This window comes from Castanea sativa, chromosome 1, assembly GCF_040712315.1.
Source record: "Castanea sativa cultivar Marrone di Chiusa Pesio chromosome 1, ASM4071231v1".
In the NCBI taxonomy this organism is placed as follows: domain Eukaryota; kingdom Viridiplantae; phylum Streptophyta; class Magnoliopsida; order Fagales; family Fagaceae; genus Castanea; species Castanea sativa.
The window spans coordinates 53,495,347-53,566,579 of NC_134013.1; the positions used below are offsets into that span (position 1 = coordinate 53,495,347).

At 36.1% G+C, this 71,233-nt stretch overlaps 6 protein-coding genes, 1 non-coding gene and 1 pseudogene across 11 annotated transcripts; 5 read left to right on the plus strand and 3 right to left on the minus strand.

Annotated features, from left to right (window-relative positions):
- Nucleotides 1-11,349: 11,349 nt before the first annotated feature.
- LOC142634567 (tRNA threonylcarbamoyladenosine dehydratase) lies at nt 11,350-30,779 on the minus strand. Of its 4 annotated transcripts, XM_075808882.1 has the most exons (12): nt 30,577-30,778; nt 30,071-30,114; nt 27,650-27,764; nt 26,807-26,954; nt 25,428-25,640; nt 23,315-23,449; nt 20,664-20,798; nt 20,114-20,329; nt 19,018-19,142; nt 17,942-17,999; nt 11,681-11,783; nt 11,350-11,444 (listed from the first exon to the last, which is right to left on the minus strand). In XM_075808882.1, exons 1-12 carry the CDS (start codon nt 30,771-30,773, stop codon nt 11,365-11,367), a joined length of 1,569 nt encoding a protein of 522 aa, XP_075664997.1. In that variant the 5' UTR covers nt 30,774-30,778; the 3' UTR covers nt 11,350-11,364. The 4 variants fall into 4 exon arrangements, 3 of the variants coding, with proteins under 3 accessions (XP_075664997.1, XP_075664987.1, XP_075664984.1); XR_012844209.1 differs by having other exon boundaries at nt 11,408-11,783; nt 19,018-19,138; nt 27,650-27,767; nt 30,577-30,779; XM_075808872.1 differs by having other exon boundaries at nt 11,408-11,783; nt 30,577-30,777.
- Nucleotides 16,630-16,748, minus strand: LOC142622951 (5S ribosomal RNA). The gene has a single exon (XR_012841988.1). It is a non-coding gene; the product is annotated as a 5S ribosomal RNA (ribosomal RNA).
- A 4,203-nt stretch (nt 30,780-34,982) lies between the features above and the next one.
- On the plus strand, nt 34,983-36,015 carry LOC142621785 (protein BOBBER 2-like). The gene has a single exon (XM_075795148.1). The coding sequence runs from the start codon at nt 35,166-35,168 to the stop codon at nt 35,826-35,828; it is 663 nt and encodes a 220-aa protein (XP_075651263.1). The 5' UTR covers nt 34,983-35,165; the 3' UTR covers nt 35,829-36,015.
- Nucleotides 36,016-42,096: 6,081 nt separating this feature from the next.
- LOC142629690 (uncharacterized protein At4g02000-like) lies at nt 42,097-42,807 on the plus strand. The gene has a single exon (XM_075803734.1). The coding sequence runs from the start codon at nt 42,097-42,099 to the stop codon at nt 42,805-42,807; it is 711 nt and encodes a 236-aa protein (XP_075659849.1).
- A 1,714-nt stretch (nt 42,808-44,521) lies between these two features.
- On the plus strand, nt 44,522-46,805 carry LOC142629699 (uncharacterized). Its single transcript, XM_075803744.1, has 4 exons — nt 44,522-44,758; nt 45,486-45,618; nt 45,727-46,167; nt 46,483-46,805. The coding sequence occupies exons 1-4, from the start codon at nt 44,522-44,524 to the stop codon at nt 46,803-46,805; spliced, it is 1,134 nt and encodes a 377-aa protein (XP_075659859.1).
- On the plus strand, nt 45,933-49,386 carry LOC142621788 (GTP-binding nuclear protein Ran-B1-like). Of its 2 annotated transcripts, none has more exons than XM_075795151.1 (4): nt 45,933-47,663; nt 47,864-47,933; nt 48,269-48,325; nt 49,016-49,386. In XM_075795151.1, the coding sequence occupies exons 1-4, from the start codon at nt 47,559-47,561 to the stop codon at nt 49,030-49,032; spliced, it is 249 nt and encodes an 82-aa protein (XP_075651266.1). In that variant the 5' UTR covers nt 45,933-47,558; the 3' UTR covers nt 49,033-49,386. The 2 variants fall into 2 exon arrangements, with proteins under 2 accessions (XP_075651266.1, XP_075651265.1); XM_075795150.1 differs by lacking the exon at nt 49,016-49,386 and adding an exon at nt 48,461-48,870.
- Nucleotides 49,387-50,834: 1,448 nt separating this feature from the next.
- LOC142629710 (protein FAR-RED IMPAIRED RESPONSE 1-like) lies at nt 50,835-52,350 on the minus strand. The gene is made up of 2 exons (XM_075803752.1): nt 51,906-52,350; nt 50,835-51,658 (listed from the first exon to the last, which is right to left on the minus strand). Exons 1-2 carry the CDS (start codon nt 52,348-52,350, stop codon nt 50,835-50,837), a joined length of 1,269 nt encoding a protein of 422 aa, XP_075659867.1.
- A 1,934-nt stretch (nt 52,351-54,284) lies between these two features.
- On the plus strand, nt 54,285-55,158 carry LOC142621784 (protein BOBBER 1-like; annotated as a pseudogene).
- The last annotated feature ends 16,075 nt before the right edge of the window (nt 55,159-71,233 follow it).

The window sequence follows — 71,233 nt, forward strand, 5'->3', positions numbered from 1 at the left end:
ATTACAAATTTTATTACATTACATATACAAATTGATATGACAATTAATGTGATTGGTAAATGTGAATTAAGAACATAATAAATAAAATTAAAATCATATTTTATTAGTAATTAAAATTTTTAACATTTTTTTTTATACAAGATTGAATTTCTACTCTAACCTAATCTAAGTGTATATGTGTGTGAAGCTCCCTCCTAGAGACTTGAACCCTGGCCCTTGCCCCTCACACCCCACAATCACTTATACTTGTGGAGTGACCAACGCACCAAGGGTGTGCGGTGGTTTTTTAACATTTTTAACATCAATTTTTTTTAGATGTGCTACGTCTACAATATTTTCTCAATACTTTTGTAACAAATCATAGCTGGCTATTTGTTATTGGTTCTAATGTGAACCTCCCACTAAAATGACTATTTTGCCCCACCAATAAAAACCCGTAACATCTTAAAACTTAAAATTTGTTGTGAAAGTGTTATAAAAATATATGAAGATTGCATTTTTATTTTTGTTTTGGTACACGTATTTCAATTTTCTACTACCATCTGCCAACAAATTGTTTTTTAATAACTTACTTTTTTTTCACCTCCACTCATTCTCTTTTACTTTTACAATTTATCTTTATTTATTTTTATTTTGATTTTATCTCCACCACATGTTTACTTCCATGGAGTCTTATCTCATTTCAAATTTCAAAAAGCTAGTCTTGTCTCCTTACCTTTGGTCAGTCATCACGTGGGCACCCAAAACAAAATTCCTTGAGAAACAGTAAAGACATAAAAAAGCGAAGAGGAAGAAGAAGAAGATTAGAGGAACACAGACGTTGCAAAGACCACAAAGAAAGATGGAAAGTTAAGCAAAAAAGAGACCGAGATACGAGAGAGATGCATCAAATCGTGAAATTTGTTGAGAAATTATCTTAGGTGAGTGAAAAATTACAAAGAAATCTGTTTTTTTTTTTTTTGTTTCAGGCCGGTATCCATTTTACGGCTGAAATTCGGTATTTTTGCCGATATAGCCGACACGCTCTCGGTACTGCCGATATTTAAACCGGTACGAAATGATGATGTTTTTGTACCATTTCAAGCAACGGTACGGAAAATTTCAGCCGTACCAACCGGTATGGTACGAAACTGACTACCTTGGTTCAAAGAACATTTGAAGAACATTTACAATTAATTGGGCATTCTATATTTTTGTATGAGGGGCAGTCCATAGTTACAATACGTCAAATTTCGTTGGCATAAGTGTACACGAGTACAAAATTACTCATGACAATGTGATTGTCTTACTCATGACCAATACTATCAATATGATCGTGACGTTGACTAGTCAAGTGGGTGGTATCCAGATATATATACTTACCTTAGCACTTAGCCAGCTTCGCAACAATGTAGTTGATTTGAATTGGAAAATCATTTGAATATATAGGAAAAATGGTGGACTAATTAAGAGACATGAGTTTGCAAGAGAAGATGAAAACAAAGGTGATCATGAGGAATCAGAGGCCAAAATGGGCAATTAGCCATAATTGCTCAAGAATATAGTTAGTAGGTACTGTTTTGGAAGTAAATATAATACTAACATCTCGACTTTTAGAGAGTCGATTTTGGAGGCCAAAATAGAGTTTTTGAGACTCCATTTCCATGGTCTATCACGTCTGATATGACATTTTATCCACGTGGTGTCTACCTGAAAATCGAGTCTTTAAGACTCGACTTCCATGTTATATCTCTTCCCTTTCCTTCTTTTTTTTTTTTTTTTCCTGTTCTTTGTGTCTCTCTCCTTACTACCTCTCCATCGTCTACTTCTTTCTTCCTCCACTGATCTGCTCAAGCCCAGCCGGACCCACATCGCGACCCAAGCTGCTATGCGACCCAGGCCGCCGCGCGCCCAGGTCGCGTGACCCAGGCCGCCGCGCGCCCAGGTCGCGTGACCCAGGCCGCGCGACCCAGGTAGCGCGCCCAGGCCGCGTGACCCAGGCCACCGCGCGCCCAGGTCGCGAGACCCAGGCCGCGCGACCTAGGTGGGCTTGCTCGCCTTCGTTTTTTTTTTTTTGGTGGTGGGTTTTGCTTAGTGATTATCTTCTACAAACCCACGGTGGATGGTGGATTTTGATGTGGGATAGGCAAAATGTGGATTTTGTTGGTTATTATGAATTTCTGGGAATGGATGGACTTAGAGCAAAAAAATTTTTGGCTTGTAAATCGAGTTTCAGAGACTCAATTTTCAAGTAGATGCTTCATCAGACATGATCAGACCATAAAAATCGAGTCTGAAAGACTCGATTTTGGCCCCAAAATCGACTCTCTTACACTCGAGATGCTAGGAAGAAATATAGTTTATAAACAGTAACTACTAATTATAATGTTTAAAAAATATTGCTAATTTCCCATTTTGGCCCTAAATCATGAACATGTTTGTGGTTTTTCAACATGCACATATTGAACTGTCGTATGGTTCACCCTAGCACTGTGGAAACGTACCACTTATCAATGAGATAAAATTTTGACAACTACACCTTAATGAGTTGTCTTGTTTTATTATATGGGTGGACCAAACTATTTGCATGTTGACTACTTAAAGTAGGGTGATATTGTTGTTTAAGTTGTTAATAATCAGTACATGAATAGAATGTAACTGCATATTGTCACTAGCCTTGTGATTGTTGTCAAACAACTTGAATAAGAGAGATAGATGGTCCATACATGTAGAATGACAAAAAATGACTTAAGAGATGTGGTTTGAAAAAAGTTTTCTAGAGATCAAGAAAATTTTGTGCATATGCAATTTTAAGTGCTGACTCTATGGTTGGCTTCAAGTAATATAAAAATGAAATGAAAATATTCAAACAAATAGGTCTTCTTCAATTAATGCAAATAGTTGTCCAAAGTTTGGTGGATCTAAATTAAAGTTTTACTCTACATGCTTATATCTCACTATTGGCGTGAACAATTAATATACTTTCATGCAATATCATACTTCTATCGATCAAAAAAGCAATACCATACTTTTGCCTAAATGACCATATGCTATGACTCTCTTGCTTTCATGTAGAATGTGTTGTTCTTGCACATCGTAGATATTCAGTCTTTTTGTTTGGAGATACCTTCATATCCAAATCTGTGGGATGGTGCATGTTCAGTTTTAGAATGATATACATTTGATGACGCTGCAGAAATTGTGAAGCAAGTAAATTTCTCATGTACTTCACAATATAGTGATTACCTTCTCCTTTAAGTGTTTACGGTTCATTTTTAAGATATTTTCAAAGTCATAGTTGGTTCTTTCTTTCTTAAGAAAACAAAACAAAACAAAAAATATATGTGAAAGAGCTCCAATGAGTTTCTTAGCTTATTATATGCATCATGGTTTCTAAGGTCTAGAAATGAAGTATTCTTTTAATGACCACTAAGCTGTCATGGGAGCTCACTGTTAAGATCTTTAGGGGATCGACTATCCTTCTTTATGGTCATCAGTAGGAGCCACTTGATGTTAGCAACTAATTCACCTTTAAAGGAATATAAGGAATTCTATCAGGTAATGTCACAATTTCCGTTTGAAAAAACATTGAACCATTTACAATATGCAAATTATTAGTTCGCAGTTACATTATGCCAACTTCCCTTGGCACAAGTGTGTACATGAGTAAAAATTACGAATGACAATGTGATTGTCTTACACATGAACCAATACTATCAATATGATCGTAATAGTAACTGGTCAAGTGAGTGGTATCTAGATATACTTACCTTAGCACCCAACCAACTTCGGAACAATGTAGTTGATTCGAATTGGAAAATCATTCGAATATATATTTTGATGGTGGACTAACTGGGAGACATGAGTTTGGAGGTGAAGATGAAAACCAAGATGATCATGAGGAATCTGAGTTGAATTTTAAAGATGATTCGAGTGGGAATTCAGGAGATAATTCCAATCCTGAAGAAACTGATTCAAGTTCAGAGACAGGAGATGATTCCAATTCCGAAGCACTTGAAGAAGATATGATGTTGCCCTAGGTATTAGATCTTAAATCTAAATCATGAACATGTTTGTGGTTTTTCAACATACATATATTGAATTACCATATGCCTCACCCTTGCACTATGGAAACATACCACTTATCAATGAGATAAAATCTTGACAACTTCACCTTAATGAGCTGTCTTGTTTTATTATATGGGTGGACAAAACTATTAGCATGTTTACTACTAAAAGTAGAGTGATATTGTTGTTCAAGTTGTTAATAATTAGTACATAAATAGAATGTAACTACATATTGTCACTAGCCTTGTGATTGTTGTCAAACAGTTTGAATAAGAGATATAAATGGTCCATTCATGTAGAATGAAAGGGAATGCCTTAGTGATAAGAACTTCCAGTCAACTTTGTCCAAATTTGACTAAGGGTTGACTTTTTGCAGCAATCGAAAGTTGACTTTTGATTTAACCGTTTGATCGGGGTAAAACCAACATCATTGTGAAGAATATTGAATTCCCTTTCAAATGACTTCTCATGGGTCGAAATCAGAGTTAAAACGATTGAGATACCTAGAAAACTATGTTAGGCGCGTCAACTCGCTTCCCGAGGCCATAACTTTTGACCCAACCAATTGATTTTCAAAATTCAAGTGATATAGAAATTAGAAATCCATGTCTTTCCAATGCCACTAGAATCAGGTCAACCGAAGTTCAAAAATGCCTTCAAATGAGCAACTGAAATTGGAATTGTAAAAGCTAGAGCAAAAGACACGATTGCTAATGTTAGCATAACCACCCGACTTACACTAAGTAGTGCACGCCAGAAGCTGAAAGTCACAAAATCAATATAAATACTCCCCCAACTCTCAGATTAAAAAAAAAAAAAAAAGTTTTTTGGGCACTCAGAGCAATTTTCTGGAGCAATGCTCTCCCTCTTTTCTCCTAAATTATCTCCCAAACACACATAAATAAATCCTTGATTCTGTCATCTCTCATACATCAAGAGGTAGTGTTCTTGCTTCCATTTCCTCCTCCTAGGCCCATTTACCTTAGTTTTGAGGTTGGGAGGTGTTGTGAAATTTTAAAGTACTCGCAAATGTACGAACTGTACCAAAGTATAGTTTGACAAGAACGAGGTCAAACCTATAGAGACTAAATAAACATAGGAAAATTAATCAAATCTTAACCAAATTAATCATGATCAAGTTTAATAAAAATTGATTGCTTGCGATTAGATATACTAAGCAAATAATTAAACTAAACAAAAATATAATCTAAAGTAGTAAAGAGATGTAAATAATCTAGATAAAGAAATTAAGGTTTTGGAATCCGCCTTGTTAATTCATATATTTACAACCATTCATTTTTCTCAACCACTACATGATAATCTAGAAATCAATCTTGCTACCATAGAGAACATTATCATTAAAAATTCTATTTAAATATATAAAGCATGCCAAAGGCCTTGTAGCTGAATTGGCACCTCCCCATACACAAAGTGCTTCGGGGTCTAGGGGAAAGGGTTCGAGCTATGGGATTAACAGCATGTTGTAATTATTTCTATAAAAAAAATATCTAAAACATGCTCTTTTTCGCTTCGTAGGTATAAAATCAAAGTATTAATTGTATCCACAGCCAAACAAATCACAAGAGATATCCAATTTTAAAATCAAGAAATAATAAACCAAGTATTCAATTAATTAAGACAAATCCATAATCATGAGAAAAACATGGTTGAACTCATATCTAGAATCTCATCTTAGTCAATTGATATGAAGTAAGAACAATTTAAATTATTAAAGAACAAATATTGTGGGAAAAATCAAATTACATAAATAATACTGATAATCCTTAATAAGGTTTCATCCTCAACCCTAATTATAAATTTAGCTACTCATGGTAATTGAAATAAAATACAAGAATAAAATACTAAGCATTAAAGTAGACAAATAAAATAGAGAAAGAAATAGTCACAATGTTGTCATGGAGAAGCTATAGAGTACAGAGAAGCCACATGCGACATTTTTTGCCTCTTGCTCCAATTTTTTGTTTTGCATCCCAGCCCTAGCACTAGCCTCCTTTGAATTTTGCCCTAAAGAGCCTTTAAATAGGTAAAAGAATCCTATTACAAGTTGAGTTCCTGTTTTGAGAAAATCCTAAATTTTTAGGCTTCACTTAACCGAATATTCTGGCCCATTTAATGTCAAAAATCGGACTTTTGGTAAACTACAAAGTTATAGCCCTTTAAGTTAACTTTCCAGCCCAACTTGAATTATCTTGAAGACATCTGAGCTGAAAGTTATGCCAAAACTACTAATTGATGTGCAGGCTGGAATCCTAATTCGAATTGGACTTGGATTTGGTGCAAATTTCCTTTGATTTCTTGCTCCAATTGGACTTCAATTTAATTGGGTTAACCTTCTTTAACTTCATCATGGCCCTTGTAAAAGTAAAGTCCATTAGCTTTCTACTTTGCACAAATCCACTTATTTAATTCCATTATCCTACAAAAGACAAATTCACACAATAAAATTCAATTAATCGCAAAATTGATTATTTAGCATTATTCTAAAACCAAATATAAAATGCATGAATTAGCTCAAAATAAGTATGATAATGTTTTCTAACAATGATATAAATATGCAAAATTAAGCTATTATTAATGCACATTAGGAGAGTGTAGATGTAGCTTTTTAACTACAATCTATACCCATTTAATTCCTAGCATGTTTTATTATTTTATCTTCCTCTCTAGCATATTTTTATTGCTTTGATGATGTTGGCCTAGCTTTCTTGGGCTAGGATATGTCTAAATTTTTTAGGCATATCTATATGTTTGGATGCTATGCTTAAGTGCTCTATAGCTTTGAATGTTTGTTTATGCCTTTTTCTTGTGTCTTTTGTCAATGGGTAGGATGTAGATCTTGATCCATTAGTCAAGGTTCACATCCAAACACCTAAGTTCAATAAAGGGTTTGGATTAAAGTCTTATTTGCATGTTTAGGCTTGTTTGGTCATTTTACATGATTTTGTGTCTTTTTCACAGATCTCTCATTTTGTGTTGCCATTTTTAGCTGCTCCATGCTTACATCTCTCTCTCTCTCTCTCTCTCTCTCTCTCTCTCTTCACACACACACATATATAAAAGTTGCAATGGCTTAAACCTCGGTGTCCCTCAAGTAAGGTAAACTTTAAGGAGGCTTTGTATATAGATTGTAATGTAGGCTAGGATTCGGGTGATGAAATGAAAGATATAAAAGACTAAAAAATGTCTCCCAAATGTGTATCACGTTTTCAAAATGTAGTCTTAAATTTGCTTTCGTTCTTCTCTTATGGCAGTCATTTGATTTTCATCTTCTAAGTTTCTATAATTCATATTTTCCTCATATTTTTCCTTTTTTTGGGTCATTGATGAATTTCGTCCATTGATAGATTTTGTAGATGAGAGTCAAGACTTCAAACTTGTGGGAAAATTGATGGACGTTGTAGATCTATTGTATTATTAGCCCAAACGGCATGCATATTGGTTAATGACTTAGGAGCCCGTTGAACAGAAGAGCGTTTGGGCAAGAAAGTCCAAACCGATTATTTGGGCTCTTGAACATGAGTTTAGCCCAATGTCACAGGATTTTTTTGGCATTTAGCATGATTTTGCTAACAATTTCATTAGTTGACAAGTTTTGCAAACTATTTTTTTAAGTAGCATCTTGAGTTCAATGAAGGAACTTGAGTCTCAAAGACTTGAGTTCAAAGTGGTGACAAAGCTGAGGTGGACTAAAAATTCACCTGGAACTCAAGTTTTAGAAACTAAAGTTCTTGCAAAGCATCCCAAGAAATAATACAAGAAAAGATGATTCACAAGGTTGGGATGGGGGACGAGGAAAGTTGAAGCAAGAAGCCAGACAAACATCTAGCTATTGATTTGTTGTTGCTCCGGTGAATTTGTTTTGGTGGGACATCAAATTTAATGGTGGGACACGTGATGGGAGGCATGGACTTCTTTTCTTTTCTTAGCTTTTGAGAATTTTTTTCCTTTGTGGAACTCGAGTCTTAGAATTCCATGTGGATTTTTTTTTATTCACATCAGCTTTGCCACCTCTTGGAACTCGAGCCTCTAAGACTCGGGCTCCTTCATGGAACTCGAGTTTTAGAGACTTGAAATGCTAGTTTACAAAATAGTTTTGAAAATTTGTCAACTAACAAAATTGTTAATAAAATTATGTTAAATGGCAAAAAAAATCCCAATGCCACACTTGTAGTGCAACACGCATTGATTGATGAATAAGAACATGCCACATGGCAAGAAAACAAAAAATAAAATGAACTCTAGGTTTGTGCATTGTGATTGTTTGATTAATGTCTTATCAACCTCAGGTCATACTAAGTAATTGTCAACGAGTATGGTCAATAGCATGTCTAATTTCTCAAATAAAGTTTTATCTTAGATATTTCCTATAAACACAAAGGGATCAGCTAGAAGTCTCGTGAATTTTACCAGCTTCCTTTTAAAAGTGAGCGCAATCTTCTTCTTTATTATTGTTATTATTATTATTATTATTATACGTGAACGAAAATCAATTACCAACTCCAAATGGATAGAAAGTTAATATGAGATTGCTAAATACAACTAATTTGTAGAGAATGAGTTTCCGAGGTCAACTTTTATTTGCTTTAATGCTTTAATTTCTAGTTAATGGAAAGCAACAAATTATTTATAAGAAAGAAGAAGATTCAATATTAACTCTTCCTTAGGTCCAAGGATCTCTATTTCATACAAAGTTCAAGTCTCGGTTACAGAGAATAGATACACATGGTATATTTCTCTTTCAATTCTTGTGAGTCACCCATTCTATAGGATTTCCCTTTCTCTATATAGCTATATGAATTATATCTCAGCCCTCCACTTGTATAGCCATTGATCTTTCTTTGAATGCTTGTCCCATCAGGGTTTCGCTGGAGGTGGTAGAATCTGCTACAAGCTGTAAGGATACTATTCAGGGTTCATTCAACCATTAATGTGGCCAGTTGAGTTGGTGCAATGCATTGAATGCGGAGGTGATGGGTATTTTACCTGGATATTTTCCTTCTTCTTTGCTTGAACGTTTCTGCCTCGTTCCTCGGTATTTTGCCTTTTGGTCCAAGTGGCTTACTTAAAGCCTTTCAAGGAACGCTCACTCTTCGGGCTCCTTGGGCGGTTGGCTTCTTCGGCTTCACCTCTCAGGCTCTCATTTATGTATTGGGTTAGAATTGATGAGAGAGTGGGCCTTTCCATATCCACAGGTTGGGCCCACGGGGCACTATTCTGTGTTCGAATCTTACCCCTCCCACAATAATAATAATAATTTATTAGGTGGCACAATCTTCTTTATAAACATAATATACAATGTAATTAAAGTATATTAGAAGTTAATAGTAATACATCCAAGAACTTTATAGTTTAACTTATTGGGCCCTCGTGAGGATTTTTTTGCAATTTAACACCAGTATGCTAACCATTTTTTTAATTAGCACGTTTTCGAAACTATTAGGAAGCTAACATCTCGAGTGTTATAAACTAGATTTTGGTGTGTTAAATCGAGTATAATGAACTTGATTTCAACGTTGTGGCAGCAACTAACATGGAAATTGAATCCACGTGGACCTTAAAATCGAGCCTATAGAGCTTGAGTTCAGTATTGCAAAAAGAAGAATTTGACTAAGTGAAGGAGTGAAGAAGAAGAAGAATCTGACCGAGAGGATGGAGGATCTGAACGAAGAAGAAGAAGAATCCCACGGTCAAAAAAATATAAAAAAAATACCCCCAAATCCAAACCCAAACCCACGGTAGTTTCGATCTCAGCACCAAAGTGACTTGGGTTTGTTGTTTCTCTTTGGATTTGTTGCTTGATTTTGTTGTTTCTCTCTAGGTTAGTTGTCTCCAGTGCTTGGGTTTGTTATTTTTGGTGGTATTTCTGGGTTTGTTGTCTCTGGTGTGCTTAGGTTTGATTTTGTTGTTTTTTGGGTTTGTTCTCTTTGGTGTCTTTGATGGTTTCTCCTTGGTATTGTTTCTTGTTTTCTGGGTTTGTCTCTGGTGTCTCTTTGGTTTGTGGGTTGGGTATTGCAACTTGATCTCTTTGGCTTGTGGATTGGGTATTGCTGCTTGATTTTTGGGTTTGTCTCCGCCTCCGGTGTCTCTCTGACTTGGTTTTGTTGTTTACGGTATGCTTTAGGGAAAGATTTGAGTTCCACATGGATAAGTTATCCACCTCAACACTTCCAACACATAAAACTGGAGTCTTTGAGACTTGAGTTGCTACTGTGAACTTGAATCCAAAAGTCTCAAGATATTAGTTTCCTAAATAGTTTGAAACGATATTAACTAACGAAATTGTTAGCATTTTTTGGTGTTAAATTACAAAAACAAACCCCCTTGTGATGTTTCCACATCCAAGATTTAGATCTCTCCTCCTTAGTTGAAACTATCAAATTATCAACAACAAAAAAAAAAAAACCCTACCTACCATGTAATTGCTAAAAATCTTGTAGCTCAACAGTATAACCAACTCTCTTTTATTAAAGAACCATGGTCTTAATTCCAACATGAAACCTCGTACAAAACTTTGTTTCCAAAGCCAAAAAACATATCACTTCCCGCCAGGCTTATTGGATGATTTCAATGAAACTGTCTCCTCATTCCTATCCAACAATACCTTTGAGTAGGAGTGGTTATTCATATTCGCGTGTCGAGTTTCTTGTCATGTCAACTCATAAGTATCTGACTATATTGGTCAACAAACCCGACATGTTTATTAAACGGATCAAGATTCTTTAACCTTAACATGACTCTTTTATTAAATGGGTCAGTCAAATTGATCTATTTATCAGATTTTATCAAAAAAAAATATTAACCAATTAATATGAATTATGAAAAACCAAACAAATAAATATTTTTAATATAAAATTCAGAATTAACGAGTAACTGCATCACAAATATTCATTCAAAACTAAAACATATCTCAGTATCACAAATAATCAATTACAATATGTCAAAGAAAAGAAACCACAACAACTAATAAATTTATATACCTCAGGTTTGAAGGGTATATTAATAAAATGTCATTTAACTAAATGGGTTAGACGGATCAAACAAATTCTATGTTATGGACATCAGCCCAACCCAATTATTAAATGGGTCAATTGTGTCAACCCAAATCTGATACAAACTCATTGAACCTAAACTCATTGAACTTCAACTCATAACCTATTAATTTCGTGTTATGTCGTGTTAGATTTGCGGATCATGTCCAATTTTTGGTCACCCCTACATTTGTGTCTAAAATGTATCAAATGAATCTCTGGTTCTTTAAAATATCAAGGGTTGAGTCGTGTCTAGCTTATTTGTCTATCATCTTTGCAGCTTGTGAGGTTGTGCCCACGCATGGAGCTGGTAATAAAATAAAGCAAAATAATGTGGTTGTATATTAACTGTGACAAATGAGTAAAAGGTATCTGTGTCAAAGAAACAGCATCGGATAATCTCAATGAAGATAACTTTACACACTCATATAAATGGAAAAAAAAAAAAAAAATCTAATATGACGCCCTAAATTCTGAGTTTATATTGCCTGCAAAAATTACACTAAATCGAGCTATAACATATCGCAGACCCCCATTGGTAACAAAAACCCCAGTAAGGAAAAAAAAAACCAATGGCTACAAACCAAAGTCCAGTTCAGCTCGTTTCAGCACAGATGTCACTCTCCTAAAAAATTCTGGTTCCTTTTCTTTGATATCATCAAGTGTGCTTGATTCATGCTCATCTGCCTAATTACACAAAAGAAAACATAAAAAAGAAAGAGTCATGATATTTTCTAAAGCAAGCTCTTCAGGAAGGGAAAAAATAAAAAATAAACAGCCAAATACTAGAACTGGCATAAAAGATTGTCACGCTGTAAAGAGAAAATCGGTGCAACATTTCCTATGTTGGCAAATAAATTCAATTAGCCACTACATTCCATTTTCACATCACCTCAAATGGTGATTGATTTTAATGTAGTTTGTGATGTCAATGCCTAAAAAATAATGACCAAAACAATATCACCCTCAACCTCAAGAGCTTAAATACTCTTTTCATGAGAGAGAGAGAGAGAGAGAGAGAGAGAAGGGTAAATATCTTTCCCTTATATTGAGCAGAATAAAAATATATGAAAATGATGACTATAAGATAATTGAAGCATAAGTAACAAAAAAATAAGGCCATTGTAAAATATAGTCCCCACACCAACCCCCCCCCCCCCCCCCCTTCTCTCCCTGGCCCGGGGTGATAGACCCATTGTGACAGTGAGACACTCAGTTTTCAGATTTTAGGAAAATGAGTTAAGTGGCAAAACAGTAATAAAACACACAAAATGGGACCCACGCAGGTGACTTGTCTCGCTGAAGTCAGACAGCAATAATTGTCACAAACAGCTCTTTGGTCCTTCACTCAAAACTCATTTACTAACAGCCTAACACAGTAACACTAGAAGCAGAAACAGTCTCATTGATTTTTCTTCATCTCTCTGAGTCTATCATCTCCCTCAGGCTCTCGGTCTTTCAAAGTAACGCATCCACCAGATGCTCCATTACTTGTATATACCAGAAAACCCACAAACACATACACAACACTCCAGCCTAAAACACAACCATTTTCATCCTCCAAAATCCACAAATCTCCTCCAAGTACAAGACCACAACAATGCAAACTGCCCCCAACTCACACGAAACCCAGAAGCGGGAAATCCACCAAACCTTTGAGGACAAAGAGACAGACAATGAGAGAGAGTATCAATTTGGAAAAGTCCACACTGCAGGGAAGAGTGAAAGGGCAGCCTGTAACACCCGCCTCACTTAAATTTAATTTAATTTCTTCTAGAGTGAAATTAATGAATTATTTAATTCAATTTAGTTACTTTGTGAGTTATTCAGATAAAACCTTTAGTCTTCATTCTTATTAGTTGGGAAAAAGGATAAGAATTTAAAACTTATTTGGATTAGAAGTTTAAGTGTTATTGGAATCTTTTGGAGTTCCAGCCTATCTAAACAAATAAACCTTAATTTGAGGTTAATTGGGAATTAAAGTCTTGGAAGCATATTTAAGTTGTTGGGTCTCTCCTTTATACGGGTGAATCAAAAAAAAAAAAAAAAAAAAAAAAAAAGAAGAAAAAAAAAGAAAAGAAGAAGAAGAAAGAAAGAAAGAAGAAGTCGGTGCTTAGCGTGTAAAGGTATAAGAGTAGAGAATTAGGGTTTCTCTACATCGAAAAGAATAGAATAATGTGGTACTACTAGAGGCAGCCAGCAAGTGCATATTGTACTGAAGTAAACATCTAACTTTATATGCTTTATTGAAAATCATTAAAGACATCTTTGACTTAGGATTCTTCATCTCATAGTCGCACGGAAGTCTTAGAATTATATTGATAGATTCATAGGAAAAGGAGGCCATCATGTAAGTACCTATATTGATGTACATTAGTTTATGAGTTTTGAAAGAGATCCTAACGTATATGTGGAGTAGCATCACGTTCTATATAAGTTAAGCACTTGTGGAGTAGCATCATGTAAATTTGTGCACATATAAAATACATCCCAAAAGAAATTAACGGGAAGCAAATTAACTTTGCCTTTGTATCAATTATTTGTAGATCTTATAAGTGCTGCCAAAAAAAAAAACTCTCCCTCAGAGCATTGATAGAAAAGGACTAAAACTAATAAAATCTCATGTAATCACAAGGATTTAAGCTCACTATTAAATAACAATGAAAACCATTAGAAATAGTTCTTATGTTAAAAACCAATATTGGAAACTATGCAAAAGAGCAAACAAACATAAAAAAATGTGGATATTGGCCGGCTGTGGAGATCAGGGAAGAGAGAAGCCATAAGTTGGAGAAGACTGTGAAGAGAGAGAGAGAGAGAGAGAAACTGAAAAAGTAAAAAACCAAGAAAGTTAATTTTCTCTCACTGCGCTAAAAATGGTTTCGAATTTAATGATGAAAGAGAGAGAAAATATATTCTTAATTAGATAAGCTAACGTGGACAATAGAGTTTTTTTAGCCATTAGATCTAATTGAAATCAATGGTTAGAAAAAGGTGTAACTCTTTTAGAGTTACACCAGGTGTAACTGAACCCATCTTTTATCAATAATACAATCGTTTGTTTTGAGAGACATCCTCATGTTATTGAGTCTCTTATTGAGCTTCTAGCTCACCCCCCTTTCAAATTAGATCAGTGGAATCTCTTTTGGTGGAAAATCATTGGAGCTGTAGATTGAAGACTAAAATTGGAGCTATGTTAGTTAATTGACTATGTTATTATGTTCTCTTAAGATAGGGAGCTTAGCATTCTTGAAACTATTTGAGATTGTATTTGGAAACTTTATTGTTAAAGTTTTAGTTTGATGGATTCTATAAAAAAGACTTGATGGTTTGATTCTTATTTGTAGATATTATATTACGCTCTATTCCATTATTTTAAATTTTTGTATTTATATGACAAGTCATGTATCAAAATCCTTGGTATGGGTTTGGGGCGTTACATCGCTTGTCTGCGGAGAGAGAAACAGTTGCCGATCTGTGAGTCTAGGGAGAGAGAAACGCACTGCTGCGTGGATTTTTGTGGGTTTGGCTTCTTTGGTTCAGTGGGTTTTTGTGGGGAGAGAGGGAAGAAGCAATAAGCATACATGCAGGTTTTGAAGAAAATGGGCAAATAGCCATTCTGACTAGTGGGACCCACCAAGTGAGTTAAAGTAGCTTTTTAGAAAAAGAAAACCAAGGGGATTTGGGGTGCCAAATACACTAAGAATGAGTTAGGAGAAAATAGGTAGGCTTATGGTGGATGGAGAGCTGTCTTCGGATCCAAAAGACATAGCTGAGTGTATTTCTCGCTTCTATAAGCAACTCTATTGTGAAGATATGGTTAATAGACCTATCATTGATGACGTGGAATTATCTAGAATTTCTGAGGAGGATGCTATTTGGTTAGATAAGTTGTTTGACAAGGAAGAGGTGTATGGGATGATTAATGGTTTTAATGGTGATAAGGCTATTGGCCTAGATGGTTTTTCCATGGCTTTTTTCTTGTCTTATTGGAGTGTGTTGAAAGAAGAGATTATGGAAGTTTTTTAGAAGTTTTATACTCAAGCTGTATTTGAGAAGAGTCTTAATACTACATTTCTTACCCTTTCCTAAAAAGGCAGATGCCGTGGAGATCAAGGATTTCTAGCCAATTAGTTTAGTTGGGGGATGTACAAGATTATTTCAAAGGTGTTGGCTAATTGGTTCCGAAGGGTGGCACATGGGCTTATTTTAGATTCATAGAATGCATTTGTGAAAGGTAGACAAATCTTGGATTCCATGTTAATTACTTCTAATTGTATTGATAGTAGATTGAAGACAAGGATTTCAGGGGTGTTGTGTAAGTTGGATGTGGAGAAGGCGTATGATCATGAGAATTAGGGTTTTTTAATGTATATGTTGCAGTGTCGGTGAGTTTTCAAAAAAGTGGAGAAAATGGATTATGTTTTGTATTTCTAATGTTAAATTTTTCATTTTGATTGATGGAAGTCCTTTAGATTTCTTTGGAAGTTCTAGGGGGATTAGGCAAGGGGATCCTCTATCTCCGTTGCTCTTTGATGTTGTTATGAAGGCTTTGAGCCGTATGTTGGACATGGTTGCAGCTGCTGGACATTTTTCGGGCTTCTTAGTAGGTGACAACCTTATTTTTTGTGATGCTAACCCTAATCAATTGGTTACTTTGAGGGAGATTTAGACTAGATTTGAGGAGGTTTCAGGGTTAAGAATTAATTTGGGGGAAATCAGAGTTGGTACCAGTTGGTGAGGTACGTAATCTGAATGTGTTGGTGGGGCTATTGGGTTGTAGGCATTCTTCCTTCCTTTGTGGGAAAAATTCGAGGAGTTGTTAATCTAGAATCCTATATTAGAGAAGATGGAACAAAGACTAGCAAGATGGAAGAGGTTTTATTTATCTAAGAGGGGTAAGGTAACTCTTATTAAAAATACTCTCTCATCCTACCTACTTATTTCCTTTCCATTCTTCCTATACCTAGGAAGGTTGCTAATCGCATGAAGATATTATAGAGAAGTTTTCTTTGGCGTGGTGTAAGTGGTGATTCTAAGTTACATCTAGTGAATTGGGCTAAGGTTTGTAAGCCAATGCAGGTTGAGGGGCAAGGTATTAGACGATTGAGAAGCTTTAACTTTGCTTTGTTGGGCAAGAGGTTGTGGAGGTATGGTTTAGAGATAGATGCGTTATGGAGGGTTATAGAGGCGAAATATGGGAATGCTTGGGTGGTTGGTGCACGAAAAAGGTGACAAGTGTGTATGGTGTTAGACTTTGGAGGTTTATTAGAAGTGGTTGGCTGAATTTCTCTAACTCCTACAATATGATGTAGGTGATGTACTAGAGTAAAGTTTTGGAAGCATCAGTGGTGTGGGGATTGTACCCTTAAAGAAACTTTTCCAGATCTTTACTGACTAAGTAGAGCTAGGGACTCTTCAGTGGTGGTGGTTATGTCTTGGTCTGGTGGGAGGATTCATTGGAATTTGCATTTTTGTTGTTCACCGCAGGATTGGGAGGAAGATTCTTTTTTTAATAAGTAAGAAAAAGAAAGGGGTGCAACACGAGAACTTCCCAGAAGGTCACCCATCCTAGTACTACTCTCGCCCAAATACGCTTAACTGTGGAGTTCTGATGGGATCCGGTGCATTAGTGTTGGTATGATCGCACCCAAGAGAAAGATTCTTTTGATCGGTTTATAGACATTATTTACTCTTTGAAAGTGAGAGGGGTTGGCCATGATAAGGTTTGCTGGAAGCCAGCAAAAAGAAGAGGTTTTGAGGTTAAAGGTTTTTGTCTTTCTTTCTGGCCTCCTACTCTTTCTTTCCCTTGGAGGTTGGTGTGGCAATTGAAGTTCCCTCCAAGGGTGGCTTTCTTTTCATGGTCAGCTTCGTTAGGTAAGATTCTTACAAATAATAACTTTCATAAAATGTGTATTATTGTTCTTGATTGGTATTACATGTGTAAGAGGTGGGGGGAATTGATAAATCATCTTCTACTTCATTGCCCCATAACTTTTGAGTTGTGGTCTTTGGTGTTTTTTTTGTTTGGACTTAACTGAGTTATGCCACATAAGGTATTTGAGTTGTTTGAGTCTTGGCAAGGTAAATTCGGACGACATCGCAATATAGATTTTTGGAGACTTGTGCCGCATTGCTTGATGTGGTGTATTTGGAGTGAACGAAATGCTAATTGCTTGATGTGGTGTATTTGAAGTGAATGAAATGCTAAATGCTTTGAGGGATGTGAGCAGTCCTTGCTAGAGATTGTCTTTTTTCTTACACTCTCCTCGCTTGGAGTGTGACCCTGTCGCATTTTTCTTGTGATCATTGTAATTTTGGTTCTTGATTTTTGCCATCACAATTCGGGTTGGCTATTTTTTTTTTTCTTAATAAAATTTTTTTCATTACCTATCAGAAAAAAAAGAAAAAAAAAAATCTAATGGATAAAACATTACCTTGAAACATCCAGATATAACACTATGACATGTTTTGCTAGAAAATTGGTGGCATGCTTATAAAACTCATATCTAAATCCAAATAAAATAAAAGAGGATCACATTAATCTTGGCATAAGCCATCTGCTTAGTGGAGCACATTTAGAAAATTCAGGTCATGTACTTATTGCTCAAGCACCTACTTTTTGAGCTTTAATAGTTATTTGTGCTTTGATAAACGAAGTGACAAAAGAGGAAAAAAAATGCAAGAAAAAAACAACTAGGTAGAATTTTCTGTTTTTTGTGATGAGTTGCAATTACTATTATCTTCCGTTGAATTAATGCCGCCAAAGTACGTAATCTATTGATGGCTTCAAGATATTATGAGCACTCATTCATTTGATAAAATGACAATAAAATGATACATACCTCGCTAAACTTTAATAGAATTAAGTTTGACACAGTCGCAGGCTTTTCCTGATCCCACCTGAAGAAATGGAGACAAGCTAAAAAATGTCAGTGATAAAATAGTATACATTCACCATCAGGGCAAACATCAATTTCGATATGAAAGATAACACTACATGACATACATGGTAGACATGGTGAAATTCAACAGGCTTGGATGATCATAGTTTAATAGCTCAATGCTCTTGTGCACATACTTAGCTGCAATTTACTCTAGTTCAAATATTTGAGAAAGATTGCCAAGTATGCTGCAATTTGGAGAAAATTTTCTATGATGGTATTTTTGTTCAGAATAGAATCTAACTGCACCAAACTGCTCAAGACAAGATTCCAAATCAAGGTGCCATAACTAAGAGAAAGACTGGAGAAAGGGCAAAACTCATGTACACTTTCTTAGCTTCTGTATCATAGGTTCCTATGACAGCATTGACCAAGGCAGTACAAACAATGTTATCATTTCCAATGACAACTGTTGGAAAGTAATGTAAATTTCACTTTCCAAGACAAGATTCCAAATCAAGGTGCCATAACTAAGAGAAAGACTGGAGAAAGGGCAAAACTCATGTACACTTTCTTAGCTTCTGTATCATAGGTTCCTATGACAGCATTGACCAAGGCAGTACAAACAATGTTATCATTTCCAATGACAATTGTTGGAAAGTAATGTAAATTTCACTTTCCAACAACAATAGAAGTCAATGCAACCGTGTGTTTAAATTTAATTAGGGAACCTAAGGTACAACACTTAAGGAACTGTACCCGAGTTTTACCAAAGAGAAATCAGCCAATGAAGTGAGAGAAAGAATGACAACCGGTGAATGAACAGTAGACAAGGACCTGATAAGAGATAAATAGCAGAAGGAGTGGTCAAGCCAATCCTAATTAAGATCTTAGGCTTTGTTTACTGAGTTGACTATATAGTTCATACACCAAAAGACTAATATTATGACTACAGTATTTCTTTTTTAATACTCTCCCCCAAATGCAAGGGAAGGTTCAAAATGGTCAATCACATCCAATAAGAAAGCAAACTATACCTCACAAGCATTAACTCATTAACAGATCGCCACATTCCACGTCCGACATCTTTTGGAGACTGCTCTCTCGCACTTCGTCCATGCCACAACTCTTTTGCAACGTACATCACTTCTTCAATATCTACCTAAAAAAATGGCAATAGATTACACAACCGTTTAACCAAAAAGTTTAAAGGACTTTCCCATAAAATCAAAGTCTAATAACTAGCATATGGTGCCATGACTCTTCTCATTTTTATAGGAAGCCAAACTCATTCCACCTAATACTTGTAACTTTTTCTTCCTGCTATCAAGTCCTTTGGCAACTCTTAAAAGAGGTATCATTTATTAAACAAAAATAAAAAAAAATAAAAGATTGATAGCTAGAACCTTTTTTACTGACTAACTTGTAATTGGCCATTAATTTTCTCCTAAAATCTTGGCATCTCCTCCCCTTTCTTTCAATAAGAGGAGGGTGAGCTCACATATTCATACAGGCAGGTAAAATGTATCTACCTAATCCAAGTGCACATGATGCATACAATAAATTTTACATAAAAGAATTAGAAGAGAGAGAGAGAGAGAGAGTAAGAGAGGTCTTATCCGCTCTAAAGAACTGACAAACTTAATATATATGTTTTTCATAAGTAATAAGATATATTGATACCAAAAAGGAAGCACCCTAGTACTTAGGGAGTGAACAAGGGGACAACAAATTAAATACAAAAATTGCAAGAATCTAGGAAATCAATAAAAGAAGGGAATGATTGGTTTTGCAAAGCAAACAACCAATCCAATAAAGTTCTAAAAAAGAAAAGCTTGACGTCTGGAATAGATCTCTCAATATCTTCAAAACAACAACTATTTCTCTCCCTCCAAAAACACCACATTAAGCCATGAGGAACGATGGACCATATATAACCATTTCGATGACGACCAAAGCTGCCATGCCAACACCCTAACCCCAAAACAGTATGCGGCATAACCCAAGATACTCCAAATAAACCCAAAACCATAGACCATAGATCTATAGCTAAGTGAACTCTAGACACCTTATTAGCAAATAAATAAATAAGACCAATTTTTTAACAATAACTTATCAAGGGAAACTTCATACCTGGACTTCCATGGCTGTGCCATACAATGATTCCTCATGCTCAATAAGGCGCTGATGAAGCATCCGGTAATGATCCATGTCCAAATTTACCACAGGCTCTGTTTTGACTTGCACCCCTGCTAGTTGCGTCACAACATAGGAGGCCATTACTTGTCCAAAAATTGCAGGGACGGTTCCTAGAACAGGTATTATGCGAACCCTAAACCCTGGTACTATCTGATATAAGGATAAGAAGTTAGAATGTTTACAAATAGGGAGAAATTAATTAATCTTCTTTTACAATATCTAGTTTTATTTTTTATTTTTTATAATAAGTAACAAATTTTATTTTATAAAAAAAAGACAAAACTAGGTACACCCAGGGTGTACTCAAGGAGAATAACAAACAGCTCTCAAACTAAAATGCTCAACCAAATCTAAAAGAGAAAAAAGGAGTTAATTACTTTTTATGGATAAATGAGCCAAATATCAGAATTCTTTGGAGTAAATTACTTTTTTGGAAAAAACAAAAGGTAACATATACTTCAAACTAACAAGTAAACATTTGCACCTGATAGTCTGAGGGATTTTCTTCTTCTCCACTTGGTCCCTTAAATGGAAGCAGTTTTGCTTTAGGTTTCTCGAGCGAAAACACAACAGGAATACCACCATCAATGCCATGATCTCTCCTTAGTCGGTGTCTTACCTGAAACAGAGATTTGGGAAAAGGGAGTTGCATATTAATGCCTGTAATAATAATAACCAAAAAGCATGCAAGCTTCAACCATTGAATAAAAGAAGGAAAAAGTAAATTTGTCCCAACACCTTTATATAAGTTGAGCGCCAACAAAAGTAGTTAATGTGCAGTAAATGCAATCATAAACTGAAAATTATCACATACGCAGATTACTAAGGAGCCTCCAATTTCCTTTTTTGTTTGTTGTTGGGAATAGAGGGAGGTGGGGGTGGAAGAGGGGATTCCTTGTAAAGAAGACATATTTAGGTGATTCTCTTCTTTCACAACTTTTTTTATTTTACATGTACTTGAAATATGCCTTGTCCTCCTCTCTTTTAGATACTCATTTCCTATAAAAAAATCAACACTACTTTATATATCCTTGGCACCATATGTTGATTAAAAAAAAAAGGAAAAATTACACTTCAACCACAAAAGGTTTGTGTTGAACTTGGTTTTGCTAACTTGAAGCTCAACAAGTTGCACTTTACCCACTTATGGTCAACACCTTTACCCATGTATACTCAACCCATTCTCCAGAGTCCAAACTTTAAAAAAATTGATATGAAGCCTCCAAAGATAATCCCAGTTCTCCATCTCCTTAATGACCTCCAATCCTTTTCATCAATGAAACTAATACGAAACACAAGCGAGATCCTTACCAAGTGAACATTTCCTCTTTGACTTAACACCTTTTGTATATTTGAGCCTTTTTCATTCAAATGGGAATCCTTTAATTTTAATTATACAAAGCTTTCGTAGATCTGTTAGTTGGTACTTTCAGATTTTGAGGAATTTGTGGTGACATGAAGGCCAGTTGATGAGGATGATAGGAATTTGTGGTTTTGATAGCTGGCCATCAAATCCACCACACTCCAACCTTATAACCTGTCTACACCCATTACCCACTGCTCATAAAACCCCTAATCAACACCCCTAGGCCCTATCATTGGTGGGATAACCCTGAACACCTCACTGTCATCCATGGCTGCCCTCGCCCCACCCCCCTCCCAAAAAAAAACCAAAAAAAAAAAACTCACTGACAGCACCAAAGTTTTAAACACCCAACTACAGCCAACACCATGAGCAAAAGTCACCATTATGACACTCACCGCCCGAAAATTCAACACCTACCTCCAGCCAATACTCAGTTTGCCCACAACTCCATCATGGCACTTAAACCACGTTGCACCCATTTGTTTTGAAATGCAAACAAGAATTGCAACCTGGCAGCACTTGACCCCGTAGTCCTAAATACCACCATGAACCCATGGCCAACCACAGAAAAACACCACCACCACCACCAACAAACCAACATCATTGCCAAGTGTGCCAACCTACACTTGCTACCCAAAATCCATCACCACCACATCTACATTTTGAAAACAAACCTGCCACCAGCCACCAATCCAATGCCCACCACCAGCTGTTACTCAATTTCCCACAACCCCATCATAGCACTAACACCACATTGCACTCACCTTTTTTTTTTTTTTTTGGGAAATGCAAGAAAGAATTTCAAAATAGCAACTCCATAGCCCTAACACACCCCATGAGCCAATGTCCAACCACAGCTAAACCAACATCACCGCCTGCCTACACCTGCTACCCAAATCTATCACCACCCACGTCCACATCCCAAAATAAACCTGCCACTACATCCACAATAACAGTGGAGGGAGGCTTACAAGCGAATAAAGCTTGAGTCTAAAGCTATATTATAATGCCTATGGTGGGTGGTTCAAGGGTTCTGGTTTGTGGGGGCAACAGTAATAATCTTAGTTGGGCTAAAGAGCAAACTCAGACCATAGCACAAGCAGAGAAAGTATAATTACCCCAAAACTAAAATACATAAACAAGATGGCACATATCCATATTCAGGAAGTCTAACAGATAAATTATAGCACACCTAAGATACACAGAATACTTAAATCAAGTTTGTAACAGAGATACATGCATATGTACACACGGTGCATACATTCAAAAAAAAGAATTGCATTTATTTTTATTTTTTTTATAACCACTCAAATACAAAGATATTGATTATATGTTTTTTTTTTTTATAGGTAATCAAAGATTTATTTCAAAAAAAGGACATCATGTTCATGATGGTGAACACTCAGAACTTAAAACGAATACAAGTACCTCAGGAAGAGATACAAATAGAAAGAAGAAATACAGAAATGGAAATACATTGTGTAAAACCCCAAATTTTACCCCATTGAAATAAGGTCCCAACTAGTATAGGCTTCAAAAGATATTGATTATATGTACATACGAAACAATTATTCCATTCTATTTTTTTGACTGATAAACATGAGCTACAAAATATCTGAAGTTCCAAAATGCATAAGACCTTGGTTTTCATGTTTTAGAAATGGGCATCTTTTATGCAACATGGTTCTGCAAAAAAAATCAGACACAAGCATATTCAAAACTGCTGAACAGCTTAAAACTTGTTGATATGAAAATGAAAAAATCATTACCGCACGAGATAGCGGGTCATTTGTTGACTCTTTCAAATCAGCAACACGTATTCTTGTTGGATCAGTTCTTGCACCAGCTCCTGTTGCAGATAGAACTTTCAGACCCCTACGTACACATGCAGCAAGAAGTGCCACCTATTACATATAACAAATCAACAAATTGAAAATTGAAACTTCATTACTATCATAACTCTTGTTTGGAACACAGAAGTGAATTATAATGACAGAGGGCTTGGCTTGTGTAGACTTGTAAAGACATTGTTTTCAGGTGCAGACCAAATTTTGTAGAAAATGTCCAACATCCTTCTCACATCATTGTCATATGCATCTAAATTAAGTCTTGCTAGCATGGCTCTTCCCAAAATAATTAATCCATACACAAAAGGAAGAACCCATAACTAATATCCACAATTAGGATAAAATAGAATTTTTTTTAGCAGTGCCTCAATATCATCAAATCATAAAATTTGTAAAATTTCTTACACTCAAGGCTGAAAACAGCATCATATCACATTGGATCAAATGATCCTATAAAGCACATATATACATACAAAACTATGTTACATGGACTCCAGTGTCAGGCGCCGGCATGTCTCTAAGCGTATAACCCACTTAATAATCCAGTTATAGTTAGATTTCCTCTCTCTCTCTCTCTCTCTCTCTCTCTCTCTGCTAGGAGATGTAGGGTTAGGGGGCTAGTATATGTTGAATTTGTTTGAAGTTCAGGATTTATTTGGTTTTTAGTGTGAGAGAGAAAGAAAGGAGATTGGAGATGATGAGGAGGTGAGGAGCTTTTGAGAACTGTGAAGAGAGAAGAGAACCCCTAACTGAAAGAAAACACACACACACACACACACATATTTACATATATTTAAGGGCATTTATGTAAATATACTTGAACTGGGGAAACTAAAACCCATCCCTGCCTCACCATCGAGTCAATATATTTCACCTAGCCCTCACCCCGCCACTCCATCAAATTGGGGAAAACCGACCCCTTCACGAGTGGAAGCAAGGGGAAAAATTGCCGCCCTCCTAAATGCACGTGTATATTACTAAGTAAAAACCAAAACTATTCCTATTCATGCTTGCAACGATGGAATAATCTCAAAACTAATAGATTGCATCTTGTAGTGTTCAAATATGATTTTTACATATGACGAAGCTGAATTTGCAACAATTGAATGAAAGGGTGTGTTCCATATAAGCAAAACTGGAAGATTTGTCTTTTATGCAAGAAACTTTGGACAAGTAGCAGTTCCTATTGTGGCTAAATATCTTTGCTAAAACAAAAGCCGATCAAGAACTTAGATATTTTAAGTTAGATATAAGTTTATCCCAACCATTGTTGACAAACATTGCACCCGTTACCCCTTCAAAATCTGATAGATGCGGCACTGCCTAGTTGCTGTTACACCAACTTCAATTGGGTGTTAGTTCAATGCAACAAGGTGTTGCACTAAAGAGAGAAATTCAGACTTACAATTCACCCCATGTTTGATTTCAAGACCAGCTAAAAGAATGCATTACAAGGGCAACGGAGATCACAACTGACCAAGGTGAGCTAAGGTTGATCAAGGAAAAGTCAAGGCCATGGAAGATATTGATGCTACGGCTATGGATCAATTCAAGAAGGATTTTAAGTTGAAAAGACTTTCAAGCATTGATTTTATTATTCCAAATGAATTTAACGATATGGAGTGAAAAATAGATTCTTTATCTTTAGTGCTTCCGTAGGTGTTTGAAGAATGGGTGCAAGTTTCATGTTTAATAGTTAATACTTTGACACTTCAAAACCCAAGGCTAAGTTTTTCCCACCTGGGGAACAATGATGAAACTATAGAAGATTGATTTGCTACTACTTTGCATATTCGCTAATTCAAGACATATATATGAGTCTTTTTAAGGTTAAAACAGTTTTTAATTTAGATTTTATTATATTAGTTATGGTCCATTTTGTATTCAAGGGCTAAACTATAATTTCTGCAATTCTTGTTAATTAAGGTCCAAGAACTAGTATTTAAATTATTTGAGTATTCAACGGTAGTAATTTTGGTGCAGGTAAAACTAAATTCATGACAAATTAATTATAGTTATAGGCAAGAAAAGTTACCTTTGTATCAATGTTATCGATGCAGTCCAAAACAAAATCAGGGTTTCCTGAAAGAATTTCTTCTTCAGATGATGCATCATATAATAGCACTTTTGCATCTATATGGCACTCCGGGAAGATTGATTGGAAATGTTCTTTGAGGCACTGGGCTTTTGGAATGCCAACATCTGCTCTTGTTGCAACTGCGTGTCGGTTAAGTGATGAAAGTGATACCTTCTCATGTAATTAATGAATGAGTACATGTATCTTATGAATCTAATCAAATAAATTCTAATGAATGTAAATATGAAAGCAAAAATCAATACTCCTTCTTTTATTTTTTTTTCTACTAATGTCAGCCTTCTATTATTACTAGCATGCTTAAGAGTTAGGAGGGACCATTGTGTCCACAACAAATAAAAAATTAATAAAATTACTGAAAAGTAATTAAAAGTAAAGTGCTTCATGGAACCACAGTGTGATGTATGTTCAGAATATTATCAAAATGCAATTGATCATCCAGTTAATGCAAGCTATCATGTGAAAAAGTCATCTTTGCTGGTAGATTCGAACAGCTTTAACCATATATCAAAATTTTGGTCAAAGTTTCATGTTCTGGATAGTGTTGAAAGAGCAATAAAGGTATGACATTGAAACAACCAATTCCATCAATTTTTTTCCAATTTTTCAACTTAGGGGGAAAAAAAGTGGATGTGTTATTTCTTTTTCTTTTTTCAAGAGTGGTCCCCGGGGAGGGGGGGAGGAGAAAAAATATGAGAAACTGTTCTAGAGAAGCACTCAGAAATTCACAAGGTAGGGAGGAAAGTTTTAGTTTGTTGGGTAGCTTAAACCATATCATATCATACAGGAATCCCAAACAAATAAGTCAACTAGAAGTAATTTAAAGTTCACCTTCATGTTAAACTATGAAACTAATATGATAAAAAATCATGGATCTTATAGAGTACCATTCTTTTGTAGTCCATCACAACAATAAACTGTCATCATTTAAATGCATTTTAATAACCGGTCACTTTCTAGTTTAGGTATCAAAGATCCATGTCCTATTGCCAAGCTGGATGATGAATACACATCAAACGATTCAAACCACTATTTAATGCAAATATGCATCCATTAAAAAAAAATCATTAGCCAGTGGTTTAAATCCCTTCTTTACATTACAATTTCTGTAAAATAGACACTATGGGAAATCTCATCAAATATTTCACAGTTTAGTAAAATAAACTAAAGCAAAGCTTCATGTGTGGATTTAGCATAGGAGTAGACACACCAACATGGTGAACTGAGTATTATAGAGGTATGAAAAACAATGAGAACAAAAACATTAAAAAGAATAAAGAAAAAAGAAAAAAATCAAAGAGAGACATCACAGAATATACCTGGTCAAAGTCCACAAGGAGAAGCCTACCAACCCCCGATCTCAGAAGCATAGATGCTGCATGACTACCCACCCCCCCAAGACCAATGACCACAACATAGGATGCAGTCACTTTCTGTTGAGACTCAAGGCCGAAGAATTGAATGTTCCTAATAATAGCAGAAAAGTAAGAACTTCAATTATGCTAACAGTTAACAACATCAACATAGCAATCCACTCAGAGAAAGACCCCACTCCCACACAGTTGCCATCACATTCTATCCAGGCCTTCACATGTTGGTAAATTAGATAAAATCCTTACAAAAATTGATTGAGGAAGCATCACATCAGAGTGTTGGACTGGTGTTGTATGTACGAAAAAAGCAGGGAAACTACAGATCACTTACTACTCCATTGTGAAGTAGTCAATGAACTTTGGGATATGATCTTATGTTTGCTTAGAGTGCAGTGGGTCATGCTTAGATGGGAGGTGAATTTACACCCTCATTGGAAAAGAAAATTTGGTAGGCACCATAATGCAAACATGTGGAATGCCATTCCCTTATGCATCATGTAGTATATTTGGGGAAAATGCAATGTGTGTAATTTTGAGACTACAAGAAAACAAGTTTAAAGTAGAAGCTTTTGGTGTTGAAGACCCTCTATGATTGGAAAGCTGCTAATGGACGTTTTCTTTTTCAAAATTGTTAGAATTTATCAATCTTTTTTTTCTTTTCATGATTTCTTGGTGTTTATCTTGTATATTTCCTGTGTACATAGGTCGTACCCCTTTGCACTCTCAACGAATTCTGTTTACTGGTAAAATAAAAATAAAAAATAACTTAATTGATGACACCAATAGTACCTGGTCAATTGTTCAGAGACTATCTCATCTTTTAGAAGGTTTAAACCAGCCATCCCATGTTTCTGGTTCCCAGAAACTGTGCAGCCTTTAGCATTCTCAGATACAATTCCATTCCCTTCTATAACAATTATAAGAAATATAGAATTACAGTTGATTAGTCACTAAAAAATAAAAATCACATATAAAAACCATGTAAGAAAAAATAAAAACCAATTAGTTGTTAGTGACATAAAAAGCCACCATTTTTAGGTGACAAAGGTCAAATTAGGAATCTATCTTCGTGTTATTGTGCTGGGCTTTAGGATGGGAAAAGTAATGTCTTGGGCTTTGTTATAGTGAGAGAAAAGCTTCAGGGTTTCCAGATTGAGTTAGGATTGGAAAATATTTAATTTTGGTGACTGAAAGAGACCGGAAGTCGAGGTATCCGCTTGCTGGTAATTCTCAAGAATCTCAACAGCAACAAGATAAGGATGTTAGGGTTGTTTTCAGGGGTTATTTGGTGGCAAATAGTTAAGAAAAAAGTAGGCTTTTAGGGTTTTCACAAGGAGAGGAAAGGGTGTGATTTGGGTCAAAAACAGGGAAGAAAAGATAGAAATTTGTTGTAATTCAACTTATCAAAAAATAATTTGTTGTAATTCAGGGGGATGGACTGTTTTAATAATGACGTGAACAATAGCACTGCACCAAAGAGGGAGAGCACTAATCCATGCATCACTTTCGAAAAAATAAAATTAAATATAAACTATGAAGGTACCAACTTTGTCATTCCATGTCAAACCACAAATCACTTTATATTCTATTAATCAAGTCTAAATTCTTTTTAACAGTGAATAATATTGATAACAACTCATTGACTGTTAATTTCACTAGTAAACAATAGGAAAACCCAATAAAATGTTCCTCAAGCTATCATGAAAAATCTGAAAATAATCTGCCCCAAAAATAAAATTATGCACATGAATTTATAAATTTTCAAGATGTGCCCTTGCACATAAAAATGTCTATAACTCATAATTTCTTTTATTGGCTCCTAGAACTAATAGATTAATAATTTAATAATAAAGTTAAAAGCTATTTTCAACCAGTGACCTGGCTTCAAAATCATACAAGACTCATGTCAATCCAATTGTATTCTAAGCTTCACACAAGAAAATCTTTAAGTCGCCAAAACTGAAATTTACTGCAACTTGACATTTCTTCCATGGCTGCATGATCAGGTCTTTGCACTATGTGTGGGCATAGGTGTTGGCTTGGGGGAGGGGGGAGGGTGAAGGTTTAACTCCGATGGAAGCCTAGCATATGTGAAGGGTATAAATTCACTACCAATAAGTAAATTAGGAAGAGAGCATCTTCAAGTCATTATTTGGTAACTGCAGTCAACCTCAGCCAGGGAACATGTTGAAAAGCCTCAACTATATTACCCAGCAGAAATTCTACTATTACAGCTAAGAGTTATCATTAACGCTGCCTGAGGCAGCACCTGAAACACAGAGAGAAACGAAAGTACATAAATTTTGTAAATAAACAAGACGACATTTTATGCCAATGAGCTCCAACTCAAATTGCAAATCCTTCTTCCATGATAACAGTGATGGAGGGTGAGGTCCTATGTTCAAGGCCCACAAGGCGTGTGTGTGTGTGTAACTTATCAAAATTAAAAAATAAAAATATTATACTCCCCCAAATTTTGGCATTCAATAATGATGTAATTATCTAGGATTTGACATCCTTCTATTCTACTTCTTTTTTTTTTTGATAGGTTCCTTCTATTCTACTTCTACTTCTTCCATCATAAAAGGCATGCCAGAATGGTGTTAGAATCTAACATACCAGAGCTCATTATATAGATTTCAGATCTTATTAAGTCATAACTCATAAAGATGGTACACTAAGACAACTCATAAAGATAGTACACTAAGACACTAAGTCATAACTCATAAAGATGGTGCACTAAGACAACTCCTCATTGTTGAATCTTTTTTCTTTTTCCTTTTTTTTTTGTATAATTATCTTAAGCAATAATTTTTCTCCAGAATTTACCAGTCATGTTCTTCCTAACTAAGAGTTCACAATTTTTTAAAGAAAAAATAATATAGAAAACAGTAGCAACATATCAAGCTTTTACATGTGAAGACAGTAACTATTTCTCCACAAAACAACAAAGATGTCAAAGTTTTTTTTTTTTTTTTTTGATAAATTCAAAGATGTCAAAGTTTATGTAACACACCAAACCCAAAATGCAATAATACCCAAAATGCTACATACCAAAGGCAATAAAATACATGTCATACATATAGGTTTCATCACATGCCTACATAGCACCATAAATAAAGTCACTTTAACTAAAACATCTGAGTTCATGGTGGCTATAGAGTCCAAACCCATTTTAAATCACTTGAATAAAGCCACTAGATCACTTACTATTAATTCCAATTGCCTTTTCCTCCCACTGCTTTGCAACACTTCTGCAATGATACACAACCAATCTTATCCAGAATTAATAAAAATCAGTATATGCTGCATAATATTTTAAATTTATTATTTTTATATTGTAATGCTGGTAGTAAAAAAATTAAAATTTTATATAAAAAAAAAAAAAAGCAAACAAAATGTGTATCATTTTCTTTCCTATGAATATGATTTTGCTTTTTCTTTAACACTGAATTGTGAAACTTCATTCAACAAAGCCAAACAGTTCCATCAGGCAAAGTTAAGTGAGGGTTTTGCTTTCTTTGTAATTTATAATCCAAACAGTTCCATATAGTTTTCCCAGGAAACTGAAGTAATAAAGCTGTAAAGGAATGAAAAGAGAATAAAGTTTGTAATTTTGTTTTTCCCAGAGTTTTAAACTAATAAAATGAAAAGAGTGAGAATTTGAAAAAATTGGCAGCGAAAAAGCGGAGACAAAAAGTAAATGAATGACTAGCCTTGGAAGAAGATTGAGAAGACAGACTGTGGAAACAGAGCCCAAAACAACTCCAGCTCCCACCAACCCTAACCATTTTACTCTCTCCTCCATTTTCTTTTCCTTTTTCCCCGATCCCAAACAAAGCTGAAGCCTGAAAGCAGGGGTTACAGCAATTGGGGCAGTCTGAGAAATTAGTAGGGTTTTGAGATCGTACATGTCACTTCCTCAAAAATAAATAAATAAGTCCAAAAGAAATAAAAAATTATATTATTATTATTATTATTATAAGAAAAAAAATTATATTACTCCTATTACTATAGACACCAGGGTGACAAAATTTGGAAAAAATAGTAAAATAGGCATAACTTTCTAACTATATAATTAGTTGTTCCAGTTTGCAAACTATATATTTTACTAGCATCTCGACTCTAAGAGGCTCGATTTTGGGCCTAAAAATCGAGTTTTTGAGGGTCGATTTTTAATGTATGATGTGACAATTTTTCCTACGTGAAGTCTACCTGAAAATCGAGTCTCTAACACTCGATTTACAAAGCAAAAAAATATTAAATCCAACCACCATGACTAAGCAAAACTCACCACAAAAAAAAAAAAAAAAAACCCCGCGCAAGCCCAGATCCAGGCCGCGCGCGCCCAGATCCAGGTCGCACGCGGTCTGGGTCGCACGCTGCCTGGGCGCAACGCAGCCTGGGTCGTGCGCGGCTTGGGCGCGATGCGGCCTGGGTCGCGCGCTGCCTGGGCGCGACGCGGCTTGGGCGCAACGCGGCCTGGGTCGCGCGCTGCCTGGGTCAGCCTGGGTCGCGCGACGACCTGGGTCATCCTGGTTCGATGGTAGATCAACGTGGAGGAGGAAGAAAGGAAAAGATGAAGAGGTAGGGAGGAAGAAAGGAACAGATGGAGATGTAAAGAGAAGAGAGATGTGAAACGTAAAAAAAATAAAAGGTTTAGGATGTAAATCGAGTCTTAGAGACTCGATTTCCAAGTAGTCGTCACGTAGAAAAAATGCCACATCAGACAAAATTAGACTATAAAAATTGACCATCAAAGACTTGATTTATAGCTCCAAAATCGAATCTTTTAGACTCGAGATGCTAGTAAAATATATAGTTTGCAAACCGTAACAACTAATTATATAGTTAGAAAGTTATGCCTATTTTACTATTTTCTCCACAAAATTCAATATAACCCACGAAAAAAAAAAAAAAATATATATATATATATATATATATATATATATATATATATGATGTTCAGACTTATGGTTACCAGAAAATGTTTCATCTTTTCATCTTAATCATGATGAAATAAAAATAGCATATTTATTAAAAAGTTTTTGTCTACCTCTTGGTCCTAGTTCCTCTAAATAGAGTATTTCATTAATTTAATCCTAATCTATATCTATATGTGTAACTAGTCGTTAACCATTGTTATGTACGAGAACCTATATATTTGTGAGGTAAACTAAAATAATTTTATAAAATCTTAAATTGATTAATAGACTATACCATTGCATGATTTGCTCTTGTATGACTTCAATTTGTATTAAAATTTGATGAAGACGTCATTGCTTGAACGTACAATGGCTTACAAAAAATATGTCAGAAAATTTTAAATACTGTAAAAAAAATAACTTAAAAATTCAGATATTAAAACTTCTAAAAGATCAAAAAATATTAAAGAATCAGATTATTCATTGTTTATAAATTATTGAAACAAAACAAAATATATATGACTAAACAATAGAGATATAGAAAAAAAAAAAAAGATGGGTTACATTCAAAAACAATTTTTTTTTTATCTTATAAAAAACAGCTATAAAGAGTTTGGTGGTTTATGAGCGAAATTTTTTTTATCCACTTAAACTTGTGCCATGTGTCTACTTAAGTTTTTTAATTTTTGTGTCAAGTGATTTAATGAGTACAAAATGCTAAGAATCTAATATTAGTAAACTATAAAATTTTTTATAAAAAACAATAATTAATACTCAATAAAAATCACCATATGTTTTTCAATAAATAAAAAAAATAAAAATCACCACATAACAAAAATCACCACAAACTCTATCTTATTAAAAATTAGAAAAAAAATGATCATACGTAGTATTAAATTTAGAGAATAATTTTAATATGTGACTAATTATGTTTACTTTTTAAAAAAAATTGACTAATTAGTTATATTTTATGATAAAATTTGGTTTAATTTTTAATGTATCTATATGTATGCATGAATGCATGTGTTACATGCTTTAAAAAAATTAATTTGACTAATTATTTATATTATTATAATAATAAAAATTAATTTTAAATGCATCAATGCGTTTGCATGGAGTTACATGCTAGTTAGTTTAATAAAAAATATAAAAATTGGTTGAAACAAATCATAAAAAAAGATAATGCATTTTGTTTATATTGTTATTTATTTAGGCAAAATGTTGGTAATTGACTAGGAGATTAATAATATAATGATTGTTGGGTTGTGTACATTAAAAAAAATGAAGATAATAGCATTGATAATGAAGCTATCATACAATGATTTCAAAATATAAAATCTCGAAGAGGAAAATTTAAAAACTTTATGTATTTGCACTTGGTTTTTTTTTTTGTGATGTTGATATATCCAAATTTTATTTTTACTAATTTTTGTTTAATTTAAGTTTTTTAATGATCACCCTAAAAAAAATTTATGGAGTTGCCACTTACTAGTACTTGTCTTCAAATAATCGATGTAAGGTTCAAACTCTAACCAATAGAATAAAATTCTAATCCATTTATAAAAATGAAATTAAAAAATGGGCACAACACAAATCAATAAATTGCAAAATCAAGTTTGAAATTGGATTATTAAAAAAATCAAATAAAAAACTTAGAAAAAATTCCACATAATTATAATGCTACTTAGATCCAAACACGCCAAGTCCTAATGCGGGGATCCCATTTTTGAACAAAGTGAATGCAACCACATGTTCTCAATTCACCCACCACCACACATTCCCTTAAGTATGTGCAACTAATTAAAATTAGGCACATGTAATACCAAAGAGCCATGCATGGTGACACTGACACATGTTCTGTACATTAAACCTAAATTGGCCACATGGCTAGCCATGTAAAAATCTTCGCGATAAAAAGGAGGGAAAAAGTAAAGAAGCATTGTCTTAAAAAATCCACGGGTCCAGCAGCAAGGAAGATTAATTCCTTCAAGTTTTCTCACTGTTTGCTCTTAAAAACTTAAGCTAGAGTGATTCTAGCTCCATCCCTCTAAGAACCTAAGCCTAGGGGACAGTCACGAATAGTAGGGGACTACATTGCAAGCTTTAAGACATCAAGATATCTACCTTTTTGCCGAGGAGACTTTCCGGAGCACTCTCTCAGATCCTCCCAAGTACTCTCTCTGACTTGGCCAAGGTGCATTAGGCTAATGAGACTTTTTGGAGCACTCTCTCAGACACTCCCAAGTACTCCCTTTGACTTGGCTAGCCAAGGTGCATTAGACCGAGGAGACTTTCTAGAGCATTCTCAAACACTCTTAGGTACTCCCTTTGACTTGGCTGGCCAAGGTGCATTAGATCGAGGAAACTTTCTAGAGCACCCTCAAACACTCTTAGGTACTTCCTCTAACTTGGCTGAGGTGCATTAGGCCAAGGAGACTTTTTGTGGCACTCTCCCAGACCCTCCTAGGTATTCTCTCTGACTTGGCTGAGGTGCATTAGGCCAAAGACTCCATTTGGCCAAGGAGACTTTCCGTAGCACTTTCTCAGACCCTCCTAGGTACTCCCTCTAACTTGGATGATGTGCATTGGGCGAAGGACTCTCTTTGACACTCCTAGGTACACAGTCTTTAATCCTATTAGGTACATATTCTAACCCTTTCAAGTACCTTCTACCAAGGACACCCTCTTAATGACTCATGATGTAATTAGTTTCAATAGAGCCTCCTTTAAATAACAAATTTATTGTAAGAAAGTCAATAGAATCATATTTTTACCCGCACTTCAAATTAATTATTTTAAGGGCAAATTATACTTTTACACTTTAAATTATCACTTCAATTATGCTTAATCCCTTAACTATCAAGATGCTGCACAATTAACTTCTTTGAGTTATAACATATAACAGAATTTAGTATTGAATTGTCAATTTATATCTCTCTATACAAACAAATAATTGATAGTAAATTAGTTTTTCAATGCTAAATTATGAAAAGGTAACAACAAAATAGACGATAGTGGGTTAAGTGTAACATATTTTTAAAATTAGGGGTATATCATATATTTTAATAGTTCATAGGATGAAGTATAATTTAGGCAAAAAGAAAAATTGTAATTTTTCCAAATTTTAAATAATAATAATAATAAGCTCACGCTTCCAAATCCGAATCCGAAACCTAATCCAAATAGTTAATGCCGTAAAACAAAGAACCGGAGTTTCTTTTTCTTGGCCGACTCTCTCTAGTCTCTAATATATATATTCGCAATCCCCCCATATCCCCAATACACACAACACAACAACAAAAAACGACCCTACACAGCAATCCCAGCAGCGTTCCTCTTCCTCGGTAGTTTTCCTAGCGAATCCAACAACTTTGTCAATCATGGCCATCCTCTCTGATTATGAAGAAGATCAGCAGAATCAACAACCTTCTTCTTCTTCTTCTAAGAAAGAGATCATTCTTGCTGAGAAAGAAGCCGAGGCCAAAAAGCCAGAGGAGGAGGAAAAGCAGCAGAAAGAGAACAAACTTGTGCCCAACAAAGAAAACGGCCTAGATATGGAGAATTATTCATGGGGTCAGTCCCTTCAAGAAGTCACTGTAAACGTGCCAGTCCCACAAGGCACTAAATCCAGCCTTCTTTTGTGTGACATAAAGACGAACTCTTTGAAGGTTGGGCTCAAAGGTCAGTCTCCAATCATCGATGGACAGCTATTCAAGCCTGTGAAAGTTGACGATTGTATTTGGAGTTTGGAGGATAAGAAGATGATCACTATTCTTATTTGCAAGAGAGATCAGAGCGAGTGGTGGAAATCTTTGTTGAAGGGTGATCCAGAGATTGATACACAGAAAGCTGAACCAGAGCCAAGCAAGTTGTCTGACTTGGACTCCGAGACCCGTTCTGCTGTGGAGAAGATGATGTTTGATCAGAGGCAGAAACAGAAGGGACTTCCAACAAGCGATGAGATTCAAAAAGAACAGTTGATGAAACAATTCATGGCTCAGAATCCCAACATGAAATTCCCCCCGGGAGCTAAGTTCATGTGAGATTAGGAAGACAATGAAAGATCTAATCTTTTTAGTTATATGCACTATGCAGTACTAATTTTTATTGCCTTAGTTTAGGATTAAGGATTTGTTTACAAATTTAAGCATGTGGTCATGTGCTATTGAATATCAATTGTGGGCTTTTTAGATTTATTAAACTTCAATTTTAAAATTGGATTTATTATAATCTGTAATCTTTTCAGTTCGTGGATGTTTATTGCAGTTCCAATTTTTATAGCCTTCGTTTAGGATTAAGAATTTGTTTACAGATTTAAGCTTGAGATCATGTGCTATATAATATCAATTGTGGGTTTTTCAGATTTATCAAAGTTCAATTTTTGGTTGGATTTTTTGTTTTTTATTTTTATTTTTTGGTACTATCATTAAACATAGAGCAAAAGGCGAATACATCAAGGTTCAGCAGCAATGCTGTAATCTGATATATAAGAACAAGTTTTATATTGGCTATTAGAATCATTGTAATCTTTTTTTGTTTTTTTTGGATTTTGGATAAATTTAAGCCTGGTCATTTAATTTGCATTGTATGCTGATTTAATTCTCTACATGCAAATTTTAGTACTGTGGGTACATTGAATTTTGATTTTTGAGGGAATATAATATACTTATGTCATGTGCATAAAATTTGTAGAGGGATGTTAGTTACACAAAATCATGGTTATTCTTAAATATTATTTTAGTTATAATTGTAAAATTTGCGTGCGACGACCAGCCTCTGCACTCAAGGATTGATATTAAATTTTAATTTTTCTTGATAATTTGATAGTTATCACGGAAAATGAGGATTTATGTCCTAAGGGTCGACAAAACTCTTGATAGTTAGAACATAATTTTGAATTTCTCAAAACTTAGATGATAGTGAGTTTTGAGCAACATATATTTCACACTTTTACTTCCAATCATGACTTTAAATCACAATTTTAGTTCAAAAAATTATGTGTACGGTGTGTGAGTGTGTGCAGTAGAAATTTCTCTAGAGTTTTACCTAAAATATACCACTTAAACAATTAATAAAACAAAAAGGGTTTTTAGTTTTGAATACAATTTTTAATTCCTTGAAAGATTAGTAATAGAGAGTTTTAGCTAATTTAATTATCCTAATAAATAATAAAATTAACTAATTTAATAATTAATGAGAGAAATGGGTCCAACATATTAATTGAATAGGTTGAGAAAACTTTCTTTTTTTGAGAAGGGGTAGGTGGAGAAAACTAGAAAGGAAAAGACAAACAATTTATTGAATTAGTGACATTTGTGTTTAAACCCCGTCATCTTCCCCTTACGTGTGTTTTTGTTTAAAAAAAGAAATAAAGAAAGAAAGAAAAAAAAAAGATAGATGTGGAGGGCAGTGAGGATAGTTTAGTCAATTTACTATTTTCCTTTACTAAGTAAGATCAATTTAGTTATGTTTGGTTTCATTAGCTGAACTTGATTTACACTCCGTTCGTTTTAACGTAAAATATTTTTAGGAAAATATTTTCTTATTTTATTGTGTTTGTTTTGCAGTAAAATATTTAGTTAAAAGTAAAATATTTTCAGTCAACCAAATCAATTAGGCAAATTTATGTAAAATATTTTACACTTAAAATTTTGGTAAAACATTTTACATTTGCTCTCTCCCTTCTCACCCCGATACTTTCACTCCCTCAAATTAGTCACTCTCATGCTCTCTCTCCCTCATATACCTCCCATGACTCTCTCCCTTCTCACTCTCAACTTCTCCATCCCCACATACCAGAGCCACCAAGCCACTCTCAGGTTCATGACGCCACCCATCTCCGGCAACTCTCATGCCACCTCCACCTCTGCCATCATCAGCTCCACACCTTCACCCACCGATTCTTGGTTCGACCACTCAAATCCACTAATTCTTTGTTTGATCCGACCATACACCCACTGGTTCTCAGATTTGACCATACACCCACTAATTCTACCTCCACCGTCATCAACTCACCCACGGTTCTCAGATTTGGGTTTTTTTGCCACCGCATGGTTTTATTGATTTGGACTTTTTGGTTGGTTTATGGGTTGTGGTAGGTGGTTGGGATGGTTTGTGTTATGGTGATGACTGAGTTTTTGGGTAACTGGAATGGTTTGTAGGCCATGGTGAGGGCTAGGTTTGTGAGTTATGGTGGGTGGTTGGCTGGCTTTGGCTTCTTTTTTTTTCCCTCCAATTTGTGGATTTGAATGGTCAGTAGAGTGTCGGGGTGGTGGTCGGTGGGTTTGTGCGGTGGTGATTTGGGGGGTTGGTGGATGGTGGTGGGTTGGTTTTTGCCGAATTAGGTGGTGGTTGTGAGATTGTTAAAAAAAAAACTCATTGCGCTAAAACATACATTTTTTTGCATTTTCAGGAATGCAAACCAAACACCGTAAAATGAATATATTTTTAGTAATATATTTTGCATGTAAAATATTTTACTTTTGCAAATATTTTACGTTGAAACAAACAGAGCGTTAGTGTGTGAGCCTTGAGTCAAGCGTTGCATATGGTATATTGCAGCAAAACTCTCAAATTAGAGGATTAATTGTGCAAATTATAAGTTTAGGGGACATTAAAATTTGGGTGACAGATTATGACCCAAAAAAAAGTATAATTTCTCCAAATCTTTGTGTTAAAGCAAATCAAAAACGTAATAATTTCTACCTAAAAAAAGTTGAATTTTAAATCTTATAATTTAGATTAGATTACATTAGAAGTAGAAAAAACTAAACTAGTTTTATTTTCTTTTTTTAGAAAAAATTAAACTAGTTAATAAATCATGCATTGTATGGGAAAGTTTAAAAACAAATAAATTTTTCTTATTTTTATTTTTTTCCTTAAATATGAAATTGATAATTATGGTTGTTATTAATATTGACAAATGAGGGTGTCTAGACCTAAGATATTAATCTTAGGGATATAATGAGGTTTTAGAAACCTCTAAACCAATCCGTAAGGGGTTATGTTGGTTATTTTTTATGATACAGGTTATGGTGGTTATTCTTCTAAAAAACAAGAAGGTTACGGTGGTTATAAATAAACATCTATTATGATAAAGTTTGTATATGGAACTATATATTGTTGTTTTTGTTTATTTATAAGAACTATATATCATAGCATTAATTTCTCAAAAAAAAAAAATCATAGCATTAAACATTTATTATGATTATATTTGCATATGTAATTATATATATTAGTATTTAAAATATATAATGTACCAAGATCTTAATGAAGTGTATAAATGTAAAATATAATTTAAATTAATATATATTTAGTATAAAAATAAAAATTAAGAAAATTATTAAGTTTAAAAAGTAACAAATTATGACTTAGGAAAGGTTATATTATAAATTGTACCTTTTAACTTTACTTGAAATTCAATTTAGTCTTGTTATTTCAATTTCATTTAATTCAGTCCTTTTTACTTTAAACTTCATTCAATTTAGACATCTCATTAATGTCTGTTAATAATAAACTATTCTCTATTTTTTTAATAATACTGTTCTATTTTTTTTTTCTAATTTATGAAATTAAAAAAAATTACATTGTCTTTTTGGCACTAAGTGTGAGCATGATGGACATTAGAAAGAAAACTACGGGTTCGTTTGGGAACAACTTATCTATATATATATATATATAAATAAAACCTAAGCTTTTGAAACTTCCACAATTTTCCACGTCAGTACAATATTTAAATAAAATTATCATTTTATTTAAATAAAATTATTTTTGTTAGTCTAAACTTAACAAGGAGTGAAACTCTATCTCTCTAACAAGTCCAACTTAAACTCAAACTCATCATTTTTTAATCATTTTTTTAAAATAAAATTATTTTTGTTTAGTCCAAACTTAACAAGGAGTGAAACTCTAATTCTCTAACAAGTCTAATTTAAACTCAAACTCAAACGTTGATAGAAAAAAAAAACTTGAATAAATACTATATTAATATTATCCTAAACGTGGCTTTTTTTGTAAGCCATTGCACGTTCAAGCTTCTTCATCGTATTGTAACATAAATTGAAGTCATACAAGAGCAAATTATGCAATTGTATAGTTTCTTAATCAATTTAAGATTTCATAAAATTATTTTAGTCTACTTCATAAATAGATAGGTTCTCGTGCATAACACGGGTTAGTGACTAGTTTAGTTGAATCTAAAAACTTTTTACCGAAAATGTAGAAAAAAAAAGAGTTAAAAGCTAGCTAAATAGTATAATGAGACCCATGAATAATACTAAAAAGTGCAATGAGACTTATAAATAGTAAAAAAAAAAAAAACTAAAAACTCAAATAAGCTAAACTTTTCATCACATTCCAAATAAACTCTAAATTGGACAAAGTTCAAAGTTAGAAAGTTAAATTCAATGCAATTAAAGTCATAAAGACTAAATTAAATTTTAGAAAAAGTTTAGAGGGTGCAAATGTGCAATTTATAATTTAAAAAAAAAACTACAAAATTGGCCATGAGCTGAGCCTGTAAAACAGTGTGTTTCATGCTTGACACAAAAAGGGAGGAAAAGAAAAACAGGGAGCAAACCGGAGATGAAAGTAGAAGACAAGCGCATTGATTCCTCATCTAAAAGGTTAGTTATTGGACAACACAATTTTCTCAATCTGAAAACTCAAAATTGGAATTCTCATATTGCCGAATTCTATTTCTAATATACTGATGATTGTGTTTTTTAGACAATGCTTCCTTATACAAGCTTCAATAGATATTTTATTTTAATAAATAAATTTAAAGCAAGTTCTTTATCAAAATTAATATATGAAAAGAGACGATATTTTCTAAGTATGTGAAGAGTTCATGCAAGACATAATCTTTGATGTTTTAGATTTTTTAATTTTTAATTTTTAGTGAGAGGTGCATTTGTATATATTGGAAGTATACAAGTAGGAATGGCCATACCCATTGAGTAATAGATATCCAACCCTACCTGATCCAAATATTCTGGGTAATACCTGGTTCTTCATGGGTAGAACTTAACCGGGTAGGGTATGGGTATTACCCGAATTGTTCGGGTAGGGTATGGATATTATCCAAACCCGACCCATATTTAAAATAAATAAAAAAAACCTAAACCTCTCTCACCGTCACTCACACTCTCTCTGCCTCTCTGCCTCTCCTCACCGCTTCGTGTTGTGGGAAGGTAAGAAAAGAATTATGGTGTTTCAGTTTATGGGCTTACCGTAGTCCATGCTTGAAATTGCTCTGGGCCTCCTTGGACGAAACATCATCATTTTCATCATCATCATCTTCTTCGCTATCATTGGGTACTTCGATCGAAGACGAACTCTCACACGATTCCTCATTTCTTCTTCTTCTTCTTCTTCTTCTTCTTCTTTTTCCTCCAGAGCCTTCACGGGTTCACGGATCTCAAATCTCGACCTAACTTCGTTTCGGATCGCAGAATCCACATCATCGATCATCATCTTCATCTTCTTCTCCCTCCGGAGCCTTCATGGGTTCACGGATCTCAAACCCCGACCTGACTTCGTTTCAGATCGCGGAATCCACATCACCGATCATCTTCTTCTTCCTCCAGAGCCTTCACGGGTTCACAAATCTCAAACCCCAACCCGACTTCTTTTGGGATCGCGGAATCCACATCACCGATCGTTAGCTTCACTTCGTCTTTGGTAGCTGATCTTGGTAACCTTCAAAAACCCATCTTTAGTTTCATGCATTTCTCTGCTTCCATCATCAACCGCACAAAAAAATAATCCAACGGTCTGATCAAAATTGCTGTTTTGGAATTTTTTATTGATTAGTTTTTTATTTTATTTTATTTTTATGATAAAGTTATTGGTTAGTTTTTAAGTTAAAATGTTTTGGATTTTTTTTTATTATAAAAAAATGAGTTTCAGGTTTCAGGTAGCGTATGGATATCCATGGATAATAGATCCGGGTAAGATTCGGGTATGAATACTAATGGGTATTGATATTCGGGTATCCATGGATAAATATTTCGGGTAAGGTATAGGTATACCCGACCCATACCCTACCCATGACCATCCTTATATACAAGCAAAAACATTTGCAAATTTAAGAATAATAGAAGCTTTAGTTTTATAATACCAGTTTAAGTAGCTTGGAATTGTGATGAGGTGCTCTCGTGCCTGTGTGCATGTAGAAGCAATGTGTAGTCTTGCAGCCACTTGCAAGAGATAGTGTGCCCCCCTGGGTGAGGGCGTGTGGTGGTCCTTTCTTCCTGAGAGGAGTCCTACTTTCTTAGTAGAGTGGATTAGTTCTTAGTTGGGTGGAATAGGATGGCAGACGAGCTTGGAAGGCTCTGGAGTAAGCTGTCTTTTACTGAGGAAGAGGATGAGGGAATTGAACTTGGTTTCAACTGTACCAGAGCAGCAAGGGAGATAAGAAAGAATTGTGTGTTAATGAAAATCTTAGCTCACAAAAGTATAAGCACCGAGGCACTTAGAAAAAACATGAGAATGCTCTGGAAGACAAATAAGGGTGTTCAGATTTCTGAGGTTGATGAGGATCTATATTTAGTGGAATTTGGGGATGGTAGGGATAAGAAAAAAGTTTTGTATATGTGCTCATGGAGTTATGAAAAGCAGTTGGTTCTACTCCAAGAGCTCGACGGAAAACTTACTCCGAAGGAGATAGAGATCAGGTGGGAACCTTTTTGGGTCCAAATTTTCAACCTTCCCCTGAACTGTAGAACAAAAGAGATGGGAAGAGCAATGGGTACCAAGCTGGGTGAGGTGTTGGAGATTGATGTTCAGGAGTCTGGTGTTCATTGGGGAACGTGCCTGAGGGTGAAGGTGCGTTTAGATGTGACCAAGAAATTAGTCAGAGGCAAAAAAATCACAGTGGAAGGGGGGAAATGCAGGTGGGTCAGCTTTAAGTATAAAAGATTGCCTAACTTCTGCTACTGGTGTGGACTACTGAACCACGCACTAAAAGAATGCCCAGAAAAAGGTGAAGAAAACAATAGAGCAGAGGGGGAGGTGCTATAGTATGGTGCATGGATGAGAGGCGACATCATTAGAAGATTTTCGCAAGGCCAAAACAAAATGGGCATGGGAAGAGGAGTGGACACAGATACAAACCGATGGGACGCCGGAGTTGAATCGAAAAAGGAAGAAAGCAACTCCCAATTTGAACGAGACCTCAGTGGGGGCTGGTGGGGCTCAAGCCTCGAGATAAACAAGCTTGGAGAAGATCCCGCTGACATAGTAGAGAATAAAAGCTGGGGAAGGTGTGAGGGGGTCAGAGGTATTACATGAAAAAGGAAGGGTTGACGGGATGGTTGAAAAGAAAGAGGAGAAGATGATGGTTCTAGAAGGGGATGCATTGGACCAAGCCAAATCTCAGACAATAGAGTCAGAGAGCATAACGTGGGAAAAAGGTAATGATCAGAGGAAAATAGCTTTGGTTGATGAAATTTTGGCGTTAGCTTCAGGCCTGAAAAACGAACCAGTAGGCCCAATGGGGTTGGAAACTAATTTAAGCCCATTGGCCATGATTTATGATGAAGCGAATGGGTGGAGTGCAGAAAAATTGGGCCTAAACAGTAGGCACTGGAAACGTTTGGCCTGAGAGATTAAAAAAGAATCAAAAGGTGAAGAAAAGGGGCCTAAAAGCTTGAAACAGGAAGGCCCAACCCCATTAAGTGAACTAGATCCAAATGTGTTGGATGTAAAACGCTGAAAAGAAGGCAGGACTGAAGGTAAGCAAATAAGGTGTAGCTTTGATGAGGAAGAGAAGATGGTTGGCGGAGAGGCGGTTGCTGCAAGGCAGCACCGCTGAGCCTCATGACGATCTTGGCATGGAATTGTCGAGGCATGGGGTCGGCCTTGGCAGTTCGAACTCTTGCTGATGAGGTGAGATCAAAAGACCCACTGCTGGTCTTCTTAACAGAAACGAAGACAGGGGAGACTAAAATGAAAGGGATTAGAAATAAAGTGGATTATACGCAGGGCATCACAGTTCCTAGTGATGGAAGAAGCGGAGGATTAGCTATGATGTGGAAGGAAGGCTTAAATATTAGACTTAGAAGCTGTTCAAACTCCCACATTGATGTGGAAGTCCATGAGGGCTCGGCACCAACTCCATGGAGAGCTACGGGTTTCTATGGGCACCTCGATGTAGGTAAACGCTTTATCTCTTGGCAATTGCTGGAATTTCTTAAAAATTAGAATACTATGCCATGGATAGTGTTTGGTGACTTCAATGAAATTACATAGTTAGACGAGAAAATAGGGTGGTTGGACAGAGATGCAAGCCAGATGGCCGAGTTTAGGGATTGCCTGAACCATTGTGAATTATTTGATTTAGGCTTTATTGGACAAAAATTCACTTGGTGCAATGGGCAGGGAGGGGAGGGGGTGAGCAGCGCACTAAGATCAGGCTCGACATAATAGTTGCGAATGAGGAGTGGATGAGGTTATTTCCTGAGGCGAGAGTGAGGCATGTAGCGATGGTTGTTAATGCTTTCTCTTACACGTAAACAACCCAAAAAATAGGGGAGGAAACGCTTTTTTTTGAAGCAATGTGGACAAGGGATGAAAGGTGTAGAGAAATAGTAGAAGGGGCATGGGAGCTGGGGAGGATAGAGTTAGAGGATGGCATAATGGGTAGACTTAAGAGATGCCGGGAACAACTTCAGAGATGGAATTAGCCTGAGTTTAGCAATGTTAATGAGATTCTAAAAAAAAAAAAAAAGAGAAAATGCAACAACTGAAGTTATGGGACAGCTTACATGGGAAAACAGAGGAGATTAAGAGGGTGAGAAGGGAGATTAATGAGATTCAGTGTAGAGAAGAAATGATGTGGAACCAAAGGTCCAGAGCACTCTGGCTGAAATGGGGTGATCGAAATGCAAAGTTTTTCACGCGATTGCAAGCCAAAGAAAGAGGAAAAATTGGATTGTGGGGCTGCAAAATCCAGTTGGAGAATGGCAGGAAGGCAAAGGCGAGATCGAGTGAACCATTTTGGATTACTTTAAGACCATTTACAAGTCCGACCAGCCAACCGGCTTTGAGGCTAGCTTGAGCTCAATAACTACTCGGGTCTCGCCAGACATGAATGAAGGACTACTTACGAACTTCAAGGCTGAGGAAGTCTGGTATGCCTTAAAGCAAATGCACCCAACAAAAGCCCCTGGACCAAATGGTATGTCACTAATCTTTTTTAAACCCTATTGGAATATTGTTAGGCCAGAAGTGGTCAATTGTGTTCTTTCTTCTCTAAATTCGGGCAGGATGTTGTGCAGACTGAATGAAACATATATATGCCTCATCCTAAAGGTGAAATCCCCCAAAAGATTATAGAATTCAGGCCAATAAGTTTGTGCAATGTGGTGTATAAATCTCAAAGATCCTAGCTAATAGACTGAAAAGAGTGTTGGTTGCTATGATTGATGAGGCGCAGAGCGCTTTTGTCCCTGGTAGACTGATTATGGATAATGTGCTAGTTGCCTTTGAAACCATGCACTGCATTGATCAAAGGAAGAAAGGGAAGGAAGCGCTTATGGCCATAAAGCTCGATATGAGCAAGGCGTACGACAGAGTCGAATAGGTGTATCTAGAAGCTATGATGAGAAAGATGGGCTTTCATGAAAGGTGGATTTCCCTAACAATGATGTGTGTAACTACTGTATCCTACTCAGTTTTGATTTATGGTGAACTAAAAGGGAAAATTATCCCATCAAGGGGTTTACGACAAGGTGACCCAATTTCTCCCTACTTATTCTTATTGTGTTCAGAAGGACTATCGACTATGTTCAAAAAGGAGGAAAGGGTTGGGGGCACTTAAATGGGATTGCAGTAAGTAGAAGAGCTCCTAGCATAACCCATATGTTGTTTGCCGACGATAGCATAGTGTTTTGTAGAGCCATGAGGGTGAATGTGATAGAATTCTAAAAGTACTTGAAGATTATGAAGGGGATTCGGGGCAAAAACTCAACAAGGAAAAAACCTCTCTTTATTTTAGCAAGAACACTAGTAGGGAGATAAAGGAGTATGTGAAGGAGAAGTTTGGAGCTAGAGTAGTTCAGCATCATGAAAAGTACCTAGCACTGCCACCGTTTGTGGGGAGAGGGAAAAGAAAGGCTTTCAACCGAATCAAGGATCAAGTTGGGAGGAAAATTGCTAGTTGGAAGGGTAAGCTTCATTTTCATGCAGGTAGGGAAATTCTCATCAAGGCAGTAGCTCAAGCAATGCCAACATATACGATGAGTTGTTTCAAACTCCCGGATACATTGTGCAAAGAGCTGAACTCCCTCATGAGGAACTTCTGGTGGGGCCAAAAAGATAAGGAAAGGAAAATGGCTTGGGTCTCATGGGAGAAGTTGTGCATCCCAAAGGTGGAGGGAGGTATGGGATTTAGGGATTTAAAAGCTTTCAATCTGGCGCTACTCGCTAAACAATGGTGGAGAATGCAGAAAAACCCCAACTCTCTAGTCCATAGAGTCCTTAAAGCAAAATATTTCCTGAATAGCGTGGCTAGTGAGGCAGAGTTGGGAAGAAGGCCTTCCTATGCGTGGCGAAGCATTTGGAACGCAAAAAAGGTGGTTGATAGGGGGTCTATTTGGTGAAAAGGAAACGGGGAAGGTGTAAGGATTTGGAAGGATAGATGGATTCCGTCCCCAGAATCTTTCAAAGTGACAAGTCTGGTTGGTGCCCACTCAGGCATGGAGAAGGTGTCAAGTTTGGTGGATGTTGATAGGAGGGGGTGGGATGTGGGAAAAGTGAAAAACATGTTCCTCCCCCATGAGGCTGAACTGATCTTAAGTATACCTATCAGTGCCAGGTTGCCTGAAGACTCACTCATATGGGCATGGACCTCAAATGGAAGATTCATAGTTAAAAGTGCATACAATGTGGCCCAAAAAGTGTTGAAAGAAGGAGGGAGAGGGGAGGAAGGGGGCAGCTCAGATAACACGGGGATGAGGGGAATATGGACGATGGTATGTCGACTGAACTGTCCAAACAAAATCAAACATCTCCTTTAGAGAGCATGTAAAAATATACTGTCCACGAAACTAAACCTGAAAGCGCATGGGGTTGGCAAGGATGGAAGGTGTGATTTGTGTGGGCTAGATGAAATGTCGGGGCACGCCTTGTGAAGTTGCAGAATGGCTGTGGATGTGTGGTGTGGCACCAGGCCAAAACTCCCATACTTTCAAGACCCCCCAAGGGTCTTCATCGACATTGTGTGGGAAATCAAAGAAAGGTGTGTAGGGGTCAACTGGGAGTTGTTTGCGACTACTGTGTGGGGATTGTGGAATAACAAAAATCAAGTGAGACATGGGGGACAATGTAAGAGTCTCGAGGTGATTGTGAAGGAAGCCACAGAGTACTTAAGGGGGATTCAGATCCTCTCCATTTCCCTTTGAAATGGAGAGTGTGAATTTCACGGTGGGGATTAATTTGAAATACATCTAGGGTCTAAGATGTGCCACGTCAATCAAAATGTTAAAACCTTAACTCAACAAATTCAAACCCTGGTTATACCAAGGTTAACTTAGATCAGAGAGAGAGATAAGCAAAGCTCTGCATCTCACGGTCTGCATACCAAGGTTAACTCAGATCTGAATATTTCAAAATCTCAATTTCTCTCTCTTCTCCATTACCCCTCTCCTTCTCTCTTTATCCCACGGTCCTCACCGTCGCCGGAGGTGTCAAGAAGAGCTTTGGAGGGTTTGGGAGCGAGGCAAGCTGGGTGGAGGAGGAGGCGGTGGAGCTCATGCTAGCAATCAGAGGCGATGAAGGAGACGAGGAGGGACTTCACGTCGTTATTGGAAGCAGGCTGCGCCACTCACCCAAACACTCACAACAACTACAACAACAACAACACAAATTCAAATATGGTACGCCCACGCCCTTGATCTTTCTCTTTGTTTTATATTTTCCAAGCCACTCTAAAATAATAATAAAAAAAATTGTTTTAGTTTTTAATTTTATATTAGAAACCAAATGTATTAGCTGCTTTGCATTTTTTAGATTTACAGATCTTTTTTTTTTTGGGTTTTCGATAATATTTGAGTTTTTGTGGTTTTTTTTGTTGTAGGCTTTGCCGAACCAACAGATTGTAGAGTATCCAAGCTTCAAGCTTGTTATTGTTGGCGATGGTGGAACCGGTAATATTTTTTTTTCCATCATTAATTTGATTTACTTCTCAAGATCTGTTTGGTTCCTGAGAAAATGTAATGATAGGGGGAAAAAAAATTATACCTTAATCATCTATGTTTCTAGAGTCTATTACCATTTTATAGGCCTGTTTGTTTAAACAGGATCGCAAATTATTATCTTGGTTTTCTTTGTCATTTCCATTTTGTGCAATCAGTTTGGTACTGATGAATTGATTTTGCTTTGATTTTTTTTTTTTTGGAATTCATATTGGATTTTGTCGAATTGAGCTTTCGTTTAATTTTTTCGGATTGAAAATGAAATTAGAAGTGTTGGAACAATGCAGGTAAAACAACATTTGTCAAAAGGCATCTTACTGGCGAGTTTGAGAAGAAATATGAACGTAAGCTCGATGATCTTGACTTTTATCTGAAGTTTCTTTAAGAGAAGAATTGTTGAAAGTGCTTTGTTTGTGGGTTTTGGTTTCTTGGTTAAGTTTTGATTCATTGTTGATGTTTGAATTCATTTTTACATACAACAACTATTGGTGTGGAAGTTCATCCTTTGGACTTTTTCACTAACTATAGGATTTCACAGGAAGTTCATCCTTTGGACTTAGTTATAAGTTTGGAATTTTATGAGTTTTAATTAAAATTCAGTTTTTATATTGCTTGCATTTTTTGTCTATTGTATCAAAATGCTTAAATCCTTGTAATTTGTATTCAAAGGGCTATTATTATTTTGTGTTGGTGATTGTACCTCTCTTTTCTTCATTCTTGTTTTGGCCTTTTTTGGTGGTTTACAATTTATATCTCTGAAAATGTGTAGCTCAATGTTTGTCCTTTACAACCCTAATGGTTGCGAACTTCATTTGTTTTTGCTTTTCTTGTTGGGTTGTTTCCTTTTTCTCTAGTGGTTGTCAATGTGACTATTAGATTATGTAGTATAAGTGTCGTTGTGGCTTATGCTCTTATTTAATAAAAGTTAGTTGTAGTGCCATTATATTCCCATGACTAGGACAATATGCTTCCTTTTTTTAAATAGATATGCCATTATTTTGTGTTGGCTTATGTTTGGTTCTTTTTTTAAATAGATAACAAAGTATCTTGAAGAAAAGTGCTACAAAGAACTAAGAGTTGAGCACATCAAGTTCATCAATATTGTGTGGGAAAGGTTTACGAGACTGGCAGCCGAGGTAGAAGCTACCAAAATTGAGAGGGACAGAAGCATTAGAGCAGGAATGGATAGCCAAGCGCAGAGCTGAGAAGTATAGAGTTGCAACTCGAACTGCTGAGGAGAAAGTGCACAAGTTTAGGATTGCTTTGATTGTCTTGGGTTATGATTGGGTTGTATTGAGGGAAATAAATCATTGCCCATGACTGTGTATTTAATTAGGGCTCTTGTTCTAATAGCCTTGTAATCAAAGTATACATTTCAATAAAGTTTTGTTCATTAAAGTATACAGTACCTTAAAAGGCTTGTTTGTGATATTATTGGGAACCATAAGAAAGAAGCATACACTCAAACTGAATATGCAGGTTGACTATATAATACACTCAACTATGCAGAAAACAACTATGCAGAAACACAAACAGTAATTATGCAGAAATTACAAACAGTAATTATGCAGAAACACAAGCAGTAATTATGCAGAAATTACAAACAGTAATTATGCAGTAACACAAACAGTAATTATGCAGAAACACAAACAGTAATTATACAAAAATTACAAACAGTAATTATGCAGTAACACAAACAGTAATTATGCATAAATTATAAATGGTAATTATGCAGAAACATAAACACTAATCATGCAGAAACATAAACAGTAATTATGTAGAACAGTAATTGTGCAAAAACACAAACAGTAATTATGCAAAAATTACAAATAGTAATTATGCAGAATGTACAATCTGTAGAAACAATAATTATGCAGAAAAACATAAAAATTTCTGCAGCAACAAATAATTATGCAAAAATTATCACCATAACAAAAGGAAATTTATGGATCATCATAATTTCAATCTTAAAGTAAGAAAATCACAAAACTCTAGTCCTAAACTTTGGACCATCAAAACTCCAGTCCTAAACTAGGAAAATTACAAAACATGATCCTAAACTAGAAAAATGACTTGACTTTATGAACCATCTCATTCCATCCACTTGTAACACTTTCTTGAGTCAAGGGACCTCCACTTGCAACAATTCCTTGAGTCAAGAGACCTCTTGCACCATTAAGTTTGTCATTGGAGCCTACAACACTTGATATACTCTTTAAATGTGATGCTAATGCAACACTTGCTGATGAGCCTCCCTGATGTGATGCAGAACTTGTAGAAGCCAACTACAAAAAAATCAATTACATATTACACATATCACAAGCTTGACATTAAAATTATCAAATCATGCATCTAAACTATTATTAATATCAAAGTAAAATATATAATTGTAAATATCTTTTCCATTAAAAGTTGTGTAAAGCTAGTAATATTTCCAGAAGAGATATCCTCAATTTTCTTTTGTGCCATGATGTCATGTGCATATATTTCCTGTAAAAATTGTACTAGTTTAGCAACAATAATAGTATATTATATTAATGTGTAAAAATAAAATAGAATGGTGAAAATAAGGATAATTTAGAAGATTACCTTCTGCACTTTTCTTTTCTTTGTTTGCTTCTTTGATGTGCCTTCCTTTGGTTTCGGCATCTTTTCTATCCACGATTTCGTCCTACGCTTTTTATTACAATAAATCTCCCTTTTCATTATCCCTTTTGGTACAATCATAATCGAAGCACATAATTGAACTTCTTTGTCTGCAAAATCGATGGAAGGCCTAATGATATCTTCTTCTACATTAGCTTTGCAATTCCTAAGGTCACAAAGGTTTTTTTTTTTAATTTTTTAATTTTTTTAATCTGCAATTGCTAAGCTTAGAATATCATGGCCTTCTTTAGTTTCACATGCCTCATTCACCAATTGAATATATTTTGGACATAAATCTCGATACCGATCTACATATTCCATTCGAGTATCCGGCTTAATGTTATGTGTTGTGCAATTTTTTTCGCTTCCATCTTTTACATCTCTTCTCCATCTCTTCATGATATATCTATTAGGAATCAACTTGATATCCAATACATCAAGAACTTTCAAACCATGCCTACATAAAATACCAAATGACTCAAACTTTCTACAACTACAAGATAGAGTCCCATCTAATGGATTCCACATGACTTCATATTTTCCATATTGATTGAAAACTCCAACCACATAACTATGTGTTTGACTCTCATTGCGTTCTAGGATGGAAAGTGCCATTACCTCTTCAACTTCTATCTGAAATGAATCAAACAGCATAGGTGTGTACATTGTTGCTATTTGGTTAAGCATAGGAGAGCTTTTGAGCTTCAATCTTGGAAATTTATGTCTAGGGTTGTATTCTGCTTCCATCTCCTTATCCCGCTTTTGATTGACAACTCTTTCAAAATGAGTGAAAAACTCTACTATATTGAGATTAGTACGCAAGCAATCCTTTAAGTCAGCATTGAAACTCTCACTAAGCTGGGTTGTCTTCATTCTTGCAATGAAAGTTTTCTTAACATATGCTTGGGCCCATTTTTCCTTCAATATAAATAGATCAATTAGCCATTTATTTTCACGAACATTGTACTTATCCAACATTTCATTCCAAGCTGTAAGAAACTCATCTTCACAATCATACTCATAGATACATGCTAAGAAATCATTGTTAAATTGAGACTCATTTTTGAGCAAATGACCCTAGTGTTTCTTAGCATTCTACCACATATGCCCAACTAAACAATGCATGATATGTCTTAGGCATAACTACTTTTATTATAGCTGACATTGCTGCATCTTAATCTGTGAAAATAGTGATTGGCTTCTTTTCAGACATTGCTTCTAAGAAGGTCTCAAATAACCATACAAAAGATTCAATTGTTTCATCATATAAAAGTGCACCTCCAAATACAACAGTTTCTCTATGATGATTGAGACCCAAAAATACTTCAAGTGGCCTTGCATCTCTATTTGTACTATACGTTGTATCAAACATTATTACATCACCAAAGTGGCTATAGTCAATGATCATTCTTGCATCGACCCAAAAGATATTAGTAATCAACTCTTCACAATCCAATTGAGTAGCGAAATAATATGAAGAATTTTTCTTAAATTGACGACTGATATATCTTCCCAAGCTAGCAGTTTCCCTATGCTCCATGTCTCTCTGTCGCTTAGTGCGTAAATAGTTTTTATGATCTTGCTTGGTAAAATCAAGATTATCATATCCACCAACTTGCTTACTAAGAAGCTCATAAGATTGCTTTAATCTTAATCCTGATTCATGTGCCAAATCAATTTCAATAGCATGAGTTGCAGCCACTTTCTGTTGTGATGGCATCATGTGCACAGTTGATGCGAGGTGGAGATAGTGGTTGTGCTCGGCAATAAAATCATTCACCACATACTTTTTACTATCTCAATTAAGTACAATAACCAAATGTGCTTCACAACCATATCTTGTTTCTGCTCGTGGATTCTTTATATTCTGATCTCTCTTGTCTTTGCCTCAAACTCCCTCCTTCGCACACACAAATCTTCTTGAAGTAACCACTCCAGTCTTTTTACATTTATTTACATACTCTTTTCTAATACTAAAACCAGCATTTTTGCCATGGCCTAAAATTTAATAGATTAATATAAGCTAGTCTCATCTCATCCATGACTTCAGCAACCAGAACATGTTCACATTTTCCCATAAAAAAAAATGTTCACATTTTCCCATAAAAAAAAATGTTCACATTTGGGTTATTTCTAAAGAGTGCATTTATTCTTGTAAACCAAATATTGGTAATATCAAAATCTTTCGACCTACTTATTGGCAAACGAAAATCCAATACAAAAACTCAGCAATTAAATGACATTAACATATCTTAATTAGCTTCTTCTTCTTTTTTTTTTTTTTTTTTTTTTGAATTGCCTCAGGTTAAGCTTATAAGGGACTTGAAATTTTAAATTAAAAAAAAAAAGGACCAGCACTAGCTTCGTAGAGTTCATTCATCAAAAATATATTCCTAAAAATGGAAAATCGATGAGCGATTTTTCTTTTAACAATCATGATTAAGCAGCACAAATAGATAGATAACAAGAAATGAGAGATATGCAAAAGAAGTAATAATGAATTGAAACAAAAGAAGTAAATGAGACAGAGTAAAGATTCAATCTTTATCTCAAAAAAAAAAGAAAAAGATTCAATCTTTATCTCAAAAAAATAAAAAAGATACTCCAAGAATCATCTAACCATTATAAAGATTCAATCTTTATCTCAAAAAAATAAAAATAAAAATAAAAATTCAGATAAACTCTAACTTGCATTCAGCCATCAAAACAACAACATAAACTCACCAAGACAACAATATAAATGCAGAAAAATGATCAAACATCAAATAAGATAAGCATAAACAAGTTTTTGGATATACCTCTGTTTTGGCAAGATGGAAACAGAGCTGTCTCTGAACTTGTTCTCTACCATGAAGCTTTTTTTTTTGGTTAAAATCTGTGAAGCTTTTAGCTGTTTCACGTTTCCCTCCTAAAAGCTTTGAACATGATATACCTCTATTTCACTTGTTCTCTGAACCTTCTATGAAGCTTTTTATTTTTTGGTTAAAATTTGTGAAGCTTTGAACGTGAGAGATAGGCTAATACACCTCTGTTTCACCTTTCCCTCCCAAAAGGTTTTTTTTTTTTTCTTCAGTAGATTTTGTCCGGTTGAGTTAAACAACCCTCCCAGTTAAGTGCTTAACCCCAGTTAAAGTGTGTGTTTCCCTTTAAATTGATGTGGCAAGATTTTGAGCGTTGATCTTTTTTCAAACAAATCCCCACCGTGAAATGGACACTCTCCATTTCAAAGGGAAATGGAGATGATCCGTATGCACTTAAGGGAATACCAAGCAGCAAACCAGCCAGCTGTAAGCATTGCTGCACCTGATGTGATAGCATGGAGGCCACCAAATCCAGGTTGGTACAAAGTTAACACTGATGGAGCTACATTTGACGATATCAAATCAAAAATTAAAATGGCAGTGTTTGTTCTGCCCACCATGTGCATTTACACAATAGCCAAAATATAATTGAAAACGTGATTTTGAAGTTAATGTTTTCAGATCACAAATCACATGTATGTAACAAAATCTTCAGATCAGTTAAAATCTCACACGCATCCAAGCCTATACTTCCAAATCGGAAACCAAATCCGAATCCGAATCCGAATAGTTAATGTAAAACAGAGAATTGACTTTCTTTTTCTTGACCGACCCTCTCTAGTCTCCTATAAATTACCAGTAATCCCGTCAGATCCTAATACACACAATAATTCACAAAACCCTCCATAGAAATCATAGCTTCCTAGCGTTCCTTAGTATTTTCCCAACAAACCCAGTGAATCCAAGAACATTGTTAGTCATGGCCATCCTCTCTGACTATGAAGAAGATCAGCAGAATCAACAATCTTCTTCTTCTTCTTCTTTGTTGTCTTCTAAGAAGGACGTCATTCTTGCTGAGAAAGAAACCGATGCCACACTAAAAAAGCCAGAGGAGGAGAAGCAGCAGAAAGAGAACAAACTTGTTCCCAACAAAGACAATGGCCTTGATATGGAGAATTATTCATGGGGTCAGTCCCTTCAAGAAGTCACTGTAAACGTGCCAGTCCCACAAGGCACTAAATCCAGCCTTCTTTTGTGTGACATAAAGACGAACTCTTTGAAGGTTGGGCTCAAGGGTCAGCCTCCAGTCCTCGATGGAGAGCTATTCAAGCCTGTGAAAGTTGACGATTGTATTTGGAGTTTGGAGGATAAGAAGATGATCACTATTCTTATTTGCAAGAGAGATCAGAGCGAGTAGTGGAAATCTTTGTTGAATGGTGGTCCAGAGATTGACACATAGAAAGCTGAACCGGAGCCAAGCAAGTTGTCTGACTTGGACCCCGAGACTCGTTCTGCTGTGGAGAAGATGATGTTTGATCAGAGGCAGAAACAGATGGGACTTCCAACAAGCGATGAGATCCAAAAACAAGAGTTGTTGAAGCAATTTATGGCTCAGAATCCCAACATGAAATTCCCCCCAGGAGCTCAGTTCATGTGAGATTAGGAAGACAAAGAAAGAACCAACCTTTTTAGTTATATGCAGTTCTAACTTTTATTGCTGTAGTTTAGGATTAAGGATTTGTTTACAGATTTAAGCATGTGATCATATGCTATTCAATATCAATTATTGACTTCATTGATTTATTAAACTTCAATTTTTGGTTGGATTTATTATAATATGTAATCTTTTTAGTTCGTAGATCGTTTATTGCAGTTCCAATTTTTATAGCTTTCATTTAGGATTTAGAATTTGTTTACAGATTTAAGCTTGAGATCATGTGCTATACAATATCAATTGTGGGTTTTTCAGATTTATCAAAATTCAATTTTTGGTTGGATTTTTATTTTTATTTTTACTTGGATTGGTACTATCATTAACATAGAACAAGAGGCGAATACATCAAGGTTCAGCAGGCAGCAGCAATGCTGGATGGGCAACTTTAGTGGTTGGTTTTATAATTATAATCTGTAATCTGATATATAGGAACAAGTTTTATATTAGCTATTAGATTCTTCTCAAAAAAAGAAGAGAGAAAAAAAAAAAAAAGGCTATTAGAGCCGTTGTAATCTTTTTTGTTTGTCTTTTGGCTAAATTTAAGCCTGTTAGATGCACTGACCATCCAATTTGCATTGTATGCTGATTTAATCCTCTACATGCAAATTTTAGTACTGTGGGTACATTGAATTTTGAGGAAATATAATATACTTATATAAACCATGCTTGCATAAAATTTGTAGAGGGATGATAGTTAGTTACATGAAATCATGTTTATATTTAAACATGATTTCAGTTACAATTGTTAAAATTGCATACGACAACTAGCCACTCAAGGATTGATGTTAAATTTTGTTTCAAATTTTTAATAATAAGATTTTAGTAGAAGTATAATTTTTTTTGTTAATTAATAATTTAATAGTTAAAACAGGAGAGGACCATTTACATCTTGAGCATCTTGGAAATACTAAGAAATGCTAGTGAAGGACAAAACTTGATAGTTAGAATATAATTTTGAATTTATCAAAACTTAGATTTTAGAGAGTTTTGAGCAATGTATATTTCACACACTCACCTCCAATAGTGACTTCAAATTACAATTTTAGTTAAAAACAAAAAAATTAAGTATATGTACTTTGTGTGTGCATGTGCACAATAGAAATTTTCCTAGAGTTTTACCTCAAATAAACCATTCAAACAATCAATAAGACAAATAGGATTTTAGTTTTGAATACAATTTTTAATTCCTTGAAAAATTAGTAATAGAGAGTTTTAGCTAATTTAATTATCCTAAAAAATAATAAAATTAACCAATTTAATAATTAATGAGAGAAATGGGTCCAACATATTAATTAAATAGGTGGAGAAAACTAGAAAGGGAAAGACAGACATTTATTTAATTAGTGACATTTGTGTTAAAACCTCATCATCTCCCCCCTTACGTGTGTTTTTGTTTTAAAAAAGAGAAGAAGAAGAAGAATAAGAAGAAGATGTGGACAGTAGTGAGGATAGTTTAGTCAAATTACTTTACGAAGTGCGATCAATTTAGTCATGTTTCGTTTCATTAGGTGAACCTGAATCTAGTGTGCGAGCCCATGAATCATGCATTGCATATGGTACATTGTAAAAAAAATCTCAAATTAGAGGATTAATTGTGCAAATTATAAGTTCAGAGGACATTATAATTTGGGTGACAGATTATGACAAAAAATATATATAATTTCTTCAAATCTTTTTCAAAAATCTTTGTGTTGAAACAGAAAACCTAATAATTTCTACCTAAAAAGGTTAAATTTTAAATCTTATAATTTAGAGTAGATTACATTAGAAGTAGATAAAAGTTAAACTAGTTTTTTCTTTCTTTTTTCATAAAAGAAATTAAACTATTTGGTAAACCATGCATTGTATGAGAAAGTTTAAAAACATATAAAATTTTCTTATTTTTATTTTTTGCCTTAAATATGAAATTGGTAATTATAGTTGTATTGGCCCTACCCCCATGTCAAGCCCAATCGCCCTAAGGCCCGTAAGGACTAACTCTTATAGAGGCCCCTTGTCGACCACACGTAGTAATGCGCGTGCCGTCCAAGAGGTCCGATCTAAGAGTGCTCAAAGCAGCCTGTGACGTGCCTTGCCGAGCATAGACTTACCTGCGGGGTTGGTCCCCGTGCCACTATCATTTTCTCTTCCCCGCCACCCAACGTCCACTTAGATGAAACGGTATTGGACCTCCTTTCCATTGCCTAGGGAACGCCCTTGCCGAGCATTAAACCCAACGGTGGAGCCAGTTCCAATGCCATTCATTTTCTCCCACTCCCAACTAAACTCCCACTTAAGGGTAATAGTATTGGACCTCTTCCTTCACCCATCAGGAGAATAATCATGACCATTGCACTAAGTTTGGCTATAAATAGACGAAGAAGAATCAGTCAAAGGGGTTGGCAATTTGAGAGAGAAAAGACTAGAGAGGGAGCAATATCAACACCCCCAAGGAAAGGAGAGTGAGAAACAAGGGAAGGAGGCCCAGTATACTCCCCTGCCGAGCATAACACCACCCATAGTAGGAAATCCAAAAGCCCACTATACAAATAGATTGTGAGCCCAAATCCCTTCAAGGCCTAGCAACCTTATCTTGGGACGCACAATAGTGGTTATTAATATTGACAAACGAGGGTGTCTTGACTTAAAATATTACATGGAGGGATATATCCCATGGGAGTGGCCTAAGATGCTATCAAGAGGTTTTGAACTGAGAATCTGATTCTCATGGATATCATGGGGTTTTAGAAACCACAATGCCAATCCCTTGGGATTGTGGTGGTTATTAATAGACATCACTATGATCAAATTTGTATTTGGAACTATATATTGTTGTATTTTTCTTTTAATAAGAACTATATATTATAGCATTAAACATTTATTATGATTACTATGGGGTACAGGAATTCCAATAACGTAATTGCGTCACATGTCATACCCATGGCCGAGAAGGGCCATTATTATGCCGAGGAGGATACGCCTTCGGACAGTAAGAGCACATCAATAACACATCATCAAAAGAGGTCGTACTGTAGAGAAGGAGCTTCGGGGAAGGGGCTGGTACTGACATGACTGAAGGGATGGTGGTTGCCACCACATTTAATGCATCTCACCAAACCTCCTAGCTACATTTATGAGGAGAAGACCCCTGAACAGTACTGCCTTGGTTGCCGCAACTCACAAGGGGTTTGGGAAGGTGTTTAATGGGATGAGCACTTAAGTAGTGGCTTGGACGATCAACAAATAGAGGGTCAAGATCGTCTAAGGGGAGTTATATAATGTAAGGAACCTTCTGGGGATCGGAAGGGGGGGGGGAAATCAGAAGAAAACACTGTAGGAATAAGAACTAGACTTGTAATCAACTTCAAAAAAGGAAATAAAAAGAAGGCTCAGTCTCCTCGAATTGTGCCAAGGACAATTTACTTTGAGCAAAACCATTTTATTCTTGTTTACTTGTCATCTGAGCTCACTACAACTATTATCTGATTCATTAGAGCCCAGTTTTTCAGCCCACTCTTTAGAAATTCATTGTATTAGGCTCTTTAGGCCCAGATCCTTTTCCCTTTAGGCTTAGGCTCAAAATTACGTCCTTACAATTGGCGCCGTTTATGGAAATTACTTGAGCTTTAGTGAAAACAACATATAATCATGGTGGGCATAGGGCTAAATTGTGAGGAGTTCATTGAGTCCCATCGTCAAGATCAGTTTCTCAACCTTGAGCGAAGGAATGACTGGGAAGTTAGTGTGTATACCACACATACCAGTAGGAGCTAATCTAGGAGTGGGAGCCACGTCTCTCATGAGGCAACTACTAGAAGCATGTAATTAGAAATTGATCATTTAAGAAGAAAATTGCGCCAAGAGTGACGTAGAGGATCTCCTTCAAGTTCTAACCATTCTTTTGACGGTGATAATGATCATAGCTACCGGCACAAGTCAAGTACTCCTCCGAGTGAGTCTTTTTCGTGTGATGAGGAGTGTTGTGATAGGCGGGGGAGGAGCAGTTTGTCACGTAAAGGCTTGGGCAATGATGCCATGAGTAAGGCTTTGAATCAGATCTCCAAGTCGCCTTTTACCCGCAGAATTGAGGGAGGAAGACTTCCCCGACAGTTTACTCAGCCAACGTTTACCATGTACAATGGTAAGACGGAAGGAGCACGTGAGCCATTTTAACCAGAGTATGGCTGTTCACTCTAGGAACGAGATTTTGATGTGTAGGGTGTTTTCATCCAGTTTAGGGCTTGTGGCAATGAGGTAGTTTAATGGCCTGAAGGAGGGTTCTATTAACTCTTTTAAGGAGCTTATGAGGGCCTTTGGTTCTCGGTTTGTAACTTGTAGTAGGGTTTCCCAGCCTTTGGATTCCTTGCTGTCTATGGCTATGCAAGAGGGAGAAACCTTAAAGACGTACTCTGACCGATACTGGGAGATATTTAATGAAATTGATGAGGATTTTGATGACGTAGCTGTAAGAACGTTTAAGGTCACCTGGCCTGCTGAGCACGGTTTGAGGAAATTGGTGACAGGGAAGCCAGTTAGTAATGTGTGTCAGTTCATAGACCGCATTGATAAGTACAAGTTAGTCGAGGAGGACCAATAACTAGGTAAAGGCAAGGCTAAGGTGGTCCTTCAAGATAGGAGGGACTTCAGGTCAGACAAGTACAATAATAATCGTCCTTGGCGGGATTTTTCTGGGTAATTTGGGGCTGCTGTTGCTTAATGGTTAACATGGTGTTCAAAGAACCAGTGTATCAAATTTTAGAAAAATTTAAGAATGAACCATATTTTTGATGGCCAAACAAGATGGGAGGAGATCCTACGAGGCGCAACTAAAGCCTTCATTGCCAGTACCACTAGGAGTGAGGGCATACTACGGAGGACTGTAGAACTTTGTGGAATCACCTGGAGCAGCTGGTCTGAGGTGGTAAGTTAAAGCAATTTTTATATCACCCTAATGGATAGGGAGGCCAGGCAGGGTCAGAATTTCAGAGGGATGCTTTTTCAAAGCCACCTCTGGGTACAATCAGTGTTATTCTTGCTACCCCAAGAAGGACTGGTTTTCACCCCTATGGGGTACTGTTCATAGCTCAGCCACCCGCAAAGGACTCCTCCCCTGAGCCAAAGAGAAGTAGGATAGAAGTTCGACCAGCATTGAGTTTCTCTGATAAGGACAAGGTTGGTACCTTGCAACCACATGATGATGCATTAATGGTTACCCTCAGGATAGGGGGTATGATTTGAAGCGAGTGTTGGTTGACCAAGGCAGTGGAGCAGAGATTATGTACCCTGATTTGTATAAGGGGCTAAAGCTAAAACCAGAGGATTTGACCGGTTATGATTCACCCTTGGTAGGTTTTGATGGGAAGGCGGTTATACCAAAGGGCTAGATTAGACTACCAGTATAAGCAGGGTCAGAGGTAGTTGAGGTGGATTTCATTGTAGTGGATACTTACTCTCCCTACACTGCCATCGTGGTAAGACCCTGGTTGCATGCCATGGGGGTCGTCTCTTCCACCTTATACTTGAAAGTGAAATATCCATCTGGCAACTAGGTTAAAGAATTGGTTGGGAGCCAGTCTATGGCTAGGCAGTGTTTAGTTTCTATTATCAGATATCAGGCTGAAGGTGAGTCATCGGCCTCTACCGAGCGGGGCTTTTAGCAATCAAGGGAGCCAGTATTATTTACAGATATGGTAGAAGGGGCGAAGTGTGAGGAATTAGAAAAAGGTTGTTATAGGTGATAATGGGGAGAAGTTCTTTCAGGTCAGAGCTCAGCTACCTCCTTGGGAGAAGGAAGAGCTAATAGTATTTCTTAGAGAGAATATTGATGTGTTTGCATGGAGTGCTTACAAGGCTCTTGGGGTAGACCTGAACTTCATTTGCCACCATTTGAATGTCAACCTGACGGTTATCCCTAGAAAGCAACCACCTCGGCGCTTGTTTAAAGAACATTCCGATGTTGTCAAGGACAATGTAATCAAGCTTAAGCAGGCTGGGACTATTAAAGAGATTTTTTACCCTGATTGGCTAGCCAACATAGTGGTGGTGAATGAGAAGAATGAAAAATGGTGAGTATGTGTAGATTTCACAGATTTAAACAAGGCTTGCCCTAAGGATCCCTTTCCCATGCCTCGTATAGATCTATTAGTTGATGCCACTGTAGGTCATCCTCAGATGAGCTTTTTAGATGCTTTCCAATGGTACCATCAAATACTCTTAGCTTTGGATGATCAAGAGAAAACAACTTTTGTTACTCCTACTAGAAATTACCATTACAAAGTGATGCCCTTTGTTTTAAAGAACGTAGGATCCACCTATCAAAAGATGATGACTAGGATGTTTGAGCCACAATTGGAAAAAAATATTGAGATCTATATAGATGATATGGTTGTGAAGAGTGTCGAGGGTGAAGAGTGTCAGGGGCGGATTTTTTTTTGCGTGTAGCTACGTGTCTTCTGCTGGAAGTGTGACTTTGCTAAGCCTGGATTTTTTTTGGGGGGTTCAACCTGAAACTCGACATTGGGCCGCATAGACCAATGGTTGCCGGTGTATTTTTAAGCCTACAAAATAGATAAAGCCCAAAGTCTTAGAATCATGATAATAGTTGAAATAAATAAATGAATAATATGCTTATCATGATGACTTTGATTAAATGGTGAGTTGATACGCTGTTATTATGTATATTAAGTGAAGTTCAATATTAGAAAATAATAAATTAGGTATCAAATGTCCAATAATGGGATGAATCCAATAGTCCATATCCAGCTGCGGTTCATGGTTCATGTTCAACATAATAAGGTATGTCCAGCAATGGTCCATGTCCAAATAATATATATCTAATGGTAGTTCATTTCCAAAAAATATGTGTCTAATGGTGGTTCATGTCCAAACAATATATTTGCAACGGTGGTAGATCAATTTATTAATATGCATGTTCATTACTGAAGTATTAGTGAGATCATATTTATGAAATAGTGAGGTGATATTAAAGTAACTTGCATCCAGCTGTGCAATAGTAATAAGTTAATGTATACTTAATAATGTAATCTTAAATATAGAGAAATTTTGACTTATCCTGTATGTTTCTAACTCCAGCTGTACAGCATCACTTTGTTCTTTATATGATTTGTGGCTCCAGCTGTATAAAGTTAGTGAGCTTCATAGTTTGTGGCTCTAGCTGTATAACGTTAATGAGTTGATTACATTCTAGTAGCAGAATAATATAAGTACAATAGTACAAGGATAATACTTTTTCTTCTGCCCATGGTTTAATGGACTTTTGTACTTTATGCACTTGATTTGTTTTTGTCCTTGATGTATACTTCCTGTATACTCAGGTGACACCCCCCTTCTTTTAATATATTTTTATTACTTATCAAAAGAAAAAAACCAATGATAATAAATTAAAACAAACTCAATAATATAAAAAATATAATGGCTTATCTTCACAGTTTGTAGATCCGGCCGTATAATAGCAGTGGACACAATATTTCAGCAGCATGATGAAGTGAGTCCTTTCATGGTGACTTCATGATTGAAAAGGAAAAATGGGTGCAACTAGAGGGAGAGAGAACATGTCTAGCCGTGTGCATCGGTTAGTTAAGTTTGTCCCCTTAATCATGCACTTAAATGATTTTTCTCATGTAATGCTCTTTTAGTTTTTTGTCAAGTATGAGTGATATTGTCTTCCATAAGAATAAATTTTAATTTCATAAGTTTGTGCCTTTCATAAGAATAGCTTTAAGTATTAGAAATGTATGTCTTCAATGAAAATGACTTTAATATGAAGTCTTGTGCCTTTTAAGAAAAAGGTCTTAGTATTGATATTCATATGCCTTCCATGAGAAAGGACTTTTGTAATGTGTTCTTGGAAGAATGTTTAGTATCTTTTAAGATGTATGGAGATGATAAGAAATATATATGTTTTGTGAGATATGGTGTTTGTAAGATAGATTAGAAATATATGTAAGAAGTATGTATGGATGGTTTATGAGGAACGTGTTTGTAAAATATATAGGAGTATGAGATAGATAATATGAAGGTTAAATATAGTAAATACATGAGCTTATAGTTGCTGCTGGAGTGGTTTTTTGTGTTATGTCATGGGTTATGTTGCTTTCTAAGAAGGTAGGTATTGTAAGAGAAATAGAGAAAGAGATGGAGATGTGCTTTTGTTCAGCAAAATGATGAAGTTTCAGAATATTAAAGTGTGGGAGAGATGGGTAGTAGTGTATGTAATAGGTGTTATCTAAGAAGAAGGATTTTGTAAGAGAGATGAAGAAAGATATGGAGATGTTTAGAGATATGGCAGCAAAGTGAAAGAAGTTTCAGAATAAGGGGGTGAGAGAGGAATGGATAATGGTTACTCTAATGTGTAGCTTTGTCCTCTTTCTATAGAGCCAAATATGTAACTAAATTAGAATTAGTTGAAGGGAAATTTAGCAAATAAGGAAAAGTCTTTGACAAAGTAAGTGGTTTCATTAGTAAGTTTTTGTTTTTTAGCCAAAAGAAGAAAGTTTGAGACTTTAATGCTGCTGTTACAGTTGGATGATGTCATATGAATGACATCTTTTGCTGGAGGAAAATATTTTGCATTAAATTCATGTTTTGGCTAAAAATGGTAAGATAATCTTTATGGGATCCTTCAATTTCTAGTACTGCAGCTAGAGGCTAAGGATCTTAGTTTAAAATGGTAGGATTTCTTTTATAGGATCCTTACTTCTTTGGGTATGACAGCAAGCTGTTGGGATTGGGCATTAATGGGCAAGTGATGTGATTTTAGAACATGTGTCAACTTGCTGGAGCTACTGCAGCTTATGCTATAGTAGCTGTTGCAGGTCCTACTATAGTAGCTGTTACAGCTTCGATACCAATTATAAGGGAGAGTAAGGGAGAGTGAGAATAAAAGGGTGTAAGAAGATTATGGAAACAGGTTGACATATATTGTTAAGAACGTATAAAAGAGGACATGAACATAGGGAATAGTACACAGAACAAGATACAACAAGCTTAGAGATATTATTAGATTCAACAGCTTTTTTACATCAGACATGAGAGACTATGATAGACTTCTTACAAGGGTTTTTTCCACTATGTTCATTCTAAAGATACAAGAGGCCTATTTGTAGGAAAGAACTTACAGCCATAATGTACATTTAGATCATAAGGAGTTTTCTACAGAAGATGGTAGGCGCTGGCTCTCTGTTGACAAATGTCCAAGAAAGTGGGGGTACTAAAATTGAGTTGACAAATTTCAAACGGAGTCAAGGGGCCTAGGTTGTGGTGATCTTCATCCGGATAGGCTTCTGACAAAAGAAGAAATTTCTTTGATCGCTGAAGATGAGGGTGGAACGTCTGAAGACGTTTTTGGGACTTTTTTTTTATTTTTTTATTTTAGTGTTAGAGATGTCTAGTCCCATCCATCTCTTCCTTGGAACCATGCTTCATCAACATCAGTATCAACATCTAGATAATGGTTATGGTAGTAAGGATCATCATATCCAAAAAGAGGATTGGGCATTTTCCAATGGTCTTCATGTGGCCACTGTTGTCTACAAACATTTGGATGAGTTGGTACTATTTCAGATAAGATTCTTTTATTAAGAGATTCTGCCATTGTGAGGGAATGGTAATAGGATACCCAAGAAACGTCCATATGTGTGTGGAGAGTGCCATCTGGATTAGTTATGCAATGCATCTCTGTTGGGTGAAAGATTCCTTGCGCACAGACATCATTTTTAGAATTGAATTTAGCAATTAAACATGCCGAAGTGATTTTTGTTCGAAATCTTGGGTGTTCTGTTTTGGAATACTTTATCCATTCACCATTTTCAACATCATTTTTCACGATTTCAAACCAGAATTTATGAAAATATTTATTTCCACGTGGGAAAATATATCTGTAAAACTCTTGTTCAAAATGAAGACACAAGTAATGCTCATTGAGTAAATACCACATGTAGAGATAATGTACAACTGTCCAATTAGTTATCTAAAAGCCAAAAGGGGTTTTCCATGGTTGGTCTATATCAGGGAAGATAGCTAGAACATGTCTTTGATGGTCTTTGAGATAATTATGGAGTTCTCTAAGGATTCTTTTATATCTAGCTTCAAGGGTCAAGGTCTTTATTTGGTCTTTTATCTCTAAGGAAGGGTTTCTATCATATTAAGGATATCATTAAGGGCTACAGAGGAAGGGCCTGAAGATGAGGATGGATTTGTAATTGGATATACACACAAAGGTAGAGGAATAATTGTGGTGTTAAGGTCTGGAGGTTTTCTAGAAAGGTAATCAGTGATAAGGTTATCTTTGCCTTTGATGTGTGTTGACTTGAAAAGACCATTGTGAAAACCAATTTGACCATCTGAGTAATTGAGGATGTGGAAGCATTTTCCTTTTGAATTGGAGCATTTTGGGAAATGAGGACATGTCCATTTCTACTAGAAAATTATGTCTTAGAAGATGAAACTGGAATTTTTTAATTCCATGTTTGACTATCAAGATTTCTTTAGAAGTGGAATGGTAATGGAGTTCTGAGGGCTCAAATGCACCGCTTTTATAACCACAAATATTTCTTTTGCCATCAAATTCTTCAAAGAGAGCTGCTGCCCAGTACTCATCACTTGCATCTGTCTGCAAAATCCGTTTGCCTAGTCTTGGAATCTGTTAAGAGGGAAGCCTTTCTACTAATCTTTTCAATTGTTGGATTGCTTCTGTATGAACTGAATTCCATTCTGGAGGGGATTTCTTCAGCAATTAAGCTAAACAATCCCTGTATCTAGAGATTTTTGGAATGAAATTTGACATATAATTAACAATTCCAAGAAACTGTTGTATTTGTTTGGTACTTGTGAGCTTGTCTAAAAATTCTCCAAGAGAAACTGCTATGTGGGGCTGCAAAGTAAACTTTCCATCAGAAATGTTTACTCCCAAGAAGTCTATAGAAGACGCTCCTATGACCATTTTCTTTTCTGAAAGCATTATCCCTTGAGCTTTTACTAAATTGTAGAATTCAGTAAGCAATTTTTCATGGGATTCTGCATCTTTTGAAAATAAGAGGATATTATCTACATAGATTAATGCATTTGTTAAGAGTGGTTGGAACAACATTACTATTACTTTTTGGAATTGAGATGGAGCGTTTTTTAGACCAAAAGGCATAACAATCCATCGATAATGGTGGTCCGGGATGCAAAATGCTGTCTTGTACCTTTCTTTTGGATGGGTACCTAATTGCCAAAATCCTGTTTTGTTTGGCTAAGGGAACTTGTCATCTGTAAGGAAATGATTAAGATCTTGGTAATTGATTACCAATCTGAGTTTTCGTCAGACTTGCTCAGCATACTTGTTGACATAGAAAGCTTCACATGTTCATGGAGAAGTTGTTGGTTCAATGAGGCCTTCTGAAAGAAGAGTAGATAATTCTTACTTAGCCAAGGTTAAATGTACTAGATTCATTCCTTTGTGACTAGCTTTTGTGGGGTTAGCATCTTCATTCTTTTTAAAGAGTAGGTTTATGAAAAAAGTTGGGTTTTTCCACAAAGGATTTGGATTTTTTAGGAGGAATTCAGAGTGGGTGTTTGCACAACAGTCATTGATAATCTGGAGTCTCAAAGAGTCAAAGGGGTCTACTGTGAATAAATGAGGTGCTTGGGTCCAAGTGAGAAGGTATTGTTTATGCAAAAGTCCTTTTGAAGACCATCTGAGGCTAAGTATTTGATGAAGGAGATCAAATCCTATAAGAAGGCCTCTGCCTGTAAGAGGGGATCCAAGGACTTGGTGTTTGATGGTAAGGGTTGGAAAAATTCTAATAAAGATAGACTTACTTTTCTGGGCGATCAGAAATGTTTCTCCATTTGCCGCTCTGAACATCTGATTATGGGGTAGCCAAAATTTTTCAGGTATAATCTTAGGATGGATAATTGTTGCTGCTACTCCTATATCAAATAGGGCTATTACTGGAATGGGTCTGGAATAAGTGTCAAGAAGGATATGTACTTGGGCTATGGGTGTAGGACTGGTTAGAGGGGCTATAATAGGCTGGGATGTGTAAATGGTTTGGATTTTTGGGTCTGAATCATCATCATTATCTGGATCTGAATCATCTTTTGAAGTGGAATAGGCCATAACTATCAAAGTTTGGGGAGAGTAATCATCGTCCAGTGAGAAGAGTGATTCTACATTTGAGAAGGGAGTATCATCTGCTTGGATTTGGGCTTGTTCAAGAAGTTATACTGCTTTCTCCTTCTTTGGACATTTGTTTTTGCAAAATGGCCTAGTCTTCTACATACAAAGCACACTCTTGAAGTTTTTCCTTTAAACTACTTTCGTCTGAGAAACTTCTATTTTTTCTTTCTGAATGATTTTTTCTTCTAACTTGCATAATGTCTCTTCTTTCAAGAATACTTCTTGAAATGGTCTCTCCTTTTTGTTGGACAAGCATAGTTTTTGTCATAGCACTTTATCTGCAAATCTTTCCTTTTACAATTGTCCTTAAGCTTTTTATGGATCTTATCAATTTCTGAAAGAAAATTTCTCTGGTTGCAAAGTTTTTCAAGAGCAATAAGCACATGCTAGTAAATTTCTCCTAAAGAGGCTTGGTACAAAGTTATTTTTTGGAGATTCATCATGCGGAGAGTTTGATCTCCCAATGGTTCTAGAAGGGTTTAGAAAGGTGTTCTTGGAATTAACATCATTTATGCCATTAAAAGAGTAGTATCGACTTGACATTCTGTCAAAATGTTTTTCCAAATCTTTCCTTTCAAAGGAGCAACACTTCATCAGTAAGAATGCTTCTCGTGCCATTTCTATATAATGGGTCACTGAGCCAAGAAATTCACTATAAATGAGTGTGAAAAAGTTTTCTAGAGTGTTGCACTGAGCTGCTTGTCTTAAGTCAGGTCAGACATTTATGATCAGGGTCCAAGTCTTTTGCCTTACAGCAAATCCCTAGAAGCAAAAAAACTCATGTGGACTTTCTTGCCATGCTTGCAACCTTCTCGGCTCAGAGTTTACCTCGGGTCATCCTGGTTGAAAATTTGTGTAAACTTGGCGAGATAAAGAAAGACGTGGTGCAGGTTCATTAGATTAGAGTGTGACCTAGTTAGATGGATCCCATTATTGTGTTTCTCAAGGATGACATCTTGCCCGAGGAGAAAGGAGAGGCTGATTAAGTGCAAAGAAAGGCTCCTCGTTTTTGGTTGTCTAAGGACCAAAAGTTGTACAAGCACTCTTTCTCTGGAATGTACTTACTGTGTATACATCTTGAGGCAGTAGAACCCCTTCTATTAGAGCTACATGAAGGGATTTGTGGGAGTCATATAGGTGGCAAATCTCATCTTCACAGGGCCTTCACTCAAGGGTATTGGTGGCTAGGTATGCAAAGAGAAGCACAAGAGTATGCGAAGAAGTGTGATCAATGCCAGAGATTTGCCCCAAACATCCATCAACCTGGGGTGTTTTTACTCCTCTCTCTAGTCCTTGGCCTTTTGCTTAATGGGGCTTGGAAATTGTAGGACATTTCCCTAAAGCAGCAGGAAACAAAAGATGGCTTTTGGTTGGCACTGATTACTTTACCAAATGGGTTGAAGTTGAGCCGCTGGCGAACATTAGAGATGTGGATTCCAAGAGATTTGTGTGGAAAAATATTGTCATTCATTTGGGATTCCTCACACCCTCATATCGAAAAATGGGTTTCAGTTTGATAGCAAAGCTTTCAGGAAGTATTGTTGTGAAATGGGTATTAAGAACAGATATTCAACCCTGGTTTATCCCCAAGGAAATGGGCAGACCGAGGCGGTGAACAAAGTCATTGTTAACAGACTCAAAAAGAGGTTAGACGATGTCAAAGGCAAATGGGTGGAAGAGCTACCACATGTTTTCGGGACATATTGGACTACCCCTCGTAGGTCTACAAGAGAGATTCCCTTTTCCTTGACTTATGGGGCCGAGGCTGTAATTCCTTTGAAAACTGGATTCCCAACGCTGAGGACAAACTTTTTTACTCCAGACAGCAATAACAGATTATTGGAGAAGAGCTTAGATTTGACTGAAGAGCGAAGAGAAATTCCATGGTTCAGTTGGCATATTATCAACAAAGGCTCAAGCAAGGTACAACTCAAATGTGAAGTTAAGACCATTAGCTCCCAGAGACTTGGTATTGCGGAAGGTTTTGGGTACTACAAAGAACCTAGCATGGGGGAGGTTAGGGCCCAATTGGGAAGAGCCATACCATATCACCTTGGTAGCTGGTATAGGAGCATATTTCCTAGAAGATTTAGATGAAAAAATTATTCCACGCCCTTAGAATGTAAATAACTTGCGAAGGTATTACTATTAATGAAGGCATTTATGCCATGTTCTACTTATAACAAGTTTTGTTGTATTCATTATTTGTCTAAGTATTAAACAGAACCTTGATCATGCCTGACTCCTCGGACCACATATCTTGGGTGAATTAACACTTTTCATCATTGTCCTAAGTGTTAAACAGAACCTTGGTTATGTCTAGTCCCTTGGACCATATGCCTTAGGTAAATTAGCACTTTCCACTACTTACGTGAATATTAAATAGAACTTTGGTCATACCTGGCTCCTTAGACCACATGCCTTGGGTAAATTAGTATTTTGGGTTTTTTTTTTAAGTGTTAAATAGTACCTTGGTTATGTCTGGTCCCTCAGACCACATGCCTTGGGTAAATTAACACTCTCCACTACTTATGTGAATATTAAATAGAACATTGGTCATGCCTGACTCCTCAGACCACATGCCTTGGGTAAATTAATATTCTGGGTTGTTTGTTTAAGTGTTAAACAAAACCTTGGTTAACTCTCCACTTCTTATGTGACCTCTCGGATCACATGCTTTGGGGAAATTAACACTTGGTGAACCCACCAGGGATGGGACCCCAGCATATTCATCATCACATGAAAACAAGGACTCACCCTGGGCCTTGGCTAAAGGATTCTGAGGGTACATTAAGGTACTCTTAAAATAAGGTACTCTTTTCCTACTAAGTGCTTTGTTTACCTCTAAGGACTTAGGCCTCCCTGTTAATTACACAGTTTTCAGTACTAACACATAGTCATTCTTTCTCATTGTTTACATGGGTTTGCTTTATCTGAGTTAACAACAAACCATCACCATTAGCTTTTGTTAAAGTAGGGGTGTTCACCCTTAGAAGCATCATTGATTTAAGGTCTCAACAGGGGGCAAAACAATAGCTATAGCCAACTAGAGACATATATTGCAAGAAAAGTAAAGTCCCACAAAGGCAAAAATCTATGTCTTTTCATTGATTGAGGAAAGGGATACATCTCAAACATGACAAACTGCCATGACAAAGGAAAATTACAAAAAATAAAAAAAAATGATGCTAGTGCAATAACAAAAGTAAAAGAAAAAGATCCTAAACTATGCCTTTGTTGGTGGAGGGTCATCTTTGCTGCCAGGCTGGGAGACAGGAGGGTTGATGGCCTTGGGATTAGCTTCCTTGGATTTGGAATAAACCACATTTGCCTTGGAAACAACATCCTTAGCTTGAGGAGCGGCATCCTTGAGTTTAAGGGTAGCCTCTGGACCCTTGTCCTCTGGCCGAGAACCACCCTGGCCAGGCTCTTTACCCTTAGCCACCTCAGCCCCTTGGCCTTGGTCACCAGTCTTGCTAGGCCCTTCGGGGACCTTAGTAGGGGAAAAAGGGGCTTGGGTGATGAGGGGCTGCTCAGAAGAGGCTGAGGCAAAGGCAACAGGAGAGGGGAGTATAGTTGGAGTTTCACGAATATCAGCGGGGTAGTAAATGCTATCAGCTTTCCTCCACTCGGAAGCAGCAGGGACTCCTGTCAGGTTGAGTGCGTCTGCCCACACTTCCTTGCAGTAGTCCCTATAGACCTCCGTCATCTCCTCTGCTAGGTGGACCTCGATCTCTTGCACCCTGCGGTCATAGGATGCCTGCTCCGAAGCCTTCGCCACTTCTTTGGCCGTTCGAGCAACCTTCTTGGCCTTCCCAAGCTCCGCCTTCAAGTCCGCGACCTACTGCTTGGCTGTGGCTAGCTTTATTTCAGCATAATGGAGCTTCTTGCGTTGCTTCTCAGTCTAGTCTTTGGAATTCTTGAGGCC

Bases quoted from the DNA above. Each gene is read 5' to 3' on its own strand.
- LOC142634567 (XM_075808882.1), bottom strand. From the start codon at position 30,773: ATGTACGATCTCAAAACCCTACTAATTTCTCAGACTGCCCCAATTGCT. The intron at 26,955-27,649 runs GTACTATTGGTG...TGCTATTATTAG, and splicing joins GTCTCTGAACAATTGACCAG to GAACATTCAATTCTTCGGCC. The intron at 20,330-20,663 runs GTGCAAATGTTT...TCCTTATATCAG, and splicing joins AAAATCCCTCAGACTATCAG to ATAGTACCAGGGTTTAGGGT.
- LOC142621788 (XM_075795150.1), top strand. From the start codon at position 47,559: ATGAAGGAGACGAGGAGGGACTTCACGTCGTTATTGGAAGCAGGCTGC. The intron at 47,664-47,863 runs GTACGCCCACGC...TTTTTGTTGTAG, and splicing joins ACAACACAAATTCAAATATG to GCTTTGCCGAACCAACAGAT. The intron at 47,934-48,268 runs GTAATATTTTTT...GGAACAATGCAG, and splicing joins TGTTGGCGATGGTGGAACCG to GTAAAACAACATTTGTCAAA.
- LOC142629710 (XM_075803752.1), bottom strand. From the start codon at position 52,350: ATGATGCCATCACAACAGAAAGTGGCTGCAACTCATGCTATTGAAATT. The intron at 51,659-51,905 runs GTGCACTTTTAT...ATGATTTCTTAG, and splicing joins AGAAACTGTTGTATTTGGAG to CATGTATCTATGAGTATGAT.
- LOC142629690 (XM_075803734.1), top strand. From the start codon at position 42,097: ATGGCAGACGAGCTTGGAAGGCTCTGGAGTAAGCTGTCTTTTACTGAG.
- LOC142629699 (XM_075803744.1), top strand. From the start codon at position 44,522: ATGCAACAACTGAAGTTATGGGACAGCTTACATGGGAAAACAGAGGAG. The intron at 44,759-45,485 runs GCAAAGGCGAGA...GTGAACTAAAAG, and splicing joins AGTTGGAGAATGGCAGGAAG to GGAAAATTATCCCATCAAGG. The intron at 46,168-46,482 runs GTATGGGATTTA...GTGCCCACTCAG, and splicing joins CATCCCAAAGGTGGAGGGAG to GCATGGAGAAGGTGTCAAGT.
- LOC142621785 (XM_075795148.1), top strand. From the start codon at position 35,166: ATGGCCATCCTCTCTGATTATGAAGAAGATCAGCAGAATCAACAACCT.